Genomic DNA, 72089 nt, shown 5'->3' with positions numbered 1-72089 from the left:
CCTCCATCAGTGGGCCACTGCTGCAGATGGCAGGATGTCTTAGCCAAATTGAATTCAGAGTGTGTTCTGTTTCTAGACTGGAAAAGATACTCTTCTTTTTCACATAGGTTTTTCCAAATGCAAGCTGCTTGACTTGCAGCTTTTTGTTGGTGAGTCAGCCTCGTTCTTTCCTGTCTTATCAACACCTTTAAAAAAAAAAAAAACTCCACAGAGACCAACCATTAGCAAGAATTGAGAGGGCACAGAATAAGGCATATTTGGCAATGTTTACATCATGAAGACTCAGACCTAATTCTCCCACATTTCTAGTAATGTGTTCTTCAGTTTATAAAGGAAATTGATTACGATCAAAAATATTACCATTGTAGTTTGGTTCTGGAATGTCCTCCAAAGGCTCATGTGTTAAAGGCTGGGTCCCCAGTACGGCAATATTCAGAGGTGGATGGGCTTTAGGGAAGTGACTAGATCAAAAGGGTTCAAGTTGGTGCCCCTTTTTTGTGCCTTCTATACCTTGTCCCTGGCCATGTTCTAAGGATTCATCAGGTTCTCTTTCTCTGCACACAGAATCTAGACCTATTTTAAAACCAAATTTGTACTCTTGACTTACGAACTCCAATTTCCCTAGCAGGTTGTTCTTTGAAATTAATTCCAGGGTAGAGGTTGTTCCTGAATGCCTGGATGAGGGTTGTGTACCTGAAAGGAGATGTATGTGGTTTGACACCATCTGGCTTGACTTTGAATGTATTCTTAAACGTGATCTCATGCCTGGACTTGGCTTGATTCTAAAGTTTCTGGTCTTTTCTGGATCAGTGCCTAGCTCTTCAATTTTGAAATCAAACCTGTATTCTTGACCCTTCAGTGTTGATTTCCAAAGCAAGTTTGTTTTGTAGCACAACCTGAGTAAGGCTCTTGGTTGAAGGTGTTAATGAGAATTTTCAGTTGCTCTTTGGTAAATTTGGTACAATTATTCCTCCAATTCATTGGCACAGACTTATTTAAGAGTGTCTTGCACCATGTTGGAAGAGTCCCGATATCCAAGCATCCATCTAAGACACCACCACTTTAATAATTAGGAATGTTTGAAGTAGATAGCAAATCTGCTAAATACACAGATTTAGCAGTAAATATCATTTTAAGTACAGTAAATGTCATTTTCATTTATTAAAAACTTCCAATTGGGCTAACAAAATGCAATCAAAACTCAGAGGTTAGAAAAATATATCTAAAATCCAATTTATGACAGGCAGCAAAGAGGAAAAAGAAGTATTGCTTTGTTTATATTTTTTGCTTTACTGTCAGCCATAAGTATTTTATAGTTCAGTTAGTAAGAAGTGTTCATGTGCAAATTGAGAGCTATAGGACTATTTTTTTTTAAGAGAGAGAATTTTTAGTATTTATTTTTTAGTTTTTGGCGGACACAACATCTTTGTTTGTATGTGGTGCTGAGGATTGAACCCGGGCCGCACGCATGCCAGGCGAGCACACTACTGCTTGAGCCACATCCCCAGCCCCTATAGGACTATTTTTACTGATAGTTTGGATAAAATGTTAAGTTATACAGGTACTACAATCAGTTTTAAGCTATAGAGGTTAAAGCTTTCCAAAAAGTCCTCATGCAAGATGCTAAAATATAGTATATGCATTTGTTATTGCTATAAAGGTAATAACCCCGACCCCACCCCACGCCACAAAAAAGAGAAAGAATGGAATAGTTAGTTGAAGAATAGTGACCTTGATAGGTGACTGCTTCACTCCAATGGGAGATTTTGGCATGGAAAATATTGTGGCAACTTCTGATTTTGGCTAGAATAAACTTTTACCAGGCCAAATACTATACCACCAAAATTACATATACTTTTACAGATGCAAAAACAGAGATAGAGATATCTTATTATAAGTCAGAGAGCTATAAGATAGTAGAACTTGAAGAGTTAAGCACCCCTGGATTCAGTTCCCAGTTTAAAAAAAAAAACAAACAAACTAATATCAACCCAGTTTTGCATTCATAAGGTCAGATGTTCAGGGAAAAAATATATCTACCATATTAGAAAAGCAATGACTGAAATTCAAGAGAAAAAGAGAAACTGAAACTGTATTAAAAATTACTAAACATGTCAGTCACAGAGGCACATGACTATAATCCCTGCAACTTGGGAGGCTGAGGCAGGAGGAACACAAGTTTGAGGCCATCCTGGATAATTTAGCAAGCTCCTGTCTCAAATTTTAAAAAATAAATAAAAAGGGCTTGGGATGTAAATAGAGTGCCCCTGGATTCAATTGCCGTCCCTCCTCAATTACCATAACTTCCAAGTAACTATAATTAATATGCTCAAGAAAACATACAAGATGAAGAACTATAATAGATGAGCTAAAAATAGATTACACAGTTGAAAAGAAGTTCACTGAATTAGAAGATAGGTCAATAGAAAAAGAATTCAGACTAAACCTGAAGATTTAAAAAAAAAAAGCGTACAGCAATAAAACAGAAAAAATAAAATTAAGATATAAATGGTTAATGGTGAATGCAACTGAGTAGGAAAGGAGGGAGAGAACGGGATGAAAGCAGTATTAATAGAGATCATGCCTGAATTTTTTTCCAAAAATGAAAAAAGACATCAAATCACAAGTTCAAAAAATTTTACAACTCCAAGCAGGAGGAAAAAAAAAAAATCCATACCTAGGACCATCATAGTAAAACTGTTCAATACCAAAAGCAAAGACAAAAACATAAAAGCAGTGAGGGTAGGTTGGGATGGGAGGACACATTTTCTTAAAGAGAATAAAAGACTTAGAGCTGACTCTGCAACAGAACAATGTAATTCCACAGAACAACATAATGATGCTGTCAAGTTAATTAAAGAGAAGAACTGCAAAAGATGGAAAAAGCAATGAAGAATAATACATAGAGTAAATAATGAAGGAAAATGTTAGTGAACACACAGACTTTAAAAACAACAATAATGACCTGTGGATTTAAAATATAGGAAAACAGACTACCTGAAAACAGCAATACAAAAAACAATGCAACTGAAGTTATTTTAAGGTCCTTGAATTTTCTAAGAAAATTAATAAAATTAAAGTATTAATTTTTGAGATGTCCGTGCCACTGTGGCGTAGAGTTCAGGAGGCAGAGTCCACCCAACCACCCCGCACCCTCGGACCAGAGATCCAGGGCAGAACCACCCCATGCCCACGCTGAGAGCTACCCCACGCTGAGGTTCCTTATTTATCAAAGCGTGGCTCCACAGTCTATCATCAAAAAATATACAGGCTTGAGGCTGCCACCACCAAGAAATTGGGATATTGCCATTTCTATCAAGAGACAACAATAAGGACCTGGTAAGACATCACCAAGGTCCTTATGGCCTGGCTACATCAGAGGTTTCTCTACTAGAGGTGCTAAAAGATATTCTGTTGCTGAGGTAACAGGGAGTCTTGCATAGGGTTTCCTATCTCTGATTTCTCCTACTAACAGTCAACTTCCTATGATTATCCTCTCCCTAGTCATAAAATCTAATACCTCCATATTCTCACATCCTACCTCATAAACATCTCAGCCAACGCCCCCATCCTCCCTTCCACCATCAGAAACTGTAAAACATTACACAAGCCTATTGATTATATGGTTGAAGATAACCAAACTCAACATTTCTATTTATAGTGACAAAACGGTAAATGTAAAAATAGAAGCTAACTGATATATGGCTTAATGTTGCGTACATTGAGTGCTATAATATTGATCTCTCCCTTAAAAGTACTGGTAACCTGAAGGCACACTATAAAACAATAGGGCAGAAGCTGTAATACCTCAGAGGGCAGAAGCTGTAATACCTCAGATCTACAATGCAAGAGAGGAAGACACATAGACATCATGAAAAAACAAGTGCCCCAAACAAACCAGGACAGCACAACAATAGAAATTCATACATAGTGAAGTAGATGAAATGTCAGAGGAGTTCAGAATATATATAACTAAAATTATCTTGGAATTAAAGAATGACCTAAGTGAGCAGATACAGGCAAAAATTCATCACTCCAACAAAGAGATGAGAACAAATTCAGGCAACCATTGATCACACCAACAAGAGTTGAGAGTAAATACAGGTTGCAAGAGATTACTTGAAGAAAGAAATAGAGATAGTGGGAAAAAAAAAAAACACAGAAATCCTTGAAATGAAAGAAACAATAAGCCAATTAAAAAACTCAATGGACAGCATAACCAATAGACTAGACCACTTGGAAGACAGAACCTCAGACAATGAAGACAAAATATACAATCTTGAAAATAAAGTTGACCTCACAGTAAAGATAGTAAGAAACCACGAACAGAACATCCAAGAATTATGTGATATCATCAAAAAACCAAATTTAAGATTTATTGGGATAGAGGAAGGTTCAGAGATTCAAACCAAAGGAATATATAATCTCTTCAATGAAACAGTATCAGAAAATTTCCCAAGTATGAAGAATGAATTGGAAAATCAAATACAAGAGGCCTATAAGATACCAAATGTACAAAATTACAACAGATCTACACCAAGACACATTATAATGAAAATGCTTAGCATACAGAATAAGGATAGAATTTTAAAGGCCATAAGAGAGAAAAATCAGATTACCTATAAGGGAAGACCAACTCATATCCCAGTAGATTTTTCAACTCAGACTCTCAAAGCCAGGTGATCCTGGAAAAACATATACCAAGCTCTAAAAGACAATGGATGCCAACCAAGAATCTTATATCCAGCAAAATTAAGCTTCAAATTTGACAATAAAATAAAAAATATTCCATGATAAACAAAAGCTAAAAGAATTTACAGCATGAAAGCCTGCAATACAGAACATTCTTAGCAAAATATTCCACGAGGAGGAAATGAAAAACAACAGTGAAAGTCTGCAAAGGGAAGAACTACGATAAAAGAAAAGCCAATCAAAGGAGAAACCAAGTCAAGCTAAATATCAAAAATAAACAAAACTGACTGGGAATACAAATCATATCTCAATAATAACCCTAAATGTTAATGGCTTAAACTCACCAATCAAAAGACATACGCTGGTAGGTTGGATTAAAAAAAAAGAAAGACCCAAGAATATGCTGCTTTTAAGAGACTCACCTCACAGGAAAAGACATCCACAGACTGAAGAGAAAGGTTGGGATAAAACATACCATTCACATGGCCTACATAAGCAAGCAGGGGTCTCCATCTTCATATCAAATTAAGTAGACTTCAAGCCAAAGTTAATCAAAAGGAATAAAGATGGACATTTCATACTGCTTAACAAAACCATACATCAACAAGACATAACAGTTATAAATATATATGCCCCAAACAATGAAGCATCTACGTTCATCAATCAAACTCTTCTCAAGTTCAAGAATCAAACAGATCACAACACAATAATTCTGGGTGATTTTAACACACCTCTTTCACCAACAGATGAATGTACCAAACAAAAGCTAAACAAAGAAACTACACAACTCAATAATACATTCAATAACTTAGACTTAACTGACTATAGAGTATATTATCCATCAACGAGTGAATACACGTTCTTCTCAGCAGCATAGGGATCCTTTCTAAAACAGACAATATGTTATGCCACAAAGCAAATCTTAGTAAATACAGAAAAGTAGAGATGGTACCCTGCATTCTATCTTACCACAATAGAATGAAATTAGAAAGCAATGATAAAATAAAAAATAAAAGTTACTCCAACACCTGAAGACTAAATAATTCACTATTGAATGAACAATGGGTTGTAAAACATATCAAGGAGGAGATTAAAAAATTCATAGAAATAAATGAGAACACCGATACAACATGAAATCTCTTGAACACGATGAAGGCAGTGCTAAGAGAAAAGTTCATTGCATGAAGTTCATTCCTTCAAAGAAGAAAAAGTCAACAAATAAATGACCTAACATTACATCTCAAAGCCCTAGAAGGAGAAGAACAAATCAACTCCAAAAGCAGCAGGAGACAGGAAATAATTAAAATCAGAGCTGAAAGCAATGAAATTGAAACAAAAGAAACAATTGAAAAAACTGACAAAACAAAAAGTTGGTTCTTTCAAAAAATAAAGAAAATTGATAAACCATTAGCCATGCTAATGAGAAGGAGAAAGAAAACTCAAATTACAACATCCATGATGAAAAAGGAAATATTGCAGGATCACATTGGTTGTATTCTGCTGCCCTCCCTATCCCCCCCTCCCCTCCCCTCCCATCACTATTCTCTACCCATTCTACTGTGAAACTTATCTCTTTTTTTTTTCTTCCCTTCCCCCTCACACCATCGTATATGTATTTTGTGAATCCATGAGGGTCTCCTTCGTCTTCCGTGCAATTCCCCTTCTCCCTCCCTTTCCCTCTCACCTCTTTTTTCCTTGTTTCGTGGTAATCTTCTTCTCATGCTCTTCCTTCCAACTCTGTTTTGAGTCACCCCCCTTATATCAGAGAAGACATTCAGAATTTGTTTTTAGGGATTGGCTAACTTCGCTTAGCATAATCTGCTCTAGTGCCATCCATTTTCCTGCAAATGTCATGATTTTGTTATTTTTTAGTGCTGAGTAATATTCCATTGTGTATAAATGCCACATTTTTTTAATCTATTCATCTGTTGAAGGGCATCTAGATTGATTCCACAATCTAGCTATTGTGAATTGTGCTATGAACATTGATGTAGCTGTTTCCCTGTAGTACGCTCTTTTTAGGTCTTTTGGATATAGTCCAAGAAGGGGAATTGCTGGGTCAAATGGTGGTTCCATTCCCAGCTTTCCAAGGAATCTCCACACTGCCCTCCAAATTGGCTGCACCTATTTGCAGTCCCACCAGCAATGTACAAGTGTACCTTTTTCCCCACATCCTCGCCAGCACTTGTTATTGTTTGACTTTATAATGGCTGCCTTTCTTACTGGAGTGAGATGATATCTTAGAGTGCTTTTAATTTGCATTTCTCTGATTGCTAGAGATGGTAAGCATTTTTTTGTGTACTTGTTGATTGATTGTATATCCTCCTCTGTGAAGTGTCTGTTTAGATCTTTGGCCCATTTGTTGATTGGGTTATTTGTTTTTTGTTGTTGTTGTTGTTTAACTTTTTGAGTTCTATGTATACTCTGGAGATTAGCACTCTATCTGAAGTGTGAGGGATAAAACTTTGTTCCCAGGATGTAGGCTCCCTATTTACCTCACTTATTATTTCTCTTGCTGAGAAAAAAAGTTTTTAGTTTGAATATGTCCCATTTGTTGATTCTTGATTTTAACTCATGTGCTATTTGTACACGTGGAAAAATGATAATTCATACCCTATTTGAATCAAATGTATGATATGTTAAGATCATTGTATTGTCTTGAGCAACTAATAAAAAAAAAAAGAAAAAGGAAATATTACGATGGATACTATAGAAATACAGAAGATAATTAGAAATTATTTTGAAAATTTGTACTCCAATAAAATAGAAAATATCGAAGACACTGACAAACTTCTAGAGGCACATGATATGCCTAAACTAAATCAGGATGATATACACAATTTAAACAGATACATTTCAAGCAAGGAAATAGAGGACACCATCAGAAGTCTACCGACCAAGAAAAGCCCAGGACTGAATGGATACACAACTGAGTTCTACAAGACCTTTAAAGAAGAACTAACACCAATACTTGTCAAACTATTTCATGAAAAAGAAAAAGAGGGAACATTTCCAAACACATTCTATGAGACAATATCACCCTGATTCCAAAACCAGACAAAAACACATCAAAGAAAGAAAAATTCAGACCAATATCTCGAATGTATATAGATGCAAAAATTCTCAATAAAACTCTGGCAAATCAAATAAAATATATCAAAAAGATAGTATATCACAATCAAGTCGGATTCATCCCAAGAATGCAAGTTTGTCCAACATATGAAAATCAATAAATGTAATCCATCACATCAACAATCTCTAAGATAAAAATCATATGATCATCTCAATAGATTCTCAGAAAGCATTTGATAAATTACAGCATCGCTTCATGTTCAAAACACTTGAAAAACTAGGGATACAGAGACATACCTCAACACTGTAAAGGCTATGTATGCTAAGCCCCAGGCCAAAATCGTTAAAAATGGAGAAAAATTGAAAGCATTCCCTCTAAAAACTGGAACAAGACAGGAATGCCCTTTGTCACCACTTCTATTTTATATAGTTCTTGAAACTCTAGCCAAAGCAATCAGACAGATGAAAGAAATTAAAGGAACACGGATAGGAAAAGAAGAACTCAAGTTATTACTATTTGCAGATGATATGATTCTATACCTAGAAGACCCAAAACATTCCACCAAATATTTCCTAGAACTAATAAATGAACTCAGCAAAGCAGCTGGATATAAAATCAACACCCATAAATCAAAGGCATTTCTGTACATGAGTGACAAATCCACTAAAAGTGAAACTAGGAAAACTACCCCATTCACAATAGTCTCAAAAAAAAATACTTATGAATAAATTTAACAAGAGATGAAAGACCTCTCCAATGAAAACTACAACACTCTAAAGAAAGACATTTTAAAAAGACCTTAGAAGATGGAAATATCTACCTTGTTCTTTTTTTTTTTTTTTTGAGAGAGAGAGAATTTTTAATATTTATTTTTTAGTTTTTTGGCGGACACAACATATTTGTTTGTATGTGGTGCTGAGGATCGAACCCGGGCCGCACGCACGCCAGGTGAGCGTGCTACCGCTTGAGTCACATCCCCAGCCCCCCTACCTTGTTCTTGGATAGGCAGAATAAATATGGTCAAAATGATCATACTACCAAAAGGATTATACAGATTCAATGCAATCCCAATCAAAATTCCAATGGCATTCCTTATAGAAATAGAAAAAGCAATCATGAAATTCATCTGGAAAAATAAGAGACCCAGAATAGCCAAAGCAATCCTTAACAAGAAGAACGAAGTTGTTGGCATTACTATTCCATATTTAAAACGATATTACAGAGCATAATAACTAAAACAGCATGGTATTGGCACCAAAATAGACCTGTAGGCCAATAGTACAGAACATAAGACACAGAGTCTAACCCACATAACTTCAGTTATCTTATATTAGACAAAGGCACCAAAAACGTACATTGGAGAAAAGATCGCCTCTTCAACAAATGGTGCTGGGAAAACTGGAAATCCACATGTAGCAAAATGAAATTAAACCTCTATCTCTCATCATGCACAAAACTCAACTCAAAGTGAATCAAGGACCTAGAAATTAAACCACAGACTTTGTGCCTAATGAAGAAAAAAATAGGCCCAAATTTCATCATGTCGGCTTAGGCCCCAACTTTCTTAATAAAACTCCTGTAGCACAAGAATTAAAACCAAAAATCAATTTAATAGGATGGAGTCAAACTCAAAAGCTTCTTCTCAGCAAAAGAAACAGTGAGGTGAACGGAGAGCCTACAGAATGGGAGCAAATCTTGACCACAAGCACATCAGATAGGGCACTAATCTCTAGGATATATAAAGCACTCAAAAACCTTAACACCAAAAAACAAATAACCCATCAATAAATGGGCAAAGGAACTAAACAGACATTTCTCAGAAGAGGATATACAATCAACTAACAAACATGAAAAAATGTTCAACATCTCTAGCAATCAGAGAAATGCAAATTAAACTACTCTAAGATTTCATCTTACTCCAGTCAGAATGGCATCTATTAAGAATACAAACAACGATAAATGTTGGCAAGGATGTGAGGGAAAAGGCATACTCATACATTTCTGGAGGGACTGTAAATTGGTGCAGCTAATATGGAAAGCAATATGGAGAACCCTTGGAAAACTGGGAATGCAACCACCCAGGTATCCCACTCCTCAGTTTATACCCAAAGGACTTAAAAATAGCATACTCCTGGGCACAGCCATATCAATGTTTGTAACAGCACAATTCACAATAGCTAAATTGTGGAACCAAACTAGATGCCCTTCAGTAGATGAATGCATAGGGAAACTTAGGTATATATACACAATGGAACATTACTCAGCATTAAAAGAGAATAAAATCATGGCTTTTGCAGTAAATGAATGAGGTTGGAGAATATGCTAAGTGAAGCAAGCCAATCCCAACAAACCACAAGTTCAAATTTTTTATTTGAAATGAGGATGTAGATTCGTAATAGAGACTGGGGATCGGGGAGAGGAATGGAAGAACTTTAGATAGGGAAAAACAGAGGAAGGGGAAAGGAGGGGCAAGGGGATATGAATGATGGTAGAATGAGTTAGACATCATTACCCTAAATACATGTATAAGACATGCATGGTGTGAAAATACTCTGTGTACAACCAGTGTCTTGAAAAAAATTGTGCTATATATGTGTAATATGAAGCAAATTGCATTCTGCCATCATGTATAACAAATCAGAATAAATTTTTTTGAGATGTTGATAAATATTAAGGCTATAATCTCAAATTTTAATAATAAAATATAAATATTTTATTTATAATATAAAACAAGACAGAAATGGAAATAATAAAAAGTTCCCAATTAATAAAAAAGGCAGAGACAGACACAAGAAATTATTAGAAAACTAACTATAATGCATCAATAATTATATAAACTAACTAAATATTACAATTAAAATACAAAAAATGTATATTTTAAAAGCATACTCGGGCTGAGGTTGTAGCTCAGTGGAAAAGTGCTTGTCTAGCATGTGTGAGGTACTGGGTTCAATTCTCAGTACCACATATCAATAAATAAAGGTTCATTGACAATTAAAAAAATATTTTTTTTAAAAAAGCATAATAACCTCTAGAAGACTATGGCCCTTCCAAGTTTTCAAATATTGACATATTAACTAGTATAAGGAAAGACAAAGGTGCTTTCACAAAAACTAGATAAAAATACTAGATAAGAAGTTATAAGATACATTGTTACTTGTTTCTAGAATATATTTTCCTCATCTTCCCTAGCAATAGAATTTCTGATTTTTGCCAGCTTCTCTTGCAGTTAGCATGGACACAAGAATAAATCCTTTCTAATAGGCTGTAAGTAAAATTATCTATGTGACTTCTAAGGAATGTTCTTTAAAAAGGGAACACAGTCTTGTTTTTCCTTCCTTTGTACTGATTAAAGTGCAAAAAAATGAATCTTGAGGACTCATCTTGGACCATAAAGTGGAAATCATGTTGAGAAGATTGTCCAGCAACCAGAAAGTACAAACCCAGGTCCTTGATGATAATTAAAGCTATTTCAGGCCTGAACTGCTTATATCTAGACTTCATTTACAGAGGCAAGTAAATTTCTTAGTTTAAACCATTTTATCTTTATTGTTTTTTCATTATGAATCAAACCTAATCCTGTGTTCAGAAGAGCATCTCCCATAAGTAAATATTCTTGCCATCACTCAAAACTATTCTCTCTCCCACTGCTTGGTTTGCTTTCTCTTTATTTGTTCACCTATTTGTACAGATTCTTGTCTTATGTGTTCTTATTTTGTCCCTTATTGTCTTGTGTCTGTTGAATTATAATATTGCTTCTTGCCAATTCATGAAAGAAGTTTCACTTTGTTTAGTCCATATTTCAGGTGTTATCAGTTGTTGGGATCCTTGATCACATGGCTCTTTCTTATCTTCTGATCATTTAACAAGCACACTTCTGACTAATGTAATCATCTATCCCTGCTGACCTTATGTCAAAGTCATAACCTCCTCCTGGCAGAATTTTCACTATAATCCTAACTCATATGATTGATAAATAAGGAAAGATTGCTTAAAAAGACCCTCTCTTAAAGAGACACTAGTTAGTTAGTTCTCACTCAAGCCATTGTGAAACCCTCTCTCCTTGTACAGCTCTTTTTGTGATGCTGGGCATGGAACCCCCAGCCTCACACATGCCTCAAGTGCTCAACCACTGAGCCAAATCTCCAGCTCCTTATCTGGATTTATTTTTACCATAAACTTAAACCTTCAATCCTTCTGCACATTCCTTTACCTCCAAACAAGTAATCCTTTTCTCAAAGTTTTCCTTAGGAAAGAACAATTACATCATATCATATTCCTTCAAAACTATTAAACTAGCACATAGATCTACAGAAAAATGATTTGAACCTTGGTCTAGAATCAAGTTGAGGCTATTAATTAATCTCTTCTTAACCTTGAAGTGATTTGCTGCAGAATTCAGATTACTACTACTTACTTATTCTCCCGAAAAACCAAGTATGTATCAATCAGTTCAATAATTATTATCCCCTTCTGTGGGAGAAAAATGGTTAAATGTAGCAAATAAAACAAACCCAGAAATGGTTTAAATAGCCCAGCTTTTCATAATTAAAGAACTTATCTTGAAAACGTAAGTATATAGGAAACAAACCACATAAAAATGGGAAGCTATGATTAATGACACATGTAAGCAGAGGAGCCATGGAAGAATTAACGTCCTAAGAAACAAACTACCCAAAATTCCTATAGCAATGGCACTTCAGGAGACATCAGTACTTAACAATTCCCTAATATTCTTCTAAACTCCTTCAGAGAATGGTCTACAAATATTGGACAGTGAAATACAGATATGTCATGTTACCTAATTCTCCTAATATAGAACATCAAATCCCTCAGAGTACTAAAGCTACGAAATAAGTGGAAATTTCTAAGAACTTATTATATAATTTGGGGAACATTATCAAGATATAGTATTTTCTTTTCCATGGCATAGCCATTGCTAATAATTAGGGATTGACTTAACAAATGGAACTTCAGGCAAAATTAATTGCAGAGTTATTTTTTAAGTTCTAGAAAATTCTGTATAGAATTAAAGTATAGCTAATCTGGACATATACCTACACTATGTATGATTTAAAAAACAACAAATGAGCTACATCACAGAACTCTAATGAACCAGACTGTAATCATAGGTAAAGTATCAGGAGCTGAGCTTAAGAATTCAGACTGACTCTTTCTAAATTATCATAAACCTTTCTTTTTGTATATACATATAAGATTAGGTGTATACTATCCAATACACAGCCTTGCTAGGCATGGTGGTGCACACCTGCAATCCAGCAACTTGGGAGGCTGAGGCAGGAGGATTGCAAGTTAAAGACCAACCTCAGCAACTTAGCAAGAACCAGTCCAAAAACAAGGGAACGGGGGGATTAGGAACTTGGCTTAGTGGTAAAAAGCCCCTGGATTCAATCCCACCTACCAAAAAAAACCCCACAATAGCCACTAGCTACATGTACCTACTGAGACTTAAAATGTGGAAGTGTAACTGAGGAACTAAATTAACTTAAATTTTAAAATGGTCATTGCTTGATCCAGTTATTGGAAATTTTAAGTATGTTTGGAACTTGGGTATGTGAATTCACTTTTCAGTTGTAAATTTTTTGAAATCTAAATACAGATCAAGTATCTGTAATGAAAACTTCTTATCCAAATTGAAATGTGCTATAAATTCAAAATAGACACTGGATTCCAAAAACTTAATATGAAAAAATGTAAAATACGTAGTTGATTTTTATATAGATTACATTTTAAAATAATATTTTGGATATACTGAATTAAACACAATGTGTTAAAATTAATTTCATCTATTTTGTCTTACATATTTAATATGCCTACTAGTAAAATTTAAAATAACATGTGGCTCACATTATATTTCTATTTAATGATAATTAATCTGTGTTCTAAGGCAATTGTTCTCTACCAGAGGCAACTCTGCCATCCAAGGGATACTTGGCAATATCTGGACACTTTTTGTTGTCACAAGGTGGGTGGTACATGGGGATCTAGAGGATAGAACCAGGATGCTGCTAAACACACTACAATAAACAGGACAGATCCCCAAACAAAGAATTATACAGCTGAAAATGCCAAAAGTATTAGAGTGAGAATAACCATTTCTCAATAACATGGCACACGTCAAAACTCCATTGCCTCAAAAAAAAAAAAAAATTAATTGCCTTACTGGGAATAGTGGCACGCACACACCTGTAATACTAACTACTTGAGAGGCTGGGGCAGGAGGATCCCAAGGTAGAGGCCAACTTTGGCAATTTAGCAAGACCTTGTCTCAAAATAAAAAATAAAAAGGGCTGGGGTAGAGCTCAGGGGTAAAGCACTCCTATGTTCAATCCACGGTATTGAGGAAAAAATATTAATTACCTGTTACGCTTATCATTTGACCCAACAATTGACCCCTTATATTAGAGAAACTGCATCCTAATTAGTTGAAGGATCTTCAGATCCTGTACTAAATTCACCTTTAAAGCTGATTATATCACTCAAAGCTAACATCACAGTGGTGACTGATTAAAAGCAGCCCCCCACTACATCCATGTTCATAGCAGCACAATTCACAATAGCAAGACTGTGGAACCAACCTAGATGCCCTTCAATAGACGAATGGATAAAAAAAAATGTGGCATTTATACACAATGGAGTATTATTCTGCATTAAAAAATGATAAAATCATAGAATTTGCAGGGAAATGGATGGCATTAAAGCAGATTATGCTAAGTGAAGCTAGCCAATCCCTTAAAAACAAATGCCAAATGTCTTCTTTGATATAAGGAGAGTAAGAACAGAGTAGGGAGGAAGAGCATGAGAAGAAGATTAACATTAAACAGGGATGATAGGTGGGAGGGAAAGGGAGAGAGAAGGGAAATTGCATGGAAATGGAAGGAGACCCTCAGGGGTATACAAAATTACATACAAGAGGAAGTGAGGGGAAAGGGGAAAAAATATAAGGGGGAGAAATGAATTACGTAGAGGGGGTAGAGAGAGAAGAGGGGAGGGGAGGTGGGGAGGGGGGATAGTAGAGGATAGGAAAGGCAGCAGAATACAACAGACACTAGTATGGCAATATGTAAATCAATGGATGTGCAACTGATGTGATTCTGCAATCTGTATACGGGGTAAAAATGGGAGTTCATATCCCACTTGAATCAAAGTGTGAAATATGATATATCAAGAACTATGTAATGTTTTGAACAACCAACAATAAAAATTAAAAAAAAAAAAAAGCAGCCCCCCAACAGACCCCCCATCCCCGTCAGTTAAGTTCAGGAAAAACATAAGAATGTCTGCTCTTACCAGGTACTTAGGAAAACAAAGAATTAAAAGACATCCAGACTTTGAAAGATGAAAACCTATTTCTATTTGCAGGTGACATGCTCTGTTTAAGGAGAAAAAGCAAGGAATTCATTAAAAAAAAAAAAAAAGAAAGAAAGAAAAGAAAAAAAAGGACATACTAGAATTAACAAAGGAGGTTTCAGGGTATAAAATTAATATGCAAAAATAATTATAATAGTGCCATAAAAAGGATAATATTATCAATTTCTCCTTGTTTCCCCATCTACTAGTATAACCCTCTGAAATTGAAAAACTTTTTTACCCTTAGGTGATGAAGAAGAAACCCATGATTATGGTTCTACAGTTTGACAAATATCCATGCTCAGAAGTCAGTTTGAACAATTCCTTCCCAAATTCTCACAGATATTGCTTGTTAGTGGGTTTTAAACAGTGAAAACAAACAATGCCGACTGGTTACATAACAATTAAACCAAACTCTTTTAGAAGCCAGTACTTTACCAGAACCCAAATATGCTCAAGCGGTCAAATCTGTGGTTCACTATTGGGTATGTCAAATTGAGAACAACTGATGTAGGTTTGTTTCTGAAATAGCGATGAATTTGGAGACAATCTAGATTCTTAATCTATTCAAGTACCTCAGTAAATCTGGACACGAACATAAAAATTATCTGATGTGCTGGTGCTGCTAACAGAAATTTTTGTTGTTCTTAAAAGAGAAATCCACAATGAAAAGACATTATCAAAGCTGCAGAAAATAGAAGACTCGCATAATAAATTCCCTATTCTAACAAGTCCTTTTGCAAAGAACATTTATTTAAGAAAAAAAAAGAAGGAAGGAAAGAATAATAACTGATTGCAGGACCCCTGAGTTGAGTATCTGGCAAAGCCAGAAGAGCCACCTAGGTATACCAGAAAAACTTAAGTTGGACATTCGCTGTCCAATTCTTCCCCAAGATGACCTATTCTAGTAAGAACTGATTGATCATGATATTAAACAAATGAAAGAGACAAGATTTTTAGGTAGCAGAAGTCATAGCTATCCAAAGAAGTCAAGAAGCACGGAAAAAGAACAAGACTGTAGAACTTCTCATAACTAATTATAAAGCTATTTTTTTTTAAATGTAGAATTAGTAACAGATAGATAAATAGATCAAGGGGACAAAATAAAGCCCAGAAACCAACTCACACATACAAAAGGATATAGTAATATAAAACAGGAGGCACTATAAAGTTAATGGGAAATGAGTGTACTATTTATATTTACTAAATGATGCTATCAGAAATATCTATCAATATGGAGGGCTGGGGATATAGCTCAGTGGCAGAGTGCTTGCCTAGCAGGAATGAGGCACTTGGTTCAAGACCCAGTACCTGAAATACATAAAACAAAATAAAATAAAGAACTGCTATCAATATGGAGTAAAAATTCTATCTAACAACAGTAAATATATATATATAAAAATATACATACTAACCAGCAATATATACATGTACATTTAATATACATATGTATATACTGCTGGTTAATTATGCACATTTTGAAATTTAAAACTTTTATGACAAAATATAATCAAATTTTCTTTCTTCTTTTTTTAATCTCAGGGGAGGAACAAATTTTTAAAACCTAACACAAAAAAAGGTTCATTCATAAAGGAAAAGAATCATTAATTTGATTAAACTAACTGAAAAATTTCTGCAAAATCAAAGATTCACAAGACCATGTTAAAGACAAGCCACATACTAGAAGTTCTATAACAGGTAATCAGGAAGACTGCAAGTAATCTAGTAGAAAAACAGGCATAGATTATGGACAACAAATTTATAAAACAATGAACAATAAATATAAAAGAAACTGTTTCTTGGCAGATAGGAAAATATAAATTAAAGAGCTACTTATCTCATAGCCCTCCAACTAGAAAACTTAAAAATTCTGATTAAGACTAAGTGTTGGTGAGAAGGTAGAAAAAAAAAAAAAACAGAATCCTCTCACATGGCTGCTGGGAGTGCAAACTAACACACCACTTGGAGAGCAATGATCTAAAGTCAGAGTATATATATCCTACTACCTGGAATTCCACCTTGAAGCATATATCATTTAAATAAGGAAGAATGACAAAGAATGTACACTTGTAGCACTGTTCAAAATGGCAAAAAATAACTGAAATGACCATCAGTGGAAAGACTGGTAAATAAACACTAAACAGCAATTATAGGAAGTAAAAAAGCAAGTTACAAAAGATTACCTATAGTAGGATATTATGACTAATTTTTTAAAAAACCACTACATATTATTTATGGATATAAATACATGATAAAGTATAAAATCTTAAATACAAAGGAGTCATACCAACTTCAGAATAGAAGGCTAGCTCTGCGGGGGGGAAGGAGGAAAATGGCGCCGGGAGCAGTACAAAAGAGTAACATTTTATTTCTTTAAAAATCAGAGGCAAATATGGCAAAATAGAAGGTGAAGAGTACAAGGGCATTTATATTATTATTTTTTTGTATATTTGAAATATTTTGTAATTAAAAAGAATTTTAATGGGCACATATGGTATATCAATCAAGTAACATTATTCACACCACAAAAAATGTATCAATAACATTATGTAAGCCACAAAACATATGCACATACATTACAGCATGAGATAAATAATAATCAAAAATAAATTTTAAAATCTGCAATTGGGGGTTTGAAATTAATAATTTTGTAATGAGGTCTGAATCTCATGCAATTTTATAATGTCCTTATGCTAATATTTTAAAGGCTACTATCCTTTTTTATAATTGTTAAAACTATTATAAATAAAATTAATTTAATATTCTAAATTTCAGTATTATTTGGAAAGTTTTTTCTAAATATAAACAGTAACAAGCTTTACAATTATACTTACAAGTCTTAAGGACATATATTAAGAGTCCTAAGTATGAAGAGTAGTTATTTAATTATAACTACTTAATTACACTGTTTCAACAAAAATCTGTTGCCTTAATACTTCTGTAGAAAAACAATGCTCTATTGTTCCTTCTTTTTTCCCCCTACTTGGGGTTGAGTGAGAAGCCAAGAAATACCAATACTGGAGAGGTTATAAACACAGTTTTATTATAAAACCATTTTTAAAGGAAACGTGTGTAACTTTCACAGGAGAGTAACACAATCCTTTGGGATTACTATGTCAAAGACAGACATAGAGAATATTTTAAGAGGGGTCAAGAAGAGGTAGTAGAATTTTTGCTATCTGTACTGCATTTACTGACTCTGAGTCTCAAGGCTAGAAAATAATAAGATATTACAAAGAAAACTTTCAAGAACAAAATTGTGTAGGACACTACACCTACAAATACAACTCAAGAGATGTGCAACTCACACATTATATTTCACTCTCAACTATAATCCTCTGACCACATTCATACTATTTCAATAATAGTCATTTTACCCAGTTGATGGTAAACAATAATTTTATTTAACATGAGTTGCTTTTGCCAATTAAACATTTGCAACACAAATGATTAGCTGATCTCTTAAATAGCCTATTAGATATGCTATTTTCCATGAAATGGAAGACTGTAATAAAATTATTCTAAGTTCCAAACTTCCACGCTTTTATACTTTGGGCACAATTTTTAAGAGTAATAGTGCTGTGGCAAAAGGCAGGTTTTTACCTACACATATACTTCAGCCTATTATACTTAATTTTACTTAGTACTAAAATCCGTAATTTTCATTTCTGGATGCTGAAAAAAAAAATTAGCTTCCCTAAATCCCTTATTTAGTGTAACTTTGGCTAGTTAGAATAGCAAAATTTGCTTACAAAATTGAAAGCCTCCTACAACATTTTTAAATGTTGGTTTTTCCATCAATCCTAAAGTCCAATTATATGTATTTCTTCCCTCTCAATAGAGGGATAACTTCCATTTTGCTTCACAAATGAAATAATCAATTTACCTTTTCTAATTCCCACCCTCTGAAGATACACTCAAAATGAGTAATAAATTCACTGACAAATTTACTATTCAAATTTCACTTAATAAATGGAAATAATTCTTCCACAAGCAAAAGGTCAGTGTCACGAATTTAATTTTCTGAATTTCGTAACCCTTGATAAACGGAGGCACCTTAAAGTTCAGTTTACATTCTTTTATATAGGATTTCATAGCATGCTTCAAATAGCTTAAGATAAGCCATATTAATAGCTTACAGTTATTTTTATCATTAAAATAATCTAAAAAATCAAAACACTACTAAATTTGCTGTCATAACTAATAAATAAGTCTTAAATCAATTCTCAATTCATTTTGGCTGACTCTTGGACTATTCTAGAACACAGACCAACAAACCAAATGGGTTTATAAGTTATAATATAGTTGTACAATGTTTTCACAAATTTTAATTCTATAATTTAGGGCTTTTGTATTCATTTTTAAATATACAAAGAGATTAAACCATTAATATAAATATTTTCTCTCAAATATGTAATATTCTTTTGTAAAAGAAAAAGTTTCCAAACATTTACAAAGCAATCTAAAGATAGGTAAACCTGATTTTAAGATTATCACATTAACCAAAATAATTTTCCAGAGAAGGTCCTATTTAAAAGTAATGCTGACTGGCTTTCTCACATCAACACCTTAATTTGGATCCAAATCCAATGCCTTTGCTTAATTTACTTCAGGGATCACTTCCAATGAAAAAAAATCTCAGAAAAAGGTCTCACGACAGAGTGGACAGGTGGACTTGTTGCTAGATGTAAACCATTTGTACTGAAAAAGAAAAGATTTTAAATGTTAGGAGAATTTTTAAAAGCTATCATCTCATAAAAATACATCAAAGTAACCTTCAAATTGATAAGATATAAAAGGGATAATATTAAAATTTTCTCTCCCCATGTCTGAACACAAAATCAGCACAAGTGAGTATTACTTCCAATTGTATATAACTTCCAAAGGCTACCCTAGATTCTTTCTTTCTAGGCTCATGCCCAAAACCATAAAAACATAAGAAAGACCAGTAAAGCAAGTTAACATACGGAATTGCCTTTTTGACATGATGTTTAAAAGTGTAAAGGGCTCTGATGCCAGAGGGCCCAGATCAACTCCTGTATCTTTTCTCACGGTCTAGATCTCACTTGATTATCCATTTTTTTGAGTGCTAAGAGCTCCATTAGAAATATCCACTATAGAAGAAAGACCAATAGAGTAGAGGAAGGGGATTGAGAGGGAGAAGGAGAGAAGGGCACCGGAAGTAGTGGAGATGAAATCTACCAAACTGTGCTATGATCATGTATGAATATACCACAATGAATCTCACTTATTTATATCATATATAATGCATTAATCAAAATAATAATATAAGAGAGATCAGTAGAGTACAGCAAGCTAATTAGGGGGAAGAAAAAAGAAAAGGTATTGGGGAGTTAGGCTGATTAAATTATGTTATATGCTTGTATAAATATGGCATAATAATTCCCATATTATGTATAATTATATTGTAAAAAAAGAAAAAATGTCCTTTTATTAAAGTACTTAGATGCTATAAGTCTCTATAATAATTACTAATTGTGTTCTTTCCCAAAGTTAAGCATCAAGAATACACAAAACATATGAAAGTTAATTTTGCCTCAGACTTACCAAACAGGCTGAATGGAACTTTTTCTTGCATGTTCTACAGGCTTTTTTGGGAAGAGAATAGTTGAAACCATGAATGACTGAGAAACAGATCATGCAATCTTCAACACCCTCAAAACGTTTATCTACGTTATTTTTCCATAATGCTAAGCCTTCCATAATACTTCCATTCTGTTAACAAAGAGAAAAATAATCAGTATATACTGAAGACCATGTTATTTTTACTCTCAATTTCACCAATTTCAAAGTTGAATTATAATTCTGGAAGAAGACAATCTGCCTGACTACATTCACATCTTCTAAGTTTTATAAGTGCTGGGGTTTTTTGTTTGTTTGTTTGTTTGTTTGTTTTGTTTTTTAATAATCTCCAAAGTTTTTAGGAACAGATGTACTTTTTCTCCATTAAAGTTAAACTTCAAAGGCTTCTGAGCTATGGTTTTGATTTTTTTTGACAAAACTCTTTATAATTAAATCATAAATGACCTAAAGATCTCCCAACTATTAACAAAAATGATCAGATTACTTTCCTTCTCAAATGATTTGTTCCAGCTCCACAATATTGGTGAAAATGTTTTAATTTTTCTTTAATGCAGAATGTCTGAGATATATCACAATGTTCAAAGAAAACTAGAGGAGACTTACAATGTGTTTATAGTTCAAAGGTCTTTCAAAGTGGGATTTCTCTAACCAAAGAAGAGTTGAAACATAAAAGTAGCCCAGAGCCAGGCGCGGTGGTATATGCCTATACTCCCAGCAGCTCGGAGGCTGAGGCAGGAGGATCACGAGTTCAAAGCCAGCCTCACCAATGGTGAGACGCTAAGCAACCCAGTGAGACCCTATCACTAAATAAAATACAAAATTGGGCTGGGGATATGGCTCAGTGGTCAAGCACCTCTGAGTTCAATCCCTGATATTAACAACAACAACAAAAAAAGTAGCCCAGAAAGAAAGCATTCCCTAGTCCATTATCCTTCAAAAAAGTCTCAATTTCCATTTCCTTAATACCATATATTATTCTACATCTTCTATACTGCCAATGAAATAAAATCAATCCCTCTCATATACCAGAAAATAAATTATAAAGCCTTAAGAACTAAAGCAGAGATGGCATATTTAAGCACATATCTTAAGCAGAAGAAACAACAGTTTGTGTTCAACTACCCTTCAAAGACATAATCTCTCTCTCTCTAGTTTGGGAATCCAAGTGTATGAGCAAAACCTTACCTGATGGGTGAGATAAGTGCTTAGCTGCAGCATCCAGTTCCGCCACTGCTGAACAGCCACTCCAACTCGTTTCCCACTTTCCACTGTTATTGAACCCAATGGATAATTTGAAGGCAGTTGTATTATAAGTTCAATGACTATGTCCTCAATAGTGTAAGTAGCCATTACTTCTCGAGTAGTAGCTCGAGCTTTAACCTAAAACACAAAAGGTAATATTTTTGCCAAATTCCTTTCTTCTGTTCAAAACACATTTTGTTAGGTTGACTTAGCAGCTAATGTCTTCATGGGAGGAAAAAACAGGTAAACATTCATTTATCTGACACAAGCCATTTAATAAGTATAAGTACTTAGCATGTTTCACAGTGATTTTCTGACACAGTTTGTGTTAAAAGAAAATATGCTATTCATAAAACTGCATATTATTATTAGGTTTGTCATATATCATATTTAATAGACAAAAGATGCCCTAAGTATTAAATAGTACTTCTATATCTACCATATCTTTCTCAAAACACAACAATCAGAAAATAAGGTAGACAGATTTCTGTAAATTCTGAATCAAGAGCTACAACTCTGTGATATTTATAATGATAGATATAACCAATTTGTAAACTTTTCTGGAAAAAGACAATACTAACCGTCATGCCATTAAATAGCTGTGTACTTGTTTGCACAGAAGATATTTCTTGAAAAGAAAGAACATTGCTGACATACTTGCTTGTAAATCTATCTACAATATTAAAAACACGCTTCTCACTGCTATTCCACCACAGCCTAACCATGGCAGGCAAATCTTTTAAAGTCATATGATAGACTGAACAAGCCAAGTGTGGAATATGGTACGGAAGAGTTGTAGTTTCTGAAGAAAAAATAAAATTCTTAGTTAGTTATATGCACTTACAAATAACAACAGCCTTGTATTAGTATTTTCCTTAGAAAGTCATCCTTAATCAACAAGAGTGTCTAGCTCATAAAACAAACACACCAGAGAAACCAGAACCCTAGAGTATTAGCATCCTGCCACACATTCAAAATGAACCGCCAAGAATCGAATCAGACACTAGTATCCTATGTGCATATGATTACATGACCATTATAATTCTATATCACATACAACCAGAAGAATGAGAAGTTATTCTCCATACATATAGGGAATATGGTATATACATATAATATGTCAAAATACATTCTACTATCATGTACAATTAAAACAAATATAAAAAAATCTTCTGTAAAACAGAAAAAAAAATGACAAAGGAAGGGATGGGATTGTGGCTCAGCGGTAGAGTGCTTGCCTAGCATGTGCAAGGCCCTGAGTTGGATCCTCAGCACCACATAAAAATAAAAAAATAAAATAAAGATATTGTGTCTAACTACAACTAAAAAAAAAAAAAAACTACAAAAGAATGACAAAGGAAGTAAGAGTAAAAAATCCCATCTGACAATTAAAATCTGCCTAGAAATAACACTCTGTATCTCACATAAAAGACCACAAATAAAATGGAGCCCACATATTCTTTGTCATAAATTATGAAAGGGAGTTTGGCCTCCTCTTCTTTCTCCAGAGCTCACTGAGCTGCTGTGCAAAAGTCCTAGAATAATCACTTTAATATTCACAAGACACAGTTCAGCTCTCTTAAGATATTTAAAAACTTTTAATTCTTAGTAAAGTATTTATAATGCTGTAGTATAGCTAAATGACTTTATGTCTACCATTTTGGCTAATATTTGAGCTACTAGAGTGAAGGAAACAAATTTTACTCATCTTGTTTTCCTAACTGAAGACTACTTATTATTAACATGGCTACAAAATATTATCATATAACCAATACTTGCTTATAGAGTAAAATATAAAAACCTCTACACTTTAAAAATTATTAAATTCTCTACAACCTTATCCACAAGATTTATCTGTCCTACTTAAAGAAGTTCGGAAAATCTTGCATTTTAACATTCTTTAGCTAGGACTCACATTTGTCATTATGCCCCAGGGTAAAGTTTATTACAACCTAGTCTGAGCCTAGTCTCTAGGAAAGAACACAAATCTGTATCTTACTGACCTCTAATACTCAGCTGGAGCTCCTCAGTAAAGAAAGTTTTAGGGTCCTTATTTGAAACCTCAATAGCTGTCTCTCCATAGGTTGGATTTTCTGGCATAAGCCTGAAGAGGTGATAGAGTAATTTATTCAAACTCTTTGTTTTCCGAAGGTACATTGAATACAGAGCCCGAAGCTGATAGAAAGGCAAAGAATTTGTTAGCAAATCCAATTAAAGCAAGACCATCAGCAGAAAAGAACTAAACAAACTGTAACAAATTGTAAAAGCACAATAAAAAAATGCATTAGTTTGAACACTCAACTACATGTAAGAGTCATACAAAATATATGCCATATTCTCACTTTCCAAATGTATCATATGATGTGACCCTGCCTCCTTTCTTCAGACTGGCAGAACTTCTCATTAACCCCTCCCTCATTATTACACATATGCTTTTAACTTTTTTCTCAAAATGTGTCTGTTAGTATGCTCAGTATAGATGGCTTGGAGTCACTGAGCCAAGAAAATCTTTTCACCATTTTCCACAGATGACTTTGACTTGCTCACTGTTCTCCCAAGTCTTCCCCACATTCCTTCCATACCATAGTCCTTAATCTTATAAATTCCTGAGTAAAACAAAACTCATCCCATTTTCAAGAATAACCTATTATCAAAACTACATCATCCTTTTAGTATAGAAAGCACAAACCAGTTAGTAGTCCATTATGTCTTGGGGTCTCCTCACTTGTTTATCAATTAGGAACTTTCATATACAAATATGGATTTCTGGCTTCTCTTTTAAAAACAGGAAAATCTGGTACCACTGGAAGCACTAAAGGTATCTGTGTGATACTTGTGTCACATTTACTTTGTAGTTCTTTGGTATTTTCATTTGTTTTAACATTAATTCTCCTACTATACCATATATCTATCTCTTAGTACAAAAACACCATTTTGTGAATGTTATGACTACTCATACAATGATCAAGCTATAGGATTTGGGACTGATTCTGAAAACATCTTAACCAAAGTACCTTTACAATAGAGAAATCTGTGGATACTACCTTTATTGAGCAATCAAAATTTAAACATCACCAATAAAATCACTGACATATGCTTCCTGAACTAACACCCTGAGGACACATCACAAAACTTGGGGAGTAAGTACTATTGCTAAGTTATTAGCCAGAATCTACCAGAAATATCCAAACATCTAAAAAAACAGAAACAATCAGAAACATCCAAAAATCAAAAATTACATGATAGGCTACAAACAGCTATCCAAAACAACAAGGAAAACATGAAAAGTATGGGAATTATAGGTTAAAGAAACTAAAGAAATAAAGCAAACAAATGCAAACATGATCCTTGACTGAATCCCCAATAGAGAAGGAAATAAAACTAAGGATAATATGAGGCAACTATAGAAATCTGAATATAAATTAGACTATATTCATGTACCAAAATTATATTTCTTAAATATAATGATTACATTTTGCTCTTGTAGAATGTTTATGCTTACTTATATCATGCCCTTATTCTTAGGTAATTATATACTTAAATACTTTTGGCAAAGCATCCTGACATCTGCAACTTAAATCTCAAAGGAGAATCAGCAGAAAAAAAAGTATAGAACTAAATTATGTTGTGTGCATGTATGAATATATGATTAATCTTACTAATATGTATAGTTACAATGTGTCAATAAAAAGACTTTAAGTAAATATAGAAAAAACATAAGCAAATTTAGCAACATGTTAAAAAAAACTTGTGGATCTAGAAGGGTGTGTGATTTTTTTCATTCAAATTATTTTCCAACTTCTCTGTAAGTATAATTTTTTTTTTCAAAACAAAAAATTGGGGCTGGGGATGTGGCTCAAGCGGTAGCACGCTCGCCTGGAATGCATGCGGCCGGCGTTCGATCCTCAGCACCACATACAAACAAAGATGTTGTATCCGCTGAAAACTAAAAAAATAAATATTTTTTTAAAAATTGGAGGAGAAAGAAAATTTTTTAAAATTAGATCAGTGGGTTTTTTTAAATTAATAAAAAGAAACAAACAAACAAACAAAAAACCTAGACTATGAACATGACCCGGACACCCCATGCTCAAAAACTTGTATAGAAATGTTCACAGCAGCCAAAAGTGTAAACAAATGTCCACCCATGGATGCACAAAATGGGATATTATCCTGACAATGGAAGATCTTTCAGAGATGGAATTGTTTACTACAAAATTGATTAAGTCTAAAAACTATTGGCAGATACAATTTATCAAGTTATCATAAAATATCCAGAATAGGCAAATCCACAGAGACAGAACATAATTAATGGTTGCTGAGAACTATGGGGTTTAAGAGGGAATGGGAAGTGAAGAAAGTTAGTATTAATTTCCAAGTGAGGAGGTACCCCAGAACATAACAGAAGTCTTCGCTTAGTGGCTTAATAGTAACTATCTGCCCAACAGGAACACACCCCAGAAAGTTTTCATATTAAGATATGAGTTTGTTTGGGGGATCTTAAAAATATTATAAAATTAGTGGTGATGGTTGTACAACTTTAAAAATATACTAAAACAGCCAAACTGTACACTTGAAATGCATAAACTTTATAGGATGTGTAATATATTTCAATAAATCTAAAAAACACAGAGAGCTTAGTTTCCAGTTCAATCTGATTTGCTAGAAGTTTTTTTTTTTTTTTAGAAAGTTAAGACAACCCATAATTTAGGACCAATTAAATTCTGTTTTTTTCAGGATTTATCTAATTTGCTTTATTTACTGGGTTATTCTGACATTATCTTCACAGCTCGGTTCAGGTTTCAGGCTCAATAATAAATGTTAGTTATAATTATCTGCACTCCTGCCCACATCCTGACAATAAAAACATGCTAGATGGCCATTTTCCTGATTTTTGAATATAAAATAATAAAAAAAATTCTTCTATACCAGAGGTTCAATCTGCTGCAATCTTTTAAAGTTCAACAATATTTTAAGAAACAAATGTAAAAGCTTAACAAGGACTTCTTGAAAAACATAAGCAAATAAAACCAGTATAAGTCACAAACTGTGACAGGCCTGAAGACAAATAAAACTAATCTATGTAACAACTAGATCAATGTTGATTTGATCTTCTCCTTACATATACAAATGTATTTCTGCTGCAATATGGATGTGAGCAACAACACAAATAATAACTTTAATAATTCTGAAAAAAATCACAGTGGAAAGGAATACCACAATATTTAATCACATTTTAAATATTAAGTAATAAACTAAGCTTTTTGTATTGACCTGTCAAAGGTGGCACTTATTTTATTAGACTGATTCAATTGAGATTTGAGATTTTTTTCTAAAAGAAATAAAAGTTTGGGCTGAGCATAGAGGTAGAGCACTCATCTGGCATGCGTGAGACACTGGGTTCAATCTTCAGCACCACATAAAAAAAAAAAAATAAAGGTATTGTGTTTACCTAAAACTAAGAAATAAATATTTAAAAAAAAAAGAAAAGAAAAGAAAAAAGAAAGAAAGAAAAACTAGAGTAGATCTTCCCAATTTCTTCCTGGATAATGAGAGCTTTTTTCCCAAACATGAAACAACAGAGACATCTAGTGGCTGCTGGAATACTCTGGGTATAATAATTACAATAGGATATTTTCTCCATTTAGATTACGCTTTGAATTACACAGGTAATGTCTCATAGATCTTTCCCTGAATACTGATTTTTATAATAGGTAAATTTCCATTTACGTAACCACTTTTAAAAAGCAAGATTCCTGCCAGCATGATGGTGCATGCCTGTAATCCCAGAGGCTTGGGAAGCTGAGACAGGAGGATCAAGAGTTCAAAGCCAGTCTCAGCAATAGCGAGGCACTAAGCAACTCAATGAGACCCTGTCTCTAAATAAAATACAAAATAGGGCTAAGGATGTGGCTCAATGGCCAAGTGCCCCTAGTTCAATTCCTGGTTTCCCCGACCACCACCAAAAAAAAAAAAAAAAACAAGATTCCATGCTGGTTCTTTTGAAATTACTATGACAGTACAAAATTAAAAACTATATGAAATATTGTTCCTTATAATAAATAGGTGTGTGACTACTATATTCAGTTAGAATAAAAACTGATGAAGTTGCATTTCAGAGCTTAATTATTTTGCCAAAAAAAAAGTATCTGGAAGAGTAAGGAAGTAGTAAGAAAAGTAATTAATAGCAGAGTTATCTAAACTTGGTCAGATAAAATTAGATTAAAATGTAAGACATGTCCCCCTTTGTTCTAAAAAGGATGGTGTTTAGAAAAGTTGTCATCTGGATTTGATCACCAGCATGAAGGAAAATAAAAAGTTGCCATACATTTATTTACCTGAGATGAAGCAGCTTTGAAGAAAGTTAGTATTAATTTCCAAGTGAGGAGGTACCCCAGAACATAACAGAAGTCTTCGCTTAGTGGCTTAATAGTAACTATCTGTCCAACAGGAACACACCCCAGAACGTTTTCCAGCAAGTCTTCTTGAGTACTGAGAAGAGACATCAATACTGCAGGTGGTGACCTAGAAATCAATGTTTAAATAGCAACATTTTCTTCAAAAGTTAACATACTGACAGTGTTTATAAACTTCAAGCATTTTTTTTTAAATTGCTATTTTCCAAAACCCTTTTAAAAATGTTCTCTTTTATACATCCAATTTTAACTCCTAATTTTACATAACGACAAATACAAATCTAAAAGATATGCTATAAAATATGGACCCTAGAATCCGCCAGCATTGTCGTCACCTCCGGGAAAGCAGGGGACCAGAGGGAGGAAGTACAACTTCCTGAGAGTGGGAGCCAACCAGCACACCTGACTAAATGTGTAGATGGGGAAATGAAATGGAAAAAGCAAGATGAGGCCCAGAAGGAAGGTTCCTGCATGGCTGAGGATGATGCTGTGAACATAGAACAAGAAAACAGCAACCGCTTTGAAAAGTAGGAGTGCTGTGGGCAGAGACAGATATGGGTCACTGCCCTCCCAGAATGTGGCTTCCAAGGCTCTGGCTTCCTCGTGTACAGCCTCGAGAATCCGGACAGTGATCTGACTTGGATGTGGATGGGGATGACAGTATGGGAAGTCACAATACACGGAGGCAGACGTTGTCATCTCTTTTGTCAGCGGGAAGCCTGGTGAAGCCAAGGAGAAAGAGGCATTCCAGGGAAGCAAACCTAAATAGTGGCCCTCCCAGGACCTGCGCCACACCTGAGTTCTCTAAATGGGGCAGTGATGACATGCCATTCACCAGCAAAGATAAAAAGTAGCAAGCAGGAGGTCATGCAGAAGATGAGCAAGAACAGGGACATGGAGAAAATCTCTGATTCAGCTGTGACCATGTTTGAGGCCCTGAAGGCTCTGAGCGATAAAAATGCCTCATCTGTATTGATTCATACTCATTGCCCCTAATGTCAATCCAGTGTTGGCCTGTACACTACAGGAACGCTGGCTGTGGATTCTGTGTTCCAAGAAGCTCTGCCCTCAGTGCAACACCATCACAGTACCTAGAGACCTTCAGAGGATCTACTTGTGAACTAGCCACCCAAGTGGGCTTCGCCCCAAGCAGCCTCACCTGCCCCCATCCTCTGTGACAGTGACCCTCTCCCCTTGTACATAATGCACACAGGGTCCCCATGTACATATATTCACATGCATGCACACAGATATACACACACAGGACTCTGGAGCCAGAGTGGAGGCTGAGGCCCAGACCCTGCCTGCTAGCTCCCACCAAGCCTGGGGACCATACCCATTGGGCCTCTGTTCCCAGGGTGGGGTAGGGAGATGGGGTGGGGAGTAGAGAGGCAAGGCTCTTGAAATACATCTCCCAGAGGGACAGACATACAAACACCAGACTGAAGCACATGTAACATAGACCATGTATATTTACAATGTTGTTATAAATAGGTCAACTCCTTTGCCCTCCATACCCCTAGCTTTAGTTGTATGATTTTCTTCTTTTTTTTAAGAACCTCTGGAAGCAGTGCCTCCCTCAGGGCTGGCTGAGGGCTTGGCCCATCCCCTCTTAGGGTACCTATCTGCCTCTCCCACTCCAGTCATCCCTTCCCTCTCTCATGTGCTTGGTGTTCAGTGGTGTATATTTTTCCTCCCAGATATCAGGTACATGCCCTGAGAGACATGACCCTCTTTAGTTTCTTAGCTCATGAGGTTCTTCATAACAAGTTGAGAGTAGGGAAGGAAGTAGGTCCCGAGCTGAAGCAGAAGATGAGGTTGGGACTGACTGAGGTTGGCTTATAATGAAGATACCTTTAGTTCTTCATAACAAGTTGAGAGTAGGGAAGGAAGTAGGTCCCGAGCTGAAGCAGAAGATGAGGTTGGGACTGACTGAAGGTGCCCCTGGCTGCTCAGCCTTCTGCTAAGAACCATTCCTGGGAATAAAGATGCTGTTCCCAGGGAAAAGTAGTCTCCCCGCCCATCCTGTGGGCCCCGTGGTGTGATGCTATGGCTGTACATTCTATACAAAGGTACTTACTTGTCCTTTTCCTTTTAAATTACATTTGACATGGATTAAAACAATATAAACAGATTTTTTTTAAAATGGACCCTAGATGTTAGCACTTTAAGACACTTGAAAAACATCTATTTCAACTTTCTGCTTTATAGATAAAAGTCACACAATCAGGAAGTCAAATGATTAGTACAATAGTTAGTCAGGAGAACTGTAAGTCTTCCAAGTTTTACCAAATCCTTTATCATTCTCTAAAGGGCAGAGAGAGGATTCAGACTTGGAACTCTGTCACTACATCTTACTTTCTATTTTGCTGCATATGTTTTACTTAGCAATATAAATAATGTCACAATCATCACGATTTATCAAAAGAATAAACAGGAAATAATTATGTGCTTTTATAATCATAAGACTAGGCTAGACAATGTAATGAGACTTTTGTCTCAGAAAATAAAGGGCTATGGATGTAGCATTCTCAGGAAATTTAACATTCACATTAATTCACAACAATGTAAGTTGATTTTCTCCTTTACTGAACTAATTAACACTTCCAGGAGAATTTAAGAGATTATTTACATCTTCTTCTTTTTTTTTCTTTTTTTTGGACCCAGGGCCTTGCACATGCTAACCAACTGCTCTACAACTGAGCTACATTCCCAGTCCTTTTTATTTAATTTTGAGACAGAGTCTCACTAAATTGCCCGGGCTGGTCTCAAACTTGTAATTGTCCTGCCTCTCCAAAGAAACTGTTTTATAATCATGTGCCCACCCTCAATTTTCTCCTTTTGCCTCTGTGATCTTTCTTTTCTGTGACTTCCTTCTTTCAGACCACAAATTCAGGCTTTTCTGCCTTTATATCTTCAACATCTCTATCTTCAAGTACCAGGACTTCTCTATTCCTTAACAGTAGTCACCACACCTTACAAATATCAGATCTGAAATCTTTTTACTTCTCACAATGCCCTCTACCTCCTGCTTTTTAACTTCTGTAATGGCCTCCTCCTCTGCTTGCTTCTTAAGTATAATTCATGCCTCACACTATTGCTAGAATCAGCTGGTTGTATGTCAACTCCTACCAAATAAAGTCTCAAATCTTAATTTAGAATGCCATTTTTGCCACATGTGGTGGCACACACCTCTACTCCCAGCTACTTGGGAGGCTAAGGCAGAAAGATCACAAGTTCAAAGCCAGTCTCACAGTGAGACTTTTATCTCAAAATAAAAAATAAACAGATGTGGATGTACCTTGGTGGCAGAGCACTCTGGGTTCGATCCCCAGTTACACACAAACACACACAAAGCCATTTTTAAGGACATCACCTATTCACTTATCCTGATCCCTTGACTACTCTTCTAGCTTAATCTTCCACCAGACTCTCCCTACTCTGTATCTAGTGGTTCATTTTTTCTTTCATTCAACAAGTGACAGTGGAACCATTCTGGATGCTGTGGATATAGTAAAGAATAAGACAAAAATTCCTGCCCTCACAGGGCTTACACTTTAGGGAGAGAAGATATTGACAGTAAAAAAATGTTAAGTGGCAACATTCCCCAAGGGCATCCAGAACATTCATGCCTCAGTGGCTTTGCACATGACATTTTCTTAACCTATATTCTATTTTTTGTCCTATTGAAATGTTAAACAACTTTATTTTTTAATTTTTTAAAATTTGTTCTAATTAGTTATACATGTTAACTAACTTTAAAGGTCCAGTTTAAACGTCTCTTCCTTAAGAGAGAGGCTTATCTTCCTGGTGTACAATAACTATGTACCCATAATATGCTATCCTTCCTTTTTCTTAGCACTTATCATACACTATACCTTTTATTACAAGATAGTACCATGGATATTTCATTATTGTATTCTTTCCCCAGCATTTTAAATACTTTTCACAAAGTGGGAGCTCAATAGATATTGAACTCATACCCTTTTCCACAGCTACTATGTGGCCAAACAAAGTTTTACAGAATAATAGGCAAGCCAAAAATGTGATTTAGAAACAATTAAAAGAGAAAACCCTTTTGGGTAAATTTTACATTTCAAGATAACTTTAAAATAGTCTATCCACAGAATGAATATGTACTCTAAATTGAGAGTTTCTGTGTTGTTTAGTCTTAAAAAGACATAAGGTAGATTATGACAACCTAATAAACCAAGTTATAAAAACAAACAAACAACAACAACAAAAAAGGACAAAATAAAACAAAAAGCCACTCACAAGGCTGGTTCTTCTTCTTCATCTCCATATGACTTTAGATTATCCTGATCATACTGTGGTAATTCAGGCATTAATCTGGAAATAGATTATTTTAAATATTTTAAATTAGATTATCAATTATTATACCATATTTCAGAGCACAAAGACTAATACTTATTTTGAATGAGGATACCTTTTGTGTTGTTTAAGCCCAGCAATGCTTAACCACTGAGCCTTATCCCCAGCCATTTTTACTTTTTATTTTGAGACAGGGTCTTGCTAAGATTCCAAGGCTGGCCTCACACTTGCAATCCTCCTGACTCAGTTTCCCAAGTTGCTGGAATTACAGGCATGCACCACCATGCATGGCTTATAATGAAGATACCTTTTAGTGAGTTCTTTATAAAATAAATATCTATGGCCAGAACTATTTCAACATAAATTGGGTAAGGAAAAAAATGATCAAAAAGGTCAAAAAAACAAGTTGGCATTCCTGTTACTGAAATAGTCAGGTCTCCTTTTTATTTTTAATTTGGCTTTTTTTCAATGATTAAAAGTAAAAAATGTATATATTCTATTTGTTAGACCATGGTAATATTCACTTAATTGCTTACTTGAAGAGCATATGATAAACAGCAATTTGCACAGGCCTAGCTCTGAAGAGGAGTAATGGGGCCAATGTATTTAACAAAGTCTGGAGATGTTCTGGCAAATTTGTTTTTTGGCCAGCAACCAATTTTGCAGGAAGTTTCTGACTCAACAGCTGATCCTTCGAGATGTATGTTAATGTTTCACACATGGGCTTCAGCATTGCATTCTTAAAGGATGTTTCAGACAAATCTTTGTTTTCTCCTGACAAAACAAATTAAAAAACACACACATACCAAGAGAGAGTTAGTAATAGAAGTTGATTGATTCATGATCAACATCATTTAAGAAAATGAAAATTAGACATAGACATTACAAAATTCCTAACTAGAAATAAGAAGTGAATACTTATTTCAGTTAATCAACTGTTTTAATGACTTTTACACTACATTCTTTAAGAAAGCAAATATTCAATAAAGATGTTCTACTCACATTACCTGAATCACTATTATTTTCATGTATAATGGTCTTTGGATACACTGGCCATTTTTCTATTTGTGTCCATACTGCAATGCAGCATCATATACAAGTTTTTTCTTCTCTTTTCTTTTACTGTATAGTACTATTCAATTCAAACATCTAAAGCTATTGTTTTAAACTTTTCAACATGTTATTTTCTATCATTCTCATTATTATTCCCTTTTTTACTTGCCTGTAACAGTCACCAAAAGAGGCAAAAGCAAACTGTGGATGCCTTGGGAAAAAAATTCTTTCCATTCACTGATTAGATTTACAGGAAGATTGCCAATGGTATCCAGAGTTGTTGAATCAAAAAAAGCACTGAGATCACAGGCCAAATCACAGCTGACACAGGCAAACAGTTGTATGAGTGGAACAGAACACAATGCCTGATTCTCATTTGTTGTCTGAAGAAACAACAGAAATGAAATCAGTAAGCCGACTTCTACCAGAATACTATGAACAAATAAAGGGAAATTCTTCTTATACTTCTCTGTATTAAAAAATAAAAAGCAGTTGAAGTGTATAGTCTGAAAAAGTTTATGTATGTTACATCACAACAACTTTTTTCAAAGTAAGATACTAGCTACAATTTATTCTAAGGTGCCCTTTTTTATTTATAAACTCTGGAAGAAAATATTAACATCTACCACTTCCCAGTTACAATACATTAAATGTGCATTTCCAATCACCTCAATAGCCCTGTTACAAGTTGCACACTAAATTATTTTACAATAAAGAAACTGAAATCATATAGCTCAAGTTTAAAATCCCAAGTCACACAGCTAATAATCAGGTAAAGCAGAGACTCAAAAAACAATTCAGTCCTGACTGACTTGCCATCCTGAAGGCCACAAGCAAACTCTGGTTGCTTTGAGTCATAAAAAGAATACCAATATCCTCTTAAAATACATTTTAATACCAGGTCAAGAATCTCGTCACTGAATTATAATGATAGTCATCATCAGTCATTTTCCTAGTCTGCCTAATAGTACCTAATGAGTATAATATCTACAAAAAAGAACTAATTAAAATCACCTAAAGAATGTGATGAGTAGCCAGGCATGGTAGCACATATTTGCAATCCCAGCTACTCGGAGAGTGAGGCAGGATAGCAAGTTCAAAGTCAGCATTAGCAACTTAGCAAAACTCTGTCTCATATAAAAAATAAAAAGGGCTAGGGATATGGCTCAGTGGTATAGTGCCCCTGGTTTCAATCCCAGTACCACCAATGAGTAAATAGTTCTGATACACACAGGTAAGCACAAAGACCAAACAGAAGGAAAGATATATCAAGTTAATTTACCTCCAACCAAGCCAACATGGAACACATGATGAAGTCCCATTCACTCTGTGCCAAAGGAGATGAGCAATACTTCAGAAATAAGGAAAGGAACCGGATTATTTCTATATTTACACCCAGTACCTCTGGACTTGCTTCTGATAAATTACTGTGGTGAAGATAAAAACAAAACAATCAAAACATATTAAAGAATTATATTCAATTAGAAAATACTTCGTTTTAAATCATATACTTGTAAATAACTGACTTAAATATCTACTATCCTATTACTGTACAAAATTATAACTACACATAACCTAGGTCCACCTTGTATATGGGAAGAAAAAAATATAAAATCACCTACCAACTAAAAAGAAAAATATCTTCATGTTCTTTCTTCCAAGATATTATAATTTTTAATATACCATGTAACAGCTCTCCATCATCTATGCTTCTGGTTTGCAGACAAGAATTAAAAATGGCAAGATGTCCAAAACCTCCTAGAATAAAAAAATCAAAAGAAAAGTTTAAAATTTTTGAATTATATTGCTACTCTAAAAAAGAAAGTCTACTTTGAAAAGCTAAACTCTTTCTTGAGAAGTGCCCAAATCAAAAACTCTTTAGAAAGGCTTATATGAAAGAGTTAACAAATGAGCATATTATTACAGGCCAGAGATCCTATCTCCATAACAGCACCTAGTACAAAACAAAAACTATTCTAAATCTGATCTGCTCTTACAGAGTTTGAATCTTTAGAATCCCTACAATTCTCAAAATCCATCTTCTGATGCATCCTAACACCCTCTATTCCCAACCTTCTACCTTACATACCAGCTGAACAGAACTATCTGTACCCTTGTATGATTTTGTGTATCAGGAATGCTCTTTCCCAACTATGTCCCACTATGTAAAGGTGTTTTATCCTCCAACACCTAGTTGAAATACTTGTGGTTTGTAAATCTCCATTGATACCCTCAAAGCAGAGTGGAAACTCTTTCCTTTCAACCATTTCCATACTATTATTTTGCTACATCATTTATAACATGATAGAACTTTACTTATGTCTGTCTTCTCTACAATAGACTTCAATACAGAAGATTTTTGCATTTATTAAGTTAACAAATAAATAAACTAATAAACTAAGAGTGCAGAGAATTCAAAAAAAGTTTCAAATACTGCAAAAGCCTTTACATGTTCAATCACTGGCTGAACCAGGAGAAATGAGGCATGGCTTTAAAAAGCTATAGATGCAAAAGAAATGATCACATGGCTATTTTTTGAGTGTAAATCTTTCCTTAAGGACATAGTATTCCTTAACTACAAAATGATAAAAGCCAATCTTCAGGCACAGTCATCCTAATGTCTTATCAACTTGTTATATAACAGAAGCATAAAATAGGAACAAACATCAGTAATTCAATTTATTGCTTTGCTACATTTAGTTTTACATATTAAAAAAATACTTCTTTCATCTCAAGTAATTATTAAGATAATGAAATATTAATTGTCAGGCAACTAACCATCAGTACTGCAAAGGTCCTCCTTAGTCCAACCCAAAAGAGCAGGTATACATTGAGCACTGAATTCTTTCTTTTCTTCTTTTGACAAAAATGGACAGAGACTTTGAATGGTATGCAAATTGCCTTCTGTTAGTGGAAAGAAACTGTTTAAAGAAAAAATATGAGTCACATTTATTCTACATGTACTTATTTCATAAAATTCTTATTCAAACTATTCCAAAGAACTAATAATTCCACCATATAAATACTTGACTATGATGAGACTGACAACTGCTGATTCTAAATGATGAAATTGTACTTGGTTTTGTTTTGTTTTACTGCTCCTCTTTTCTATATAGTCTTAATTTTTTTAGATGAACATAATTTGTCCCCTATGTATGACTTTTTTAAAAATATACCAACGGTCTGGGGTATAGCGCAGTGGTTCAGTACCTTGCCTAGTATGAATGAGGCCCTAGGTCAATTTCTAGCACTACAAAAAATAAAAATAAAAATGTACAAACATACACACATAATTATAAATATGTATATATAAAGATATATATATTATATATACATATAAATGAATACACTATCAATATTATTTCTTTTTTTAATATTTATTTTTAGGTGGACACAATATCTTTATTTTATTTTTATGTGGTGCCAAGAATTGAAGCCAGTGCCTCACGCATGCTAGGCAAGCGTGCTATCACTTGAGCCACATCCCCAGCCCTAATGTAATTTCTTATTCTTTGTGTCATTTTTATTCTGAGTTATTTTTACAATGTAAGCACATCTACTAATCCCAAATATAAAGTTCTAAAACAAATTTTAGATAAGATCTATAAAAATCAAAATTTAGTTCAGAATTCTACTATGCCAGAATACATACATATCATTAAAAAATTCTTCTTGGTGAATCACTCAATTCAAAATGTTTGTGAATCTCAGCTGATGATAAAGTTGAAGTATTAATGTGAATGCTGAGTGCTACACTAGTATATCCAGACCCACAATCTACTTCTGTAACAAATTTATTGCATTTCTAGAACATATTTCATAGGATAATCTTATTTAAGAGAAGAGAAATAAACCACTTTCACATAGAATAAAATGATGAAAGAAGTGTGTTGGGAACAGAAAAAGATTTGGGGGGAATATAGAACATGAGTTGCTTCAAAGTTTTACTTTTCATTCTTTAATTTCCTCATTTCCTAAACCTTGTTTTTCAGATTCATTAAACATTATTCATCAATTGGAGATTGCCAGGTAAGCAATTATAACAAAGTAAAAACTTTTAAATAAGAATACCTTTCTTTTCTTTTATAATGTGGCTTTACTTCATCAGATGAAATACTTCGGGAAAGGATCAACTTAGCAATAATGAGAGACCAGAGTGTGCCATTTTCCCTGGATCTAAACAAGGAAGAAAAAAAATTACATTGCATTTGGGAAGCATTCTTAAAGAGTTTTAAACATTGGCTATCTAGACTACTTTTACTGAATTAAAATAAATCACTTTGTGAAGGCATCAATTCACCCAAAACTTCACATCCAAGCAAGTATCATAATTACCCAAAGGACTGGGAATTTAGGCTTTTAATACTCCTTCCACAACTGAGACTGAGCTCTCATTCCAAGTCAATTCCAAAGTCCCTCAAATCCCAACAAAGGTGATGAGCTTGAAAACCAGAGACTATAGCTGAGAAAAGGATATCTCCCAGAGGATAGCTAGTCTGGATTACGGTGAAAACCCAACAAGCACTAATACACACTGAGGAAAGTTGTGAGTGTCAAATTTGTGGATTGAGGTTGGAGAGGAAGCCTGGGTCCTCCTCTGCCACTATAAAACATGCTCAAACTATTATAGACAACTGATAACCTCTTAAACAAAAAGTCTTTTCAAAAAATCAAATACCTAACTACCATAAGATCCACAATGACTGTTTTCATTATGTAGTTTCCTTAACTTCATGTTGTGGTTGCAACATTAAAATATACCTAGAACATGTAATAAAGATTGAATCTGAAAGTAGAGGCAGGACGGATCACACATAACAAATTAAAATTTTCTATAGGGTTCTATTTCTTTCATCAACATCTGCTCCCTGAATATACAAGCCAAGACCAAATATACCCCCTACAAAATATTCAATAATATCCATTAAGTATTTATCATGAATATGGATTATTTCAATCAAACCTCCAAAACATTAGCATGAAGTGGGCTTATCCCTTAGAGAAGACAAAATCATACACAACTAAAACAGTCATTTAAAAAACAGAAATTGAAAAGGATTCTTACCTATTAAACAGAAGCTGTAGAAGGCCAGCAGTATTACCAAGCGCACGAAAGTTATCAAATGTAATGTCCATTTTTTGAAGCATTTCACAAAATCCAGTCACAAAAATAGGTGGATTGTCTAGCTCTTCACACCACTGAAGTGAATACAGCAGTTCTGCAACTAACAGAATGGACAGGACTATATTATCAAGTGTACATGTGGCTAAACTCTTGAATCATTTTCACTTCAATGCCTCATTTTCTAACTCTGCTATGCCCACTTACCTCAAAACATCTATAAAATGAGTTTCAAATCTGATTTGAGATGTACAAGGATAATGAAAACTAAGAAGAGTTGTCTGACAAAGTATCACCCTTGCCAGATATGGGGCAGCCTGTGCCCCAGTCTGAGCCACTCAAGAGGCTTAGGAGAGGATTGAGATTAGGAAACTTGGGAAAAAAACTAGGAAACTCAGTCTCAAAACAAAAGGCCATTCCTCTTCAAATCTTTCTTCATGCTTTTTTGGATTGGTTAAAAATATGACAGGGGAAGGGGGTAAAAAAAAAACACCACCATGAGCCCAAGTAACAGAGTAGTCTGGTCTGGATTCATTTCTATGTCCACCTCAACTGTATATACATAATTAACCCTGAGGACACTACAACTTATCTCACAGGACTGTTGTGAGAATTAAATGATCAAGTGTCTATCACAAAACCTGGCATTCATAGGTTTATAATACATAAAAATCACAGCTCCCTTTTCTAAAACCACATACAGATTGTGGAGTCAGAAGCCTTGAGACCTAGTTCAGAAAAGACTTTCACAAGCTAAGTAACTCTTATCAAGTCAAAATATGTATGTACATTCCATGTATGTATTATATATCAAAATACATTCTGCTGTCATATATGACTAAAAAAAAAATGAAAAATAAAAATAACAAAAATTTTAGAAATCCAGTGATAGGGTTGATAAGAATTAGTAGCATGGGGGCTACGGTTGTGGCTCAGTGGTACAGCACTTGCCTTGCATGTATGAGGTACTAGGTTTGATTTTTTTTTTTTTTTAAGAGAGAAAGAGAGAGAATTTAATATTTATTTTTTAGTTTTCAGTGGACACAACATCTTTATTTGTATGTGGTGCTGAGGATCGAACCCAGCGCTGCAGGCATGCCAAGCGAGCATGTTACCGCTTGAGCCACATCCCCAGCCCCGGGTTTGATTCTTAACACCTCATAAATAAAAATAAAGGTCCAGCAACAACTAAAAAAAAATTTAAAAAAAGAATTAGCAGCACAATTAATAAAAATGAATTATTCCTCTAATTTCCACTTTTGTTTGGACAGATTAATTCTGAGCAAAACTGTAAACAGTGGATTTGCCTCCCCCTGTCCTCAATGAAATGTGCAGCTGGCTAACTTCCACAGAGCATATATTCTCTTCTATTAGTAACTGTGTTAGAGCTGAGAGATTACAAAAAGACTGACACAGTGCAAATCCTCTACCTTTAGTACCATCTGTATAAGCCACACCATTAATCACAGTTGTTGTTCTTCCCCTCCCCGCCAAAACACATAGACAGGTTTATTTAGGAAAGCAGATAGACATTCAAGGGAGAACAAAGTCAGGGAGTAATCTCAAAAAAGAGATGCCCATGGGGTAAGCAAAGAATACAGTCTTAAGGAGAAAGCAGGCTATCTTCCATCTAATCCAGGTCTCCGAATGGGGAAATTTCCTGAGGTTCTAAGTCCTCTTGAAATTCAACATTTCAACCTCCACTTGTCAGAAAAATAATTAGGGCTCAAATTTAAAGATATAGAGAGGTTCAGCTGGGTCCTGTGGCACACACCTATAATCCCAGCTGCTTGGGAAGCTGAAGCAGGAATATCACTGGTTTGAGGCCAACCTCAACAACTTAATGAAATACTACCCTATCCCAAATAAAAAAAATTAAAAGGGCTGTGGTATAGCACAGTGGTTAAATGCCCCTAGTTCAAGTACCCAGTGCAAAAAAAAAAAAAAATACAGAAGTTCAAAAATCAAGGGAAAATTCAGAATGTTTGGTAAAAACATACCAAAGTTTCACAACCACTCTCCTTAGGATATGTGCCCCAGGATCTCCTTCTCCCTATGTCATACCAACTTGATAACTGATTTTATGCCAAATTATGCTGTACAGCTAACAAATTATAGCAAGATTTCAGTATATATGAATCCAATTTGCAATTTAACACCACTTAAGTTAACTGCAAGCTTCCTATCACTAAAATAATTAATAGAAAGAGAAAGATTCTTAAAGATTTAAGTTACTATGTAAATATTATTTTAAAATTATATTTATTTGTGCATTATATCTGAATTCTCATTACTTACTTATTTTCTCAAGCACATTATTTTCTAGGACTATTTTCTTCTTTAGTGCAACAAAAATCATCTTGCTTAATAATGCTGAAGTACACAAATGGCTGGGAAGTGTTTTTGTATCTTGTTCCTTAAAATCTGTTTTAAAACACTCATAATTTAAACTCAGTCTTCCCTCTAGAAGCGGTCTGTATAACCACTGTGAAAAAAAATACAATTACATACAAAAATCATTAACTTTCTAGATTATTTACTATATATGTAATTCATGCAGGAAACAGCTGAGGTTATTAGTATGTATAGTTTATTAGTAAAACCTCAAAAACATGGAAGTTTGGTTTTTATTACAGGAAATTATCAACATGTATATTTCTTCAAGATTTCTAAGGACAAAACCAAATCTCACTCACCTTTACACCCAGCTCTGACAATGTCAAAGGCAAAACAAGATACTCATTTTTTTTTATTTCCCCAGAACAAAATAAAATATTCAAGTCTGTATGAAATCCAAAATTAAGAATGTGATATGCACTCTCCAATCTCAAACATACCTGAATAGGAAGAGACTGTCTCATCTCTTCCCACTCACTGTTGTTTGGCATTACACTTCCAATATAAACTCCCAAAAGATAAGTACCTTCACTCTCTAGAAGTGTATTTAACAAATCATCAACAGCAGACAAGAGGACCTGCAAACTGAAAATAATGTAAAGAATTTAACTATTATAATTATGCTATGACTAGTTTTAATACCCTAATAGATAATAGCATACTTGAAAGAAAAAAGACAAAAATAGAAATAGCAGTAAATGACGCCCTCTTCCCTGTAGACATACAGTCAAGCAAAATAGAGAGCTGCTTCTATTTCATAATGAAGGTGACTAGACCAATTTCAGATCTGATATTTCTGAAATACAACTACCTTATTTCATGAAAAGAGCACAATTCTTTGATCCAACCTCAAAAACCTCTATAGGCACTGTTTCCATTCTTATTATATGTATTTAGGTATGATATGTGAAATACATTTGTAATTCAATAAAACAACCAAGAACAATGAATACACATGACAGTCAGGAGAGATTACACTTAAAAAATCTACACCAGCCTTCAACACAGGATAGTAGTACCACCATATCACTGACCACAAATTAGCAGTCCAGGAGATAAAACAAATCTTTCTTCAATTAATTGAAAGTTTAATGGAAGATCATTAAAAACAATTGTTTTGGAAAAAATGTGTATATTTGCATCTCAGAGTCCTATAGATTTCTTACATAATAAGTTATTTTTCATAGGCACTCACACTAATCATGGAATCTTATTCAAGGACAATGGTTTAGTATAAAAGAGACACTGTGCAATTGGCTAAAAAAATTTACCTTGTGTTATCCAAAGATGAAGACTGAGCTTGTTTCTTCAGCCACAGAGCAGACGAATGTAGGAAGGTACTCTGTTTATGTGTACTGCCAGTTTGATGAACCAATAAATTTACACCAGAGAGCCAAGTATTTTTCAGTTTACAGATTAGAAAATCTAAAATTAAGATGTTAATAGGAATTTATAATCTCACTGAATTAAATATCAATACAAAATGTCTTAAAGAACTCATTGCAGATCTGTGATATTTAAGATATCATTTTAAAAATAAAATAAAATAAAAATTCAATTGCTAAAAATTAACTATGCTGTACACATGCAACACTACAAGCTACCCTGTTATCATATAAATGTAAAATGGTAAGATTTTATAAGTCAAGTCATTACTGCTCTGAACTTCTTTACTAAACAAGTTTTCCTTTTGGAGATACAATAAAGAGATTACTATTTCCAAACAGACAAGTTAGTATTAAAGAAGGGCCTGGGGAAGAAGGGTTCTCTATCATATCATTTTTTATATCCCTTTGATAAATAAACGGGAGTTGACACATAGGGCAAGAATAAGTTTTGCAATGATCTCACATAATCTCAACTGCATTTTGATATGCACCAAGACAGAATGTTTCTTACAATAACAAAGAAATAGTATTTCCCTCTTCTTATGAATGAGGAAACTGAGGCATCAAGAAATTAAGCAACTTGCCAGAGCTACTAAGTAGAGAGGCTAAGATTCTAAATTATCTATTTTACCCCCTTCCAAAACTATTTCTTTGATCAAGTAACACCTAATACATCTTTAACTTGGTTTCTAAAACTGATTTATACAAGATTGTAGATATTTACTTATAATGTTTTAAACTTTCAAACACGTTATGATTCAATTAATAAAGCCTGGGCACTTACACTCACTATGAAGGTCAGAGCCGGAGATTCCCAACAAAATATTTGAGCAGTAGGCTATTACCTGGCAAATGTGTTTTTTCTTTGCTCTGAGCACATAACTGAAAGAGAGTTAATAATAAATCTTCAGAAGATGGCATTAGCAAGCATCCTTCTGCTGAGCTGAAATAGTTATACGCCACATCACAGATAAAAGACACTGATGAATCACTATTTTCAGCTTCTGACAATGTCTTTGTTTTGTATAGAGTTTCATGAAGTTTATCAATAATTCTTCCAACATATACTTCTCCAATCAAGTAATCTAGAAAAAAAAAAAGTCCAAACAAAAAATAAAAAATATTAACAGTGTATTTTAAAATATCTTACCTTGAATTAGCTTTTTTTATGTGGATTTTTAAAAAATATTTTTATTAGTTATAGATGGACACAATCCTTTATTTTGTTTATTTTTTATGTGGTGCTGAGAATCGAACCCAGTGCCTCATACATGCTAAACAAATGCTCTAAAACTGAGCCACAACCCCAGCCCTTTATGTGGGTCTTTTAAGGTGCTCATGTATTACATAAAAGATTACATTAACAAATCAATCTGTCCTGACACATAAAAATCCAAAGATAAAGCAGTTTTAAATTAAGTTTAAAAAATTGCAATAGTTTACAAAATTAATAGTAGCTTTGCCATATCCAAAACATTTTGAATAGAAAACTAAAAATACTAAATACCTTTGGAGTCACACTATAAAGATGAATAAACATTTAGTGTACTTAAAAAAAAAAATCAAGATATTTGAATAAGTCTCATTAATCTGAACCAGTAATCTGGTTGCAATCTGAGCAAGGAATCCCCTCAAAAGGTGAAAAGGATTATTATCTCCTGCTAGAGAACAAAAAACATATTTTCCCTACCATTTTTAATATGTTGGGATAATACCAAGCTTAGAAGAGTCCATTCTTCCGAGAAGTGAGAATCTGAAGACAAGGAGGGTTCCAAGTTCTTATTACAAAGACCATCTGCCAAGGCAACCAGTTTCTCTCCAAGGATATTGCCTTTTAGCCAAGAAGTTACTAAAGCATGTTTATCTGAACTAGAACATGCCTAAAACCATAAAATTAAAGCAAAGATTAGAAGCAAGATCAAAAAGTACAAATTTCTGAATTATTATCTGTACCATTATCACCACCCTTCATCTTAATGGCCGTAACTTTATCCCCCACTCCTCCTCATCCTAGTGTTCAAGGAAGATTGGTATATACCCTGTTCCCCACTACCTCTGGTTTATGTACACTTCCATGTGTTATAATGTTTATCCTCCCAACCATAAATATTACCCTTCTTCTTTATCAAAACCCCATCCACTCTTTGAAAATTAGTTTAAATCCCACCTGCTTTATGACATCTTCCCCCATCCACTCTAGCCCACAAAGATCATTGCTTTTCTCTGAATTTCTAAAGCACTTACTGGATTGTATTATTACTTAAATATTTCATCTGTGTATGTCTTGTCTTTCCAATGAGATTGTAAGTTCCTTGAGAGCAGAGACTGTCTTAAACTTCTTTGATACCTGCTATCAACACTGCAGTTATGTTCAATGAATAATGAATGGATGAACTTTGAAGATAGATTTATAAATGCTCTATAGATATGACATTTTGTTCATTAATTTTGCTAAAATTAAAGAACAATTAATGTATAATAGTGGTAAATTACTTCAATATGAACAAATGGACTTATTTCCCCAAATTCTATGAAACAGAATTACTGGGGACAGGTATCTGACAGCAACTTATTTATTTGCATTGGGTGGAGAAGTAAGGAAAAAAACTTGTAAATCCACCCCCAAAAGCATGCTGATCCATGTTCCCAGAGCTTCTTTTGCTTTATGGGCTGAGAAGAAAGGAATTTGCAACTTGGTTCATTTCAAAGCAATCTGGAAAAAAAAAATCCAAGTGCGGATTGGGTAGTGCCTGATAAACTGCTTATCCTTTTATTTAAAAATTATAAGTAATCAGAGCTTATATTTTAGTCCAAGCTTTATCATTAAACTAGCCTTATGACCTTGGACAAATCTCTTAACCATCCTGGGCCTATCTACTAATTTGAAAACTAGAAAGATTAACCTACAGAAACCCAAAGGTCCTTTTATGACTCCAAATTTCAGTTTTGTTTTTTATTTGTTCATTTTTAAATAAGCTGACTTTATAACTCTACCTAAAAAAAACAGGTTCTATAAACCATTTAAAAATATTTAGCATTTGAATGGCTATAATACTGGCTTTCCTAAAGTAATTTATCAAATAAATCCAACCTATTCTATAGAATTCTTGTAGTGAAAAGAAAAAAAAAACTTCTGAGTAAAATGTCTCTCAAGTTAGCAAGTCATAAAGTTCAACATCTTAAGCACTGACATGTTTAATGTAAAAATCCAAGCAGCTGTAAGGAGATGCAAGGCTAATGAGTCATGGAAACACAGGAGGCAAATACTATCTAGGAACTTCCAAACAGTATGCTGGAAGCAGATATTCTTCTAAAAAGGTCTGAATACTAAGACTACCTGGTAGGAGTTATCAGTCTATGTTTATCTAATTATTGACCCCTGCTGAGGATGTAGCTCAGTGGTAGAGTGCTTACCTAGCAAGCCTGAGGCCTTGGGCCCAATACCCAGTACTGCCAAAACAGTACTCATCATTCTAATTATTGACTCCCTCAGCTGAGATTCTAGGCTTATCAAGCAGCTGTGTGATAATTTGGCATTTCATGTAGCTTGGCTATGGGAAAGGAGGCACTGAGTAAATTAACAGTGTGCCTGGTAAGTTATACATTCATTGAATAATAAGAAATGTAAAATTTTGTATGTTTTGTAAAAGTAAACTACTGAGGAAAATGGGAACTTATTGTTTAATATACAACAAGTATGGGTCTTACAATACAAAAAAATTCTAAGGACTGGTTGCACAACAATGTGAATATACTTATCACCACTGACCGTATATTAAGAAATGGTTGGAACAGAGCTAGGATACATATAAATCAATGTTAGCATGCATAAGGCCCTGGGTCAATTCCCTTCCTTCCCAGGAAGGAAGGAAGGAAGGAAGGAAGGAAGGAAGGAAGGAAGGAAGGACAATAGGACGATAAATTTTATACTAACTTTAAAAATAGAAAAAAAAAAACTTGTAAAACAAAAAAGCAATAAATGCCTTAAAAGGAGGAAAAATTTTAGATGGCTAGTCACTCTAGTTGGAAAAATGTTATAACATATCTTCATTAGAAAGGAATACTTAAGCCATTTTTTAAAAGTTTAAGTTGTGTGTTCTTTGTTTTCACCATTAATATTCCTATTAAGTCAAGTTACATGTCACATAAAAGCTGGAATATTTTAATTTGCCTTCACAGTATTCCAGAGTAGGGAAAATTTAATTTTCTGAACTGTTCTAGCAAAGCTACAACCACTCAATTCACTTCTACAAAAGACCTAGGATAAGAGTAGCAACTTGCATACTTAATTAAAAGATAATAAAATGTTTAATTCTCCCTGCATTGCTTGTTAGGAAAGAAACACTGGCTTTCCCAGAAATTGTTTGTTTTTCCCTGATATGCCTAACCAGAAGAATAACTATACAAAAAGGCAAAACTAAATGTCTTCTCAAATTAAGGTAAGGAAGTTACAATAGTAAGCAAGTTCACTAACACAGATACCCAATTACCTGGCCATATTCAGTGTGTGAATATAACTGTGGCTTTGACTTTTCTATACCTACAAATACAAAAAAGAAAAAAAAAAAAAAGTCGAAGATACCTTTTGAATAACCTGATGAAGAGAATTCCATTCCAGGTCCTCCTGAAAGAAGAAAAGGAGTTAGAAACAATATGATAAAAAGAACAGCAAAACTTTTAAAAGTAATGAAATCTCCGTGTAACTAATTCAAAACTAAAACATTTCATCCAATTTTAAAAATTATGGACTGAAAGAACTCACCCTTTTATTCCTAACATTTTGTCATTTTGTTATTGCTGAACCTGCCCAGAAGCCTCAGATACTTTCCAATCAAAAATACATTGGGTTATTTTGTTTTCTTTTGTTTTGGGGTGTGTATGAGGTGCTGGAGATTGAATCCAGGGCTTTGTGCATGCGAGGCAAGCACTCTACCAACTGAGCTATATCCCCAGCCCATATTGCTTGTTTTTAAATTGACATTCATGGGCAAGAAATAAAGCAAAAACAATCCCAAGAAAACTTCTTACTCTCATTTATTATGACAATAACTTAGAAAGATATACAAAAGTAATACCTTGGTTAGATCATCCAAGACATCTTTTCTTTCTACGTCACTGTCACAGCAACAGAGGGCACTATACAAAATGTCCACCAGGAAACCAGCATCTTTCCTTTGATCTTCATTTAGCCAACCTATTAGTTTATGATATAAAAATTGCACTGCAGGATTTTTTTGTGCAAGTTTGGTTATTTCAAGAGGTTTGCCTTTGACAATACTCTCTTTTTCATCACCAAGGAGCATTTTAAATACTTGGCTTGAAGAGAAGGACTCAAGAAGAGTAGACAGAAACCTTAAATGTTGCTCTGACTTTTGTTCATTAACATAATTAATACTCATCTCTGCAAGTTTACAGACCAAGTCTTCCAAAGGTTTTTTCCTTAGAGGAGACATAATGTCTGAAGAATTATTAGTGAGAAAAGATTCAGATTCAGTTGGTAATTCAGAGGCTTCACTGTTCTCTCCTTCTGAAGATACATATTTTTCAATCTCTTTATTACCTTCAGATGTCTGATCAGCAAATCTAACCTTACCATTTTTTTTTTTATTTGATTTCAAGGAGCTCTTTGGCTTCTGAAGGACCTCTAACAGGTTAGATACACCCAAAACAGATTTAACATCAGCCTCTGGCTCATTGATTTTCTCGACACAAATCTCTGATAGTTTTTCCCAGAAATTGAACAGTACATTCTCCAAGTTTTGCACCATTTTATCATCTTTTTCTATGTCTGCTTTAGCTTCCCAGGAACTTAAAGTTTCTGCTAAATGGTTAAATAATTGACCATGTTGCAATCCTGGATCTTTGAGAACTGTATCAATAAAAGGGATCAACTGAAAGAGAAAGTAAAATATATAAACATTCAGTTTTCAAGAAAAATAAATTTTAAACAAATTTAGAAGACTATAAAATTTCATATTTAATAACCAAAAAACAATTTTTCCTCAGAACTGCGAAAAAAAGATCATTTTTCTATCATACAAAAAGCTTAATGATTCTACCATATTCTACCTAAAATCATTTATTTTTGTGCTATGATTAACCATGATTTATAATCCAGTTTTCTTTGCATCTACATGACTTTTTCAGGTAATTTTTGCTTTTCTTTCTTTTACAGGCACATCTAGATATGAGACTACAAGTAAAAGATGAGGCCTAAAGAATTCATAACTTCTTCTTAATAAATTTCAAAGGTAAGAGAAGTTACCTATCTGAGACAACAACAACAAAGATCTAGTCTTCTGTAATTTCATTAATTTCTTATTATGGGGACCATACTGTGGAACCTGCTTTCATCACTAGATTTAAAAGCCAAGCCCAACTGCTCACAAAAGTATAAATGTATTTGAGTATTTTAGAAGTAACAAGATGATATTATACAATTTAAACTTAATACAAAAGATAACAAACATCATCTTTCAAATTCAGAAAATTTTGCACTGTATATATCTCAAACAGGATTTTAAATCCAGAACTTGGTGTATTTAATCAGCCTAATGCATAGTCATTAGATATTATATTACACTAGAAACTAACAAAATAGAATTTTTACTTACTTGGTCGAACATACACATTATTTAAATAAAATCTATATATGGAAGGTTAACTACTGAAAATGGCAACAAGACACAATGAGCTTATGTCTTTATTATATTTGTACAAAGCATTGATGATTTTCATGTTAAGTACCTGATCATTGATGAGCATCTGTTCAATCTCTTCCTCGCCTAAGTTTTGTTGCATTATAAAACGTAAGCATTCAAAAAAAGCAGACACTACTGCTGAGCACTCTGAAAAGCTCGTTCTAATTCTCTCTGTTGCCAGCCTAAGAAATAATAAATAACTATAGATTACTCTTTCATGAATAAGAACATAAGAAGAAAAAGAAATTTGAACCATAACTGTATATCTTTTACTAAGTGAAAAGATTTTTCAAGTATTAATAAACAACCATAAAATTTATCAGGCTCATTTTCTGCATTAAGGCATTTGTTATCAATATTAGAATAATATAACATTTGAAAAATGGACTATTTCTTCTAGGAATCACCATATTTACCTAGCTTTTTGCTAGGTACTAATAAGAAGCCTTGAGTGTACCCAAAAAAGAAGTCTGGGCTGGAGGTATAGCTCAATGATAGAGTGGTTGCCTAGCATGCATGACACCATGGGTTTAGTAGTAGGGTGGGGTGTGGAGGAACAACAAAACTGAGCTGACTATACTCTCAGGTGCTTTAATCCCAGCCACTTAGGAGGCTGAGGCAGGAGGGTCACTTGAGTTCAGGAGTTCAAGCCCAGCCTGGACTACTCACAATGAAACCCTCATTTCAGTAAAAAAATAATAATAATAATAACTCCAATTGTATTTTTCCAAAAAGTTTAACAGTATTTAATAAACAGCAAAACAATTTGGAGAAATTCAAATAAGAATATAAACAAGAAAATATCCTTTGCTTTTAAAAATATAGAATTTAAATTCTTTACCCTGCTACTAGAGAGGTGAGGAAATTTTTGAAGAAATCCAACTTTGGATCTGTAATGGACTGAGGCAATTTGCTGATAAATGGCAGAAGATACGGATATATGACTGTAGCTAGGCCCCGACCACCATCACGAACCACAGTCGACAACTTTGGAAACACACTTTTTTTTGCATTTACATGAAGCCAACAGTCCTAACCAAAGAAAAGATTACAATAATAATGAGAGATCATAAACACTTTTCAATTGAGACATAGACATATAGACTCTCAAAAATAAAAATCAAATATTTTACCTAAAAAGACTAAAATCTCATCATCATTAAAACAAAAATCTAAAATTATAAATATATTACATATAAAATCACACATTCCGTATGCTTACAGGACAATATTAATCAGGAATAATTATTTAATTTAAAGTATTTTCATAAAAGCTGGTCTTTTAAAGAGACAAATTATATTTTATCTTATATAAGATTCAGGCATGCTGACTATACTGAAACATAGATTCAAAAAATAATTAATATTGGCCAAACACAAAGTAAAATAAAAATCTCTACACCATTTTATAGTCACTTGAATATTTGTACTAAATTTAGATTAAGTATTTATTTCCAAGAAGCATTTTTCCCGTAAGTTTTAGATATTATTATCTGATGGTATCTCTCTCATATTGTATCTAAGATTTCTAAAATACAAGTAGAAAGAAAAGTGTTCCCCCAATGCATAAATGTGCCTCTCTTACATACCTCAACAGTTGTAAGTGTATAGAGTACAGCCTCCCAGAGTGCTGGACAAACAACTGGGTCACTGTCATCAATGCTAAGTAGAACAGATGGGCTCACTTTGGAAGCTTCATCTTTCATTAAATGTGGAATGCGCTGGCACAAAGCAGACACTAACTCAAAATATGCTGAGCGGATCTAAAAGAAGCAATAGAAAGGTGAATTAAATTAAAACCTAGTAAAGTTTGATAAGATTTATTTATGGTAGTAGCAGATAAGGATATTCACATAAACCCTGCCACTGATAAAACTAAATAGCTATAAAAATACTTTTTAAAATCTACTTAAGAATATCAAATGGCTAAAAAGACATCAGGAATTATCAGGGCAAAGTAAAGGCAGAAAGACTTAATTTAACATTTTCAATGACTAAAGTAAACACAATTCCTTTTTCTTAGCAGAACCCTCATTTGGAGCCCATAAAACAGCCAAATGAACAAAAAATAAGCCAAGTGGAGTGTCCATGCCTGATTGCAAGTTTGAGGTCAGCCTCAGCAACTTAGTGAGGACTTAAGCAACTTAGTTAAGATCCTTCTCAAAAAATAAAAAGAGCAAGGGATGTGGTTCAGTGGTTAGGTGCCCCTGGGTTCAATCCTAGTACCAAAATAACAAAAAAAAAAAAAAAAAAGGAAATTCTCAAATCTTATAAAATCTACAGGAAACACCATACTTAACATTGAAAGTCTAGAACTATTTCCACTGAAGTTGGAAACATGAAAAATATGCTATCATCACTTCTTAACATGGTAAGAGGACAAATAAACAATACAAATAAGTCAATACAAATAAATAAGAGGGAAAAGACTTGAAAAAGAACCCAAATAACTATAAAACCCAAATAACTATAATTGCAGCAATATACAAGATAGAAAAAACATTCAATAAAATCTATACAAACAATTTTGAGAACTAACTGGAGTCTAGAAGAGTGAAAGAGTTAACTGGATACAAAATTAGCATATAAAAGCACAGCCTCCCTATATAACAGTAGAAACAAAGTAGAAAATGAAATAAGAAAGCCCATTTCATAATAACAATAAAAGCCACAAAGACATATTCACTGTAAAGAATACTAAAGCATTCTTAGATGCAAAGGACCTAAATAGCAAAATGTACTTTCCCAGCTGTGGTCAAACAAAGTGATGTTCTGCCTTCTTATTTTAGTTCTTAAACTACAGAAAGTATTCTTTTCAGGCTTTACCATATCTTTTAAAATTCTGTGTTTTGGTTGATGATTTTCACATTTTAAATGGCCTCCAAGTACAGTGCTGAAGTGCTGACTACTGTGATAAGGGCAAGAAAATAGTGATGTGCCTTACAGAGAAAATGTAACAGATAAGCTTCATTCAGGCATGAGTTCAGTGCTGCCAGTTGTGAGTTTACTGTTAATTAATCAGATACATACAGTGTTTTAACTAGAAACCCATAAGAAAAGGCTGTATTGATCAGTTTAAAAAAAAAAAAATGCAACCAGAGGCTCATAGAAACCTAACTCTGTATTTCCCTTAGAGGCAAAGCTTTAGTATTCACTAATTCAGTAGTTATACTGTCACAAAATATAAACTACTATGAATAATGAGAATGGACTGTACAAACAAAATACATACATTAAAAACGTCAGAAGGATCAGCCAGTGGAGATGGAAAAGGGGAGAGAGATAGGGACAAAAGAGAAAAGATAATATATTAAATGAGAAGAGTGCTACACACATAAACGATTTTAAGGGATCATGAACAAAGAAATGATAATTCAAGGTTGAACCTGAGGCTCAAACTAAATTAAAAACATGAAAATAGACAGTTGAGGTGGAGCTTGGTCTTAAAGCAGGTGCTCAGCAGGCAAGAGATCCCTGGATTCAATCCCCATGCATATGTGTGTGTGCGCACATACACACACATACACACACACACACACACACAAAAGAATGAAAAAAAAAAAAAAACACCATTCTAAAAGACAGGTCACTTCAGACCTAAATGACCCACCACAAGGATGTGCTTGCAGAATTTTAAATATAAACAATAAACATAAAATATAAGCATAATCTAATAAGAAATGTCTTGAAATTTAAAAAAAAATAAACTTAAAGATACCTGTGGTACATTGTGTTTTCCATATTTCCAAAATTTATTCTGTGATAAAAGAGACTTAAATCTTTCCTCCAGAGAATCAAGCTCATTATCAGGTAAGAGGCAAAGCAATTTCTTTAATGCCAATAAAGAACAAGTTACAACTCGATAGAATTTAGCTTCTCTTTCTTCTTCTGGAACAGTTCTTTATTTAAAAAGAAAATAAATATACATAAGAATTGAGAATAAGTCAAACTACATAATTTGCATCTCTATTTTAAATGTTTTATCATTAAATATCTACCAAAGTTGCTTTATTTCTATCTTCTGCTCTTCCCTTTGCCAATTCCCTTCAAAATGCACACAGAGAATTTTAGTTGCAAGTTTTACTACTTGTACAAAGTGAAAGAAGATGAAAAGTTATTGCTTGAAATGACTGAACAAGTATGCTGCTCTCTGTAGCATGTACTGGGGGATTCTAGTAAGGATATCAAAGCATCTCTGATTACATTCCCTTATTCAGTCTTAAGTTTAATTAGAACATAAAAGTAAATAAAACAATCAAGCACAATGCTGCCTGTCTATAATTCTAGCCACCTGAGAGGCTGAGGCAGAATGATCACAAGTTCAAGGATATGCTTGGCAACTTAGCAAGTCTCTGAAAATAAAAAGGGCTGGTGATGTAGCTCAGTGGTAGAGTATCTGCCTTCTTGCATGCATAAGCTCTGGATTCAATCCCCAGTACCACCAAAAGAAAAAAAGAAATAAAACATTCTACTACTCTTTCAATAAAACTACTTTAGAACTGCTTACAGTTTCTTCAACTATTTTCAATGAGAAAACAGTTCCTAGTATGACTGTCATAAGATTAACACAGTAAAAATATATAAATATCTCTTTCTAATAGAATTAAATCTGCAGCTCCCAGATAGTTCTCATTAAATAGCAAGACAACTTGCAAGTAAAAGCATCTGGTATGTTGCAATATATTAAGTTCTCATCTCTGCATTTAGAATTCCTTATTTTTAGAAAATAGTATATTGAAATTATATCTGGTTATCTATGAGTAAAACAAATCATTAACATGAGTTACTTACAAACAATACAACTTACTGTGGGTCACTGAGTGTATCAGGTGTTTCTTTTAGAAGATGGTCTTGCAGCACCTAAAGATGGGAGAAAAATACCAGAGTCTTTAAGATTTTATTAAACCATCAAGGATAAACAGAGAGAATATAGATAAGTTTATTTTTTAAAATCCCATAAACCTCATCTTACCTAAGCAAAATCAAGTAGTAAAACTAAAAGGTCTGAATTTTACCCATTGCCCTTTTCCTATCAATTTCCAAGGCTGACATCTGCTGGGGTAAGAAGGACAAGGTACTCCTTTTCTATACCTCCAGTTCCCATCAAGAGAAATTTTCCATTAAATATTTTTGGTCACTTGTTCCTTTATTTCTCTTGCACACAACAATGAAATGTAGTAATGAATTAGTAAATCTCAGAAAGAAATTAGGCTCTACTTTCCTCTTCCTTCCAGGAATCTCCTGGCCCAGAGAGAACGCACATTGTGCTCTGCTTTATCTAATAGGAAAGTCTAAGATTTTCAAATGTTGGGTAAGTCTGCCTACTTCTAGTTTGCAGTACCAGGGAATCCACTGTTCAAGTATCAACTTTTTCAGCAGTAACAACAGCTAACATTTATTGAGCTTTTTCCACATGCCAGGTATTGCTTTATGTATATTTTGTGCATAAACAAAATCACTCCTCATAACAACTCCATGAAATATAATTCCTGTTTTACAGATGAGGATAGGGAAGCACAGAACTTGCTCAAGGTCACATGCCTAAATAATGGCAAAATGGCAAAACCCTCAATGGTATGACACAGGGTCAGTAGTAGATAGTGTGTTATATTTTTTTGGTATTAGGGATTGAACTCAGGAGCATTTTAACACTGAGCTACATTTCCAGCCCCATTTTGTTTTTGGTTTTGTTTTTTTCTTTTTAGCAACTTGCTAAGTTCCTTAAGCCTTGCTAAATTGCTGAAGCTGGTCTAGAGCTAGTGATCCTCCTGCTTTGTCTTCCTGGATCCCTACAATTACAGGCTTTCAACATCACATCCAACTATAATGCTGACATTTTGATCTTCGTTTTCCTAATACCTCTATAATAAATTGGCTTTGAACTTGGGAAAGTTATAACCCAATAGTTATAAAGAACTATGGCAGAGACAAATAATAGAAAAATAAAATGGAGAAAATAACCCACATGTGACCAAGTATCTATCTACAACAAAGCCAAAATCAAACATTTTTAGAAAGGCCTATGAACAGCCAAATCAGTTGTCTTTAAAACCATTTTTGCTGGGCACAGTGGCACACGCCTGTAATCCCAGCAGCTTGGGATGCTGAGACAGAAGAATCACAAGTTCAAAGCCAGCCTCAGCAACGGAGAGACAATAAGCAACTCAGTGAGACCCTGTCTCTAAATAAAATACAAAATAGGGTTGGGGATGTGGCTGAGTGGTCGAGTATCCCTGAGTTTACTCCCTGGTCTCCCCACCACCCCCCAAAAAAATTTTTTTCTCTAAACACAGTGGTATATACATATAATTCTAGCTACTCAGAAGGCTGAAGCAGGAGGATTCCAAGTTGGAGGCCAGCCTAAGGTTCAAAATAAAAAAGACCTGGGATATAGCTCAGTTGTGAAGCATCCCCAGCACCAAACCAAAAAACAAATTTTTTTCCTGAAATTCTTAAAGAGTCTAAATCCATGACACCTCAAGCTCATAACATTGATCATTTGGTATTTTAAATGAAGCAATGGAAGGATTAGGACTCCTTTTGAAAATATGGTTGAAGATACAAATCCTCACCCTAGGGGGCGAAAAAAAAAGCCCTCAATTAAAGCTATGTCCAAGAAAACAGTATCAGAACAGAATTAAGTCCGAGGACATCCAAGAGGTAGAAAGAAATTCCCATACCCTTTGAGGTCATGAAAGTCTTCTGTACTGACTATGATCAAAGTAGAGGATAAAACTTTTATCCTGGCCAGGCGCGATAGCACAAGCCTATAATCCCAGGGCTCAGGAGGCTGAGGCAGGAGGATTGTGAGTTCAAAGCCAGCCTCAGAAATTTAGCAAGGTCTTAAGCAATTCAGCAAGACTCTGTCTCAAACTAAAATACAAAAAGGGCTGGGGATGTGGCTCAGTGATTAAGCGCACTTGGGTTCAATCTCTGGTACCAAAAAAAAAAAAAAACCTTTTTTCCTGACACACCTACGATGGCAGGTAAGAGAATTGTCATTGTAACAGATACCTTAAATGCTTAAGAAAAAAATAGAAACAGTTTCCAAAAACTTACAATGGTAATTTCATCCTTACAAAATGCTATGGCTTCAGGCTGCTTGCTTGGAGGGAAAGCTGCTTCAAATGCATCTTTTGCTGCACATGCGGCTGGTGTGTATGTATCACACTGAGCCATTAACCAATATCCCATTACACTTTTTAAGTATGGAGCCAAGTGTTTCTTTACTTTTAGGATAAGTTTTTCAAAAGCTTGCTGTGTGGCTTCTCGAACCCGGCGGTCATGATCCTATTGAAAAAACATGTCATTTTAAAATAAATACAAATACAGACATTTCTATTTAAGCTACAATGACCCATTATTAAGAATTCGCCTGTGTACAGAGCCAAACTAAAATCAATTTTTTGAGGGTATAGCTCAGGAAAAATACGTTTTGTATACATACAGCCCTAGGTTTGATACCCAGAATAACAACAGAGAAATTATTTTGAAATGTTGAGAACTTGGGATTTATTATATCAGAAATTATGTAAAATAATTAATGTTTCCTTTTTCCCCTTCAGCAGTAAGATTAAGATTGTATTCAAGACAGATTCAAAGCTGGGCACTGATCATGTAATTCACTCTCCTTCTTTGGCAGGAAATATTCAAGGAAGTAAAATAACTGCCAAAATTTATTACGACTGCAAAGTATCTGTGTCATTCTCTAGTAATGATCTAATTTCTGAAAATACAAACTCTAAACACTCTTTCAAACTAACACGATTTAAACTACATAACAATCCTGACATAAGATGTCATAACTCTCACCAATAATGGATCACTTAAATGACAGTCACCATGATTTTACCTAAATATGTGTATGTGTGTGTACACACACACACATACATAACAAAAATAAACTAGTAAATTCATAATACTTACAAGTGAAATTTTACAGAAAATTCTTGGCCAATATGGAAGAACTCCTTTTACAATTTCTGTCTCTCTCTCTGTACACATGGTTCCAAATTCCTGCATGGCCTAAAAGTAATTTATTAACATCATTAAGTATTAACAACTGTGGTATTGGCTACTGATTATTCTATTCTGAAGCTCAGTCTATTTTATGTAATAAGAGAAGATATTATTTCTGTGTATGTCATAGGGATTAATATACACAGTTGTTTCAGTCTATAAAAGTAGAGACTATTCAGCTGCTTTTTAAAGAAATTAATGCACAAACAAAAAAATTTTTAAATCACAGTGCTGAGCTGAACACAATGATACCTCTCTGTCTATATCCCAGCTACTCAAAAGGGCTGAGGCAGAAGGATCATTTGAGACCAGAAGCTCTAGATTAGTCTAAGCAATATAGTAAGACTCCATTTTTAAATAAAAGATAAAATTACATTCCTTAAGTGTAAAAAACATACAGTCAAAATTCTAAAAATTTAAAATGTTTCAGAGCAACAAACTAATTTATAAGCCAGAAAGTGTTAACTAAACTTACATCAATATGTAAGAAAAAGTATATGACTGTAAAAGAATTAATAACAATTTATTTTTCTTTACACTGGATATGCCCATAACATTTGTTTTTTGTTGTATTTTTTTTTTTAAAAAAGGTGTTTTTTGTTTATTTTATGAAAACAAGAAAACTTGCTTTTAATTTTGTTGTGACGTCTTTCTTAGAGAGTTTCCGAAGCACCATTCGGAAATCAGAATCTACAAGACTGTCTATTTCTTCAGCTCCTTGAATAGCAGGAACATAGCCTAGGTCACTCTGAGATGTTCCAAAACCAATAAATCCAGGCACTGTTCCCTGTTCTTTGGCAAGGAGTTCTGCAGCTCGGCCACTGTTTGAAGGCTGATAAGAAAATAGGAAGAAAAGAAGTCAGATTCCAAGAATTCAAATTTTAATTTTAATTACATAATTCCTTGACAACTCTCATAAGAACAAATTTTCGTGAATAATTTTTTTTCCTAGTCTAAGATTTCATCTATTGCAAAGTTTCCCAAAGATGACTATTTCTGTCACCAAGAACTTGTCAATAATGATCCTACAAGCTACCCACTATTTCCTGGTTTCAATGTTTTTGAACATTGAACAATGTTTTTGAAACCGTGGATACAATCCATTAGTGGCTTATAGTATCAACATAATGGGTCATTTGAGAATTTTAAAGAATAGAATAAAATTTTAAAAACCAGAATGCATCACGTGTGGTAAAATTTTCATAAATATTATTTTGTCAAGTTTTTTTGTCAGATTTTCACATAAATAGCCCTTATTCACATATATGTGCATTTTATAATGCTATAAAATTAAATGATAAATGGGTCTGATTTTTTTCATTTATCCATTCATTCAAAAGGTATGTATTTATTTATTTAATTTCAGTACTGGGGATAGAACCCAGGGGTGCTTAGCCACTGAGCGACATCCCCAATCCTTTCTTTCTTTCTTTCTTTCTTAGCCACTGAGCGACATCCCCAATCCTTTCTTTCTTTCTTTCTTTCTTTCTTTCTTTTTTTTTTTAGTTTTCGGTGGACACAACATCTTTATTTTTTTATTTTTTTATGTGGTGCTGAGGACCGAACCCAGCGCCCTGCGCATGCCAGGTGAGCGCGCTACTGCTTGAGCCACATCCCCAGTCCTCTTTTTATTTATTTTAAGACAAAGTGTCATTAAATTGCTTAGGTCCTCACTAACTTGCTAAGGATGGCCTTAAACTTGAGATCTTCCTGCCTCATCCTGGCATGCTACTGGGAGTACAGGCATGTGCCACTGTGTCCAGACCAACAGAGATTTATTAAGCAATCACCATGGGATAGATTTAATGACAGCTGCTTCTAGATGGAGTCCCTCAAGAGTAGATACATTTATTTCCACACACTCAACACCTGACCTCTTTGGGATAATATTACATTGTTATGGATACAAAGATCAATGCAATGGTCAAAATATAAAATATACTCTTCTGTTTGAACCATAGTCAGGGGTTTGACTGATAAACAATATAGTATTCCCTTAGTACTAAAAGTTAAACAGTTGTTACAGGGAAAGAAAATATTTGAACTATTTAAAAGAAAGTAACTTATTCATTATCATTTCAGCGGAAAATGCCTCAGTTCAACCACCATGATGACATTACACTGGAATCACGACATCTATATTTCTATATTTTCTACTTCTCTATAGGGATATTTGCAAAGGGATATCCAAATGTGTGGTACAAACAACTCGTATCTAGCAAAATCATGTCTGGAAAACTTACTTGACAAGGAATAATCTGGCCTACTTTCTAATCTAAACTGAGTAATCAGAAATAAAAATCATGGCCTGAATAACATTTTTTTTCCCAAACTGCAGCATTTAAGACTAATTCAACAAAAAAACCTATATTTGAAGCTTTATTAAAATGAACTAATATTATTCAGTTCAGTTTTCTCAATATTGGTACATGAATAAAGAGTACAAAGATAATTAATGAATTATAATAAAATGCTGAAAACTAAATACAATGACAATAGGCTATTAGAATGTTACTTATAATTTCATTTGTAAACAGTTTTTCAATATAAAACAATAAGACTAACTGCCACTGAAGGAGTCAAGGCTACATTCCAAACTAACTTGAAATACCAAAGCTGACAACAATTACTAGGGTAGAATACACAGTATCATATTTTCAATTTCCAATTTAAAAGTAACCTTATTTTTTAATGTACTAATTGTATCTTTTACTCATGTCTACTTTGAATTTTTTTTTAAAGATAGATAGATAGATAGATAGAGAGAGAGAGAGAGAGAGAGAGAGAGAGAATTTTAATATTTATTTATTTTTTTTAGTTTTCGGCAGACACAACATCTTTGTTTGTATGTGGTGCTGAAGATCGAACCCGGGCCGCACACATGCCAGGGGAGCGCGCTACCGCTTGAGCCACATCCCCAACTGCAACGATAATCTTTGTGGGTTAGATGCTTATACACATACTTTAATCAAAATTAAGAACCTTGATTTTATTTTTGGCAATTAATTTTTCTTATCCTGTCTCTACTTCTGTCTACATTCTTTTGTGCCTGGCTTCTGCAGGTATTTGAGGTAGCAACCCTTAAGTCTAGGTTTAAGGCCCAAACTAAAGAAGTCTTACAAGATCTTTCACACTGGTGGCAATGTGACATGCCTGTGATCCCAGCATCTGGGGAGACTGAGGCACAAGGATTGTAAGTTTAAAGCCAGCCTCAGCGACTTAGCAAAGGCCTAAGCAACTTAGTTTGACCCTGTCTCTAAATAAAAAATTTTATTTTTTTATTTTTTTAATAGCACCTTTATTTATTATTGCCAAAGTTTAAGAACAACTAATATGACCTTCAGTACATGGAGGATATATAAAGTGTGGTGCATCCAGGTATATCCAAACAACCAAACAATGGAATATAATTCATCACTAAAAAAAATAAGATATCAAGCTATGAAGAGATATGGAAGAAACTAAAATACATATTACTAAGTGAAAGCCATCATACTGTATCATTCCAACTGTATGGCATTGTGGAAAAGGCAAAACCATAAAGACAATACAGGAGAAGCAGAAGCAGGGAAAGGAAATATGAACAAAGCACAGATTTTTAGGATAGTGAAATTACTCTGCATGATACTATAATGATGAATATATTATTATGCATTTGTCCAAACTCATAGAATGTATAATATGAAAAGTATACCATTATGTAAACTTTGAACTTTGGGTGACAATAGTGTATCAATATAGGTACATGGATTGTAACAAATGTGCCACTGCGGTGGGGTTTGATGATGACAGAGAAGATTATAAATGTGTAGGGACAAAGGAAATGTCTGTGCCTTCCACTGGTTTTCAACCTAAAACTTCTCTAAAATATATATGCATACATGTATGTAAATAAAAAATTTTAAAGGAATGTGGCTCAGTGATTAAGCACCACGGGTTCAAACCCCAATAGGAAAAAAAAGTCTTTCATCATCTGTTCATATGTCAACTTTTCCAAATCTTATCTCCTCTCTATCCAAACCTACTTTCTCTTAATTTTGCTGTCCTTGTCCATGTTCCAGTTCCAAACTGAATTCAAGGTTCCCTGAATATGTCACATGCCCTTTGCCCTTTCACAATTCAATCTTTATATAAAATCCTTTCTCCAACTGAAAACTCTTCCTTTTCAATGCCTGTCAAACTTCTACTCATCCTTCAAAACACTCATATTTATAACATTTATCTCCCTCAGGTCAGTCACCATACTCTTCTGTTCTCCCACACTTTCTGCTTATACTGTATTATAATTATTTAATACATTATGACATTGGCTATGATCTGTCACTATCTTCAAACCAATAGTTCAAGAACAGCAGACATTTTTCTATCATCTTTGCATAAAGGGCATGCAATACTCAATTTTCTGTTAAATGAATGTCACTCTAAAGTTCAATTCTAAACTCTCACATTTCCTGGCTACATGAGCTTAGGCAAGTTAATGTCTCTAAACCTCAGTTTAGAGACAAGAGTAATTAACCCATTCCTTGAGTCCCTGTCAACATCAAACTTTTTTAATATAGATAGATTTATTTTAGTTGTAGATGGACACAATACATTTATTTTATTTTTATGTATTTTTAATATAGATAGATAATACTATGATTTTAGTTGTAGATGGACACAATACCTTTATTTTATTTTTAAGTAGTGCTGAGGATCAAACCCAATGCCTCATGCGTGCCAGGTGAGTGCTGTACCACAGAGCCATAGCCCTAGCCCCAGCCCCAAACTTAAGTTTTTTAAACTTATTATTATCTTATTTAAACTTATTATTATTATCCAATAATAAGAGATCTCAGCAAGTAATGTCAAAGGATGCTAAAATCATTAATGAAAGTTTGTGGGAGAATAGTACATTCAGTCTCAGATTACAACTCTTCATATTTGTTTTTAGCTAATGGAAAAAGATAACTTTTTTTTTTTAATGGAGTGATCAATCAGTATTTTTTAAAATTTTTTACCTTTATTTGATATATTTATGTTTATGTGGTGCTGAGGATCAAACCCAGGGCCTCGCACGTGCTAGGCGAGTGCTCTACCAGAGCCACAACCCCAGCCCCAGAAAAAGATAACTTTATAGTGGAGGATACACCTTAACCTAGTGATTAAACAAGTACCATTAATAATGGGACAAACAAAAGTCATGTGCCCTAGTGAGATGCACTGAAAAAGATGCATCAATTTTGAAGCATTTCTGTCAAAAACTGTTTCAAATCATATGGAAACCATTAGAAAATCTAAATTAAACAAAAACATTCACCCAGACTCTTCCAAGTTCTGTTATAAAAGATGAATGCTCCCCCAGTAGCAGGGGAAGGCAGGGAACCACTGGTAAAACTGTCTAGATCAAGGGAACACGGTTTTCAAATGACTTATCTTTTAAACAAGAAAATAAAAAGATTATAGAGAACACTACCGAGATGAGTACAGAATGTGAATACATGGCCAATTATACCAAAATTAAAATTTCTGCATGTTATAATTGCTCTCAATTATGGAGAAGAAAGGCATTGTTTTTAGAAAATACATCCTAAAGTACTTAGGAGTTAAAGAATCCAATTTTGAAATGATGGTGGAATGGGATGATCATTATTATCCAAAGTACATGTATGAAGACACGAATTGGTGTGACTATACTTTGTATACAACCAGAGATATGAAAAATTGTGCTCTATATGTGTAATAAGAATTATAATGCATTCCACTGTCATATATAATGGAACCAGTTTCTGCAACTAACTCTCCTAAGGTTCAGCAAAATACATAAATTGAGACTAAAAGCAAATGTGACCAAATGCTAACAATTGGTGAATCCAGGTAAAACACACACAGATTGTTGTTCTAATATTCTTGCAACCTTTGCTCATATTGAGAACTTTTCAAAAATATCGACAAATGTTTTACAAGATAAATCATTAAGTGAAAATCCAAGTAAAGTACTTAGCACAGTACTTAAAGTAAGTTACTACAATTGTTGATATTATCTTCCAAAACAGACTTAAGTGACAGATCTAAATAAATACAACTTCAACATCAAAATTAACTGAATCCAAACAGAAGAAGGGCCTTTCCATAAAACTGGACATAACACATTGTGCATCATAAATGGTAACATTGTTACATCCCTAAGGATAAGAGCAACAGAAGTAGTATATAAAAACACTTGCCTTCAAAATATTTACATTCTAGTGGGCTGGGGTTGTGGCCCCAGTGGTAGAGCGCTTGCCTCACGTGTGTGAGGCACTGGTTAGAATCTCAGCATCCCATAGGGAAATAAGTGAATAAAGTAAAAGTCCATCAACAAGTAAAAAGAACTATTTTTACATTCGAGTGAAGTAAGTCAGTAAATTACGTAGTACGTTAAAAGTCATACATCCAGAGTAAACGCAGGAAAGAAAAACAGGGAATAGGGGACAGTATTTAAATTCAAAATAGGTCGACCACGGGAGATTTCACTGACATCACTGAAATGTCTAGAGGAAAATCTGGAGACACCTAACAGAAGAGCACTGGGAACCTGCCAGGCAAGGCCAAGGCACAGTGAGGTCAGGGCAGCCAGATGAAGTGAACTAAGAGGAGGGTGTTGGGGATGAGGCTGGATGGGAAAGAAGCAACAGAAAGCGGAGAAAGTCGCCCATAAACCATGTATACCACCTAAGGCCACTCACCTTTATCCGGAGGCACGAGGGGAGCCACGACAGGCTTCTGAGCAAAGGAAGGACTAGGTCCGAGGTATCTCTAACGCCTAGCTCAAGGTAATTCCCTTCCACCCAACTCTACCTCCCAGCCCCCAGCCCCGCCGCCCGATACCTCGGCCAGGTAACCTTCCAGTTGAAGCTGACACTGAACCATTTCTTAGTGAAAACCGTGCACGCTCTAGCATGGAACATCTTTTCTCTCACGATTCCCCAATCTGCTCAAAGACAGCCCATCCCGCCCTCAGGGACTCACAACAGAGAGGTCACACTCGACACGGAAACACACGCCTCCCCACAGCCACGCTCCAGACACCCTCAGGCTGCGCGTCCGGCGGAGTCACAGGCGGCGAGGCGCAGCCTCCCCAGTCGGCCAGGCCAACCTGCACTCACCCTCAGGTTCCCCTTGGTCCGCTGCTTGTTCTTCCCGCCCATGATCGCTGTAGCAGCCGCACTCTCAATCTGCAGCCCCGAGGTTGACACGGCGGGCCACAACTTCCGGTCTCTTGTGCCGGAAGGGGGCCTACAGTAACAACTTCCCTCGACCCTCCCCTTCCGCCTCCCACCCCGCCCTCCTGCCGCCCCACTTCCGCTCCCGACTCCAGCTGAGTTTCTGACTGTCCGTTGCCGGGGTCGCCACAATTAAAGTCACGCCTGCCTGCGTTTCGTCACTACTGGCCAATAGGAAGGCAAGCTTTGGACCCGTGGCGCCAAATCCTGTCTTCCGTGCTTTCAGGGGCTAGAGTTGTTCACTAGGATGTTGTTCTGAACTGTAGAGCGTGAGTTTCACATAAGGGTATCAATAAAATAATATAGTAGTACAAGTGTAAGGCACCGATTTAAAAATATGGAAGAAATGATATTGTAGTAGCTGTGCAAAGCAAGGAAGGTGCTAGGTTTTTGAAGTGATGCAATCATTGGCAACACCTGTGCGTTTCAACGCTCAAGCCCACCTTGGATCTAGTGAACCAGATTTGAATTTTAACAAGTTTCCCATTCTTGTAAAAATTTGAGTACTGCTCTAGACGATATTCTTCCTTTTTTCCATATTGAAAATGTTATGTGCAGTTTTTAGAAAAGAAGGTAGTATGGCAGTCTCCACTAATATATGATATGTACAGGTCCTGTGACGTACTGCTTTGCTTCTCAGAATCACATTAGAAAATCATAAACACTTGTGTGGTAGATGTTGCCTGTCTTGTCCACACACTCACCTTTCTACTTAATGATGACAGGGCTCTGCAAACTGTTTCTCTTTTTATTCATCTACCTTCCCGTTAGAATCCCTCAAGAGGGCTGGGGATGTGGCTCAAGCAGTAGCGTGCTCGCCTGGCATGCGTGCGGCCCAGGTTAGATCCTCAGCACCACATACAAACAAAGATGTTGTGTCCGCTAATAACTAAAAAATAAATACTAAAATTCTCAAAAAAAAAAAAAAAAAGAATCCCTCAAGAGGGTCACTGGAGAAAGACAGGAAGACAAGAGGAAGGAGAAGACCTTGCTCCATTGTTAGCATCATTCTGAGAAACTGATGTGACTCTATTTTTGAGAAACCAGCCTCTGTCTCAGAGCAGGGCCTGTCCAAAGGGGGGAGTGGTGACCCTTGTCCTTGGAAAACCCGTTTTTTTAGGCACATAGCTATCCTGCTGAGTCGTTTTGGTACCAGACTCCAGATGTCCTTGACTCAGCAAATGCAAGTTCCTGAAAAGACCAAAAGAATGCTTGAGGCCTAATTCGGACCAGGGAAAATATCTGAAATGTCAGGTGACACTCCCAGAGTATGATTGATAACATGATTAAGCAAGCCTGCGAGTTTAGCATATATACTCTTGCAACCAAGCAGCCTAAACCAATCAGTTAAAAGGAATCCACCACTTGTTCCCTTACCCGACTTGTTCCCGCAAATGAATGTGCTAATCAATGTTGAGAGTTGTTGTTTGACTTTCCCGTGGTATGAAATGATTTGCTGTGTGATGTTGTGACGCATCAAGTACCCCAAGAAACCTAGAAATCCTCACTGAACTCACTCCTTGGGACCACTGCGTCAGAAACAGTTGTGAGTCGAAGCTGGAGCTTGCAATAAAGACTCTTGTGTGATTGCATTGGATTCAGCTCCTGGAGGTCTATTGGGTCCCACGAATCTGGCATTACAATTCCAGTAACAGCCCTTTACCCTAGGAGCAGCATTTGCTTTAGCCAGCAGTAGATTTCTCCAACAATCTCAGTATGGACTTTATTGCCCTCCTCAAAGGGACCAGTGAGCAATCAGGTAGCACTATCTTCAAAGGTCTTAGTACTACTCCATAGAGCCCCTCTCCTAAACTCAAAAGAGCCAATAGTGCCCCCTTCTTGGGTCTTCAAAGCCCAAGACCATATGGTTTTATTTGAGTGAATAAAGCATTGAAAAAGGTTGAAGAGTTTGGACACTATTTCTCCTTTTTGATTGCATGAATCGCACTTTTGCCCCTGGAGACAGTGGGATAGGAGGGTAGTTCCTGGGGTCCATTGTATTGAAGTCAGCTCATCCACTAGATTTGGGTGTCAGCTGCCAGTCAGATATAAATTCCTTTTGTGTTCCTCCACTCTGGCTGAGGCCTGGTGTTTTAAATGACAAAAGCTTTAATTTTACCCCTACAAGGTGGGTGGAAGAAGAGCTTCAGATAGGAGAAATGTGCTTGGACTTATTCTCCATATCCTCCACTCACTAAACTGCCTAGAAAGGCCTTGAATTTTCTATCCTGACACAATCTCCAGAGTTGCTGAGATTACAGGCCTGCATCACCATACCTGGCTTGAATTTGTTTACAATCACACAATTAATACATGAATATATTCTCCTTGTGGCTCAGTGGTAGAGCACATGCCTAGCAAGTGTGAGGCACTGGGTTCGATTCTCAGCACAACATATAAATAAATAAATAAAATAAAAGTCCATTAACAACTAAAAAAAGAAGACTTGAATAGCATTAAAAAAAAAGATTTGGTATTCGGTCTTTCCAAACTAATTCCAAATATCCTTATTGGTCATTTTTAAGTCCTAAATAAGTATGTATGTGGAATAGAGGTCACTTTCCTGACCTCTTAGTGATTCAAGTCTTCATCTTTCATATCTTTTTTTCCATTCTTCATCAACCACCATGGTTTTATCCTTATTTTTTTTATTTGTTCAACTTAGTTGTACATGACAGAAGAATGCATTTCAAATCAATGTACATAAATGGAGAACAATATTTCAATTTTCTGGTTATACACAATGTAGAGTCTCACTATCATACAATCATACATGTACCTAGAGTAATGATGTCCATCTCATTCCACCACCTATCCTGCCCCCATGACCCCTCCCCTCTACATCCTTCCTTTTTCCCATTCCAAAGTTTATCCTTATATTAATACATAAATTTCTCTAGCCCCAATTTTACCCTGCTCTTGGACTATAATTTCTTCTTTTCAAATTCTTTATTTAACTATTTCCATGTAGACATTATTCAAACCAACCCTGACCTTGCATTAGTTCTTACAATTTTCCTATAACTCTAAAGACTCTATTTATTTCCTTCTTTACTTACCTTGTTATGGTTTGGATCTTAAACCTCCCCGGAAAGCTCATGTGTTTAAGACTGGTCCCAAGCTGATGGCACTATGGGAAAGTGGTAGAATCTTTAGAAGGTGGGGGCCCAATGGAGGGAAGTTAGGTCATTGGAAGCATGCTCTTGGTGGACATACTTGGCTCACTCTTTCCTCTTTTGGCTTCATGAAGTAAGCAAGTTTGCTCCATCATGTCCTCTCCACCATGATGGTCTGCCTAACTGTGGGCCCAAAGCAAGGGAGCTAGGCAACCATGGACTGAAGCCTTTAAAACTATGAGCCAAAATAAATATTTTCTTCTTTTTGGTTGATTATCTCAGGCATTTTTTCACAGTGATAGAAAGCTAACAAAATTGATTAAATTAGATTTTGTTATCCTTCAAATCAATTACTCTTAACAATACCAAGAATAAGAGAGTTCACCTGTTCTTGTAGCCTGTTCATCTGGGAAAACAAACACTACACAAAGCCAATTATCTTTTATCAGGTTCTTTATCAATGAAGTTGAACACTAGCTAAGAAAGCAATTTAGTCAATAGAAGTTTTTTTTTTAATATTTATTTTTCAGTTATCAGCAGACACACATTTTTGTTTGTATGTGGAGCTGAGGATCGAACCCAGACCCCACGCATGCCAGGCGAGCACGCTACCACTTGAGCCACATCCCCAGCCCCTAGTCAATAGAAGTTTTGAATTCAGATCCTAAGACTCATTTGTGTCTTCAATACATGTCAAAAATTGTACTCTATTGCTCTAATTTTTAGGACTTCTAACAATTATTTTACCACTTCCTCAAAATTCTGACTTTCCTATCTACTTCCTAGACTTTAGCAGACTACCTTCACTCCGGTTATACAGTGTAAGGAAACTATGAGATGATGTTCCATGTTTTTCCAACAGTGAACATAAATAGACCTGATATTCAATCAGTATGCACTGTTCAGCTACTTTGGAGTCAGAATAGAAAGATACTCCTATATAAGTTAATATCCAATGGCATCCCTAATCCCTCTAAAGTTTTCCTCCACTGCCCTTACCACTTTCCTATGACTTCTCTGACCTCTCCTGTGATTTATCACTAAAGTCAATTGCTAGCTCATCAGGGGGCTTCTAAAATCATGTGACTATTTCAATGTGTCTATTCCAATGGATGGTTATCATGTCATAGTGATTGTCAAATTTGCTAAATATCATTTGCATCCACAAAACTTTCTTCCATCTTCAATCGTAATTCTTATACAATTTTGCTAAAAAGGAAATATTAAAGATACTTGGAAAAAAATGTGGGAAAAATGAACATCCAAGCCTAGTTATTGCAGCACTGTTTCTAGGTAAAAATACTAGAACAACATAAATCTTTTGGTTGTACTGGGGATTGAATTCAGGACCTCACACATGGTAAGTAAGCACTTGTGTCATTAATACATACCCGCCTGAAACAACACAAATATCTATTAATTAAATACCATCTGAGAAAATATGATATCTCACGTAATGAAATATGTGAATATGAAGTTTTTTCATGTATTTATATATATAACATAATATATAATATTTGTTAATTGGCCTGCAAGGAAAGGAAGAGAGGAAAATGTCCACATACCGCTATGGAGTGATCCTCATATTTAAGTGAAAATAGAGAACAGTGTGTATAAAATTCTTTTATTTAAGAAAGAATAAAAAGGGAAATATATTCATAAATTGTACACTTGAATGTGTGTGTGTGTGTGTGTGTGTGTGTGTGTGTGTGTGTGTAACCTGAATTATGAGTCCTGAACTGTTCTGTGACAGAGGTAATACCCCGCTGGAGAACGCTCAATGAAGGTGCTGATCAAGATAGCCCAGTTGCTATGGCGATTTTCTATTCAATAGGAGGTTTTTGTGCCAGCCATGGAGCTATTCAGTTATTGTCCTTGAAGTTCAGACTCCAAGTTTAGCTATTCTGGGATAGAAATTTATGGGCACAAGCTGATAATCATAATCGGGCTGTTCATACTCATGACCTTGATTCTGCTTGCTTTGAAGAAAATTTCTCACAATAAATACTTTTGATGTTTAAACCTATATAATAAACAAGGTGAGCTTGCTCGTGGTCATCTTCCCCCATCATGGGTTGGCTGAACCATCAGGTCCCAGCTTTTTCTCTATTTGTTTGTCTGTTTGTCTTTTCCCAATCCCCTCACCACCTGGATCAGCAACCTGAATAAACAGCCATGCACAACACAGCATGTCTGTTTTTATCTATTTACCCTTAAATGAGGTAAAGATACCCTTTACTGTTAAATGAGGTAGGGATTAGAATCACTGCCCACTGCACACACAGAAATCCACATAACTTTTAAAAATTTTTACATATAATAATGGTGCATGTTTATGGGATACAATGTGATTGTTATTTGTGATGCTTGGGATTGTACCCAGAACCTCACATATGTTAGATAAGCCTTCTACCACAGAGCTATGACACCCGACAAAATGTAATGTTATAATTTAGGTATACCTTAGGTAATGATGATCCCAGAGTAATTAGCATATTCAACATATTAAACTTTTATCACTTCTTTTCCTCTGTTCTAACTATTTTGAGATATATAATGCAGTATTATTAACTATGTTCATCCTGTTGTGCCTTCAAGCATCAGAAATCATTTCTCTTGTCAAACAATGACATTGTACACATTGTCTGGTCTCTCCCACTCCTCTCTACCTTACAATCCCCAGTCTCTGGTAACCACTATTATACTCTTAAATTCTAAGAGATCTACTTCTGGTTACACTTATCAAAGGGTGAGATCGTGTAATGTTTGCCTTTCTGTGCCTGACTTATTTCCCAGGTCCATCCATGTTGTTGCAAATGACGAGACTTCATGCTTTCTATGGCTGAATACTACTACTACATTATGTATGCATATCACATTTTCTTTATCCATTTGTCCAGTGCTGGACATTCAGTTTGATTTTCTTATCATGGCTATTGTGCTTAGTGCTTCAGAAAACATGGGAGTGCAGGTGTCTTTTTTACATGTTGATTTCATTTCTTTTGGGTAAATACTCAATAGTGGGATTGCTGGAGCATATAATAATTCTGTGTTTAGTGTTTTGAGGATGCCATACCATTCTTGGGTAGAGCTAAGATTCCTGGAGAGAGTTAAGATTACTTATAATACCTAATCCAATGTAAATGTTATATAAATAGTTGCCATACTGCATCTTTTATGGAATAATGACCCAAAAACTTGTACATGTTTAGTTGCAGATACAATCATATTGTAAATATTTTTGTTGTGTTAAAATAGTTGAATGCATAGATTTGGAGACTGATTTAGTCAGGTTTGTGTTATGATCACAAAACCCTGAGGTAATCACTTTTAAAGAGATCAAGTCTATTTAGTTTACAATTCATAGTAGGTTCCAGTTCAAGACTGAGAAGCCTCATTTGCTTTGGGCCTCTGGTGGGGGTCTTGGATGATAATGTCAGGAAGTGCCTGTTGGAGCAAACTCCACTTATATTCAGAGCCAGAAAGCAGATAGAGAATGAGAGACTGAGGGGTTGGGGATATAGCTCAGCTGGTGTAATGCTTGCTTTGCATGCACAAGGCCCTGGGTTCAATCCCCAGCAATACACACACACACACACACACACACGCACGCACGGGGAAAAAAAGGAGAGAATGAGAAACTGAGGTCCCAGAATCCCCTTTGAACAAACACCCCCAAATAACCTAAGGCCCACCCACTAGACTCTGCCTCTCGAGGGTCCATACCCATTGTAAGAGGACCAACCTGGGAATCAGGCCTTCACATGTCTACCTTTGGGGATGCTCATCAAAACTATAGCAGAAGTCAATAGTTTGTAATTATGTTAATATTTTGAGGTATAAAGAGAAAGGAAATACAAATATAAAATCAAAGAGGTTTAAAAATATATGTATACATTTTAAGTGGAAGTATCAGTATGAACTCATTGTGGACACATATAGATCTTTAAAAATAGTACTTCCAAAATCTGTTTTTTGAATTGACCTAGAAATAATGAAAAACCCAGTGATAATGAGCACCCACAATACACAGATTGTTCTCTAAATACCATTTTAAAATAAGAGATCATTTAGTGCAACACTGTCTCTTATAAGAAAAATAAGGATGCTGGGTTGTAGATCAATTGTAGAACCATCCCAGCACCAGCGAACAAACAAACAAACCAAAACCATGGTAAAGATAAACGAGAGTCCCTTAAAAGAATTTTGTATAAGGATAGAAAGCATTTAACGGATATTAGCTCTTAGTATTATGTCAGTTCAAATCAAAATACCCATAACTTTAATGTAAAACAAAGTCTTAATGAGCTTTGAAAAGA

General features: G+C 34.8%; 1 protein-coding gene and 1 pseudogene across 1 annotated transcript; one reads left to right on the top strand and one right to left on the bottom strand.

The window, feature by feature from the left end:
* Window positions 1-18517: 18517 nt before the first annotated feature.
* Ltn1 (listerin E3 ubiquitin protein ligase 1) lies at window positions 18518-64634 on the bottom strand. The gene is made up of 30 exons (XM_076867751.2): window positions 64538-64634; window positions 58039-58242; window positions 57318-57416; window positions 56451-56681; window positions 54199-54251; window positions 53110-53290; window positions 50981-51154; window positions 50233-50423; window positions 49438-49573; window positions 47766-48581; window positions 47273-47314; window positions 44381-44570; window positions 43536-43775; window positions 42574-42727; window positions 41743-41887; window positions 41204-41390; window positions 38849-39008; window positions 37855-37959; window positions 36562-36704; window positions 35406-35541; window positions 35066-35210; window positions 33953-34166; window positions 33267-33504; window positions 32674-32748; window positions 28321-28507; window positions 23986-24157; window positions 22564-22784; window positions 21926-22120; window positions 20705-20872; window positions 18518-19837 (listed from the first exon to the last, which is right to left on the bottom strand). The coding sequence occupies exons 1-30, from the start codon at window positions 64577-64579 to the stop codon at window positions 19775-19777; spliced, it is 5307 nt and encodes a 1768-aa protein (XP_076723866.2). The 5' UTR covers window positions 64580-64634; the 3' UTR covers window positions 18518-19774.
* LOC143408927 (E3 ubiquitin-protein ligase RNF220 pseudogene) lies at window positions 28763-29518 on the top strand (annotated as a pseudogene).
* Window positions 64635-72089: the final 7455 nt, after the last annotated feature.

This window comes from Callospermophilus lateralis, chromosome 10 (assembly GCF_048772815.1).
Source record: "Callospermophilus lateralis isolate mCalLat2 chromosome 10, mCalLat2.hap1, whole genome shotgun sequence".
Lineage (NCBI taxonomy): Eukaryota > Metazoa > Chordata > Mammalia > Rodentia > Sciuridae > Callospermophilus > Callospermophilus lateralis.
The sequence above is the reverse complement of the archived record's forward strand: the minus strand, read 5'-3'. Positions and strand labels throughout refer to the sequence as shown.

What these genes read in the sequence shown, in the direction of transcription:
- Ltn1 (XM_076867751.2), bottom strand. Translation starts at nt 64,579, where the DNA reads ATGGGCGGGAAGAACAAGCAGCGGACCAAGGGGAACCTGAGG. An exon ending in TTCATCAGGTTATTCAAAAG is followed by an intron (nt 44,571 to 47,272) that starts GTATCTTCGACT and finishes TTATGGTTTTAG; the next exon opens with GCATGTTCTAGTTCAGATAA. An exon ending in GCACTTATCTCACCCATCAG is followed by an intron (nt 20,873 to 21,925) that starts GTAAGGTTTTGC and finishes CTTTGTTAACAG; the next exon opens with AATGGAAGTATTATGGAAGG.